Source organism: Gadus chalcogrammus, chromosome 9 (assembly GCF_026213295.1).
Source record: "Gadus chalcogrammus isolate NIFS_2021 chromosome 9, NIFS_Gcha_1.0, whole genome shotgun sequence".
Lineage (NCBI taxonomy): Eukaryota > Metazoa > Chordata > Actinopteri > Gadiformes > Gadidae > Gadus > Gadus chalcogrammus.
In genome coordinates this window covers 7,806,372-7,865,857 of record NC_079420.1, presented here as the reverse complement: position 1 = coordinate 7,865,857, position 59,486 = coordinate 7,806,372, and the positions used below count along the sequence as shown (strand labels likewise).

The following is a 59,486-nucleotide window of genomic DNA, read 5'->3' as shown; positions in this document are numbered from 1 at the left end:
AAGTCATTCATTCGGTGGGTGACCTCATTAAGACCGGGTACCACAGTCATGTTTATAGAGATTTCTTAAGGGCAGTAGAAGGACTGCTGGCCACTAGAGCTGCCTACAAACAATGTAGATGTTCAGAGGCAACCGGCCAACACTGCAGTCAATGAGATAGAGCTCCAGTGTTTATCAATGCATTGCATCTCCGTTTTTATTGTATTTTATCCACAGGTAGACTAGACACAGTATATTCATTTCCATACCCTTCTGCCTTGGCTTCCTCTACCTTCAAATACCTGTTTAACCCTGTTTTTACAGTGTAAACCTAGATCTATAGCAATGACTTCAAGCATGTAGCCCTGCGCGCCACACCATGCCCAAATCCTGTCTGCCCCGCATTCCTCTCTCTTCACTTGTTGAATCAAGCAGTGCAGATTCCGGACATTTCTTAGACTATTAGATCTGAGGAGTCCCGCTGAGCATTTAGGGTCTCGTAAGTAGGCGAATTACATCCATGTCTTATTTTCCTGCAAATCACAGAAATGTGTCTTTTATAAAATCTCTCACAGAGCTCCTCTCCACTCGGTTGTGTTGTTCGGTCCTTAAGAGCTCAGAAGCGAAAGCAGTCCACCTGTTGCGTGATTCCCAGGCAGCATATTCAGCTGTCTCTAATAAATCCTTCGAATTCTCGTAGAAACGTGAAGACGTATAGTTGGCATCGGCAGTGCTGTTACTCTTTCGAATAAAACCTTCTATACCGGTATATTTATTGTGGTTAAGTCAATTGTACCCCTCCTCCTCACTTATTCTCCTAAAAAACACCCTTCTTATGTACTTGTTTGTACTTCCTGGCACTTATTGGACACACTTATTGCATGTTGTACCTCCTGGGCACTTATTGTACACACTAATTGTATGTTGTACATATTTGTTGCATACGGGGAATGGGGTTAACCTTGCAATTGTAAGTGGTTGACACCTCCTTCTAACAGCGATACTTTGTTGTTTCTCTTTTTATCCAAAGCGATTGTAAGTCGCTTTGGATAAAAGCGTCTGCTAAAAGTTCTAAATGTAATTGTTATGCTGAGCCGTAGAGTGCTACATATCAGAGAGGACTGGCAAGCAACAAGAGGAGTCTGTTGTCAGTACACAACACACCTATGGGTGCTGAATAAGCTATCAACACCCCTGTCTGTGTGAATATAATGTGATGCGTGAAGTGTAATGACCTGGTGAATCATTTATTACTGAAGGGATCATATCACACACACACCCCATTAGAATTTATTGCACCAGCAATTTCGATGTTTGACTATGTCTATTAACTTGGCCTGAATGCAATCGTCCAGTTGACTGTGATTCTCTCTGCCTGTTTTCACAGCCTTGTGTTGCAAGCTGGTGGTTGGTGAACCATTCCAACTCCCAAAGACACTGTGCAGGTTCGGCATCGCTCACCCCAAAACCCCCAAAAGTTAGACCTGACCTGCAGTCATTTATTCATTACTCTATCTTTGGATATGTCTTTTCTGCCTCCCTTCATCCCTGTCCCTGCGGGCTTATTACTGTCATCCCCCAGGATGGCCTATTCAACACGGATGATTCCTTATCTTTCAGAAACAAGAGCTTCTTTTCTAGCCCGATGTCAGCCAGTCTCAAATTGATCAGTGATTTATCTCACCCTTTCAGCTTCATTTTCTGTGTAAAGATATTCTGATGTGGCTATACTTGCCTGCATATATCTAGATATAAATATAGATAAGCAGATAGATCCCATTCAGGGACTTCCTGTAACTTTCTTCCTGTCTGTCAGAGTTGTTATTCCTTTTTATGTCCCACTATACTGATGCCTCAAAGGTTAGTCTTCGTGCCTCTGGCCGTATCTCTCATCTATAAGAAAAGACTCCCCCGCCCTTTTGTAAATGAACTTCTCATAAATCCTTTACATTGCCTTGTTAAGCCTCTGTCTATCAATCATTGCTCTTCTATTTATAATCCATTCCAATCTTTTTCATTGCCATGTTACCAGTGTCTTTAAATGATATGCTATTATCACCGACTGATGCGAGTTGCAAAGCCACACATCTGAAGGCATAATTGATAGGCCTGCTTAAGCTGCCACTCAAAGAGTCCATCAAACCAAGGTTAACATTGCATTTCATATGGTGCTCTGGTTTCTCCATGGTAGTCCATTGTGCTGCCTTTCACGTGACCTCTACTGGAGTTTTCAAAAGATAATTGCCATGTGACTCAGAGATGGCTGAAGGCCTACCCATGGACCCAGACTGGGCTATGGCGCATTTCCACCGGAGGGTGCGGTTCGGTTCGGTTCGCCTCAGTCCGGTAGTGAGGGGGTGTGGTAGCCCAGCTCAGTTCCGAGGTTGCGTTTCAACCATCCACTCGGTAAGTTGTTCTACCACAATGTTACCACCTGTTACTCTGGGGGCACTTAAAACAAAGCTGCTACCTCCCCATCACTAATCACCCCCCCCCCCACCCTACTAAAAAACTCAAAGTAAAAGCTCAACCTTGGTCTTTTGGGGTTTTCTTCACTTCATTATATTTTGTTTTATTGCACTGAAGGGTTTCTGTGAGCAGTGCTCAGATGAAAGATTGCGACGCTCACACACTGACTAAGGGCATACTGGTGGAAAAAGCAGACGCACGGGTCTTCAGCTGACGTGCTATTGTTAAGCGGTAAACTTGGTTGCCACGGATACGGCAATTGTTCTGTGTGCTTGCATGGAGCTTATCACGTTCACGGGTGTTCCGTGTCACTTCTGCTGTGTGTGTGTGTGTGTGTGTGTGTGTCTGTGTGTGTGTGTGTGTGGGGGGGGGGGGGGGGGTGGATGTGTGAATTGGGTTTGGGACTTGGGAGTTGATTGCTTGTGTGTCAAAACCCAACTTTCAGGGCTTTCTCTCTGCTCTCTGCTCTCGTTCAAGTGCCGCTACGAAACGGTATGAGAGGAGACAATACAAAACATACAGGATCACACAGCCACACATCGACATAGACTTAGCATGTATGTGCACAGACACACACACACACACACACACACACACACACACACACACACACACACACACACACACACACACACACACACACACACACACACACACACACACACACACACACATACACCTTACAGAAACTCAACTCACTAGCTGTAGGGATACGATATATTAGGAGACAAAAAAACTCTGTGACTTAAAGGAGTGATGATTATTAGGCTGGACAGATGAGGGCAGAGTGCTCTGGGAAGACCTCCCATTTTGCTGTGAGGTTGGGCTCGCTGTATTAGAGACTTTATAATTCACTGGAACTGAGTCTTCAACCAATCGTCACGGCTAGACAAACCTCGCAAAGGTAAACTCACGCCAAAGGACGTGCCCGGGAGACCGCATCCACCAGGTGGCTGCGGGGAATTCTGGCATTCATTAGATATGGAGATTATTGTAGAAACTCGACACCACTCTCCTCCATGTGGCCTCTGCTATGAACGCCTGGCTGGAATAAGCACAGTTTCTAGGATGGGATGAGTGGGTGCCGGGTTAACATTAGGTCAACCTTGGGTTGACTATTGTGGCAGATGAAGACACAGCAATGTTTTGGGGAAATTACTCAGGCGTCCTTGGGTAAGATGCCCCACCTCTCTACCTGCTACTCAAACACACGTTTCTGAATTCACTCTAAGTTGCTTTGGATAAAAGTGTCATCAGTGTGAATCATACCTCTGATATCTTCCATGATAATCGCTTTAGATCATTTCAAATAATAGGTATATTTTCAATGAAATAAAAATCCACTGTGTAACATATACAGTATGTTGTGAGACAGAACCTCCATCCCAAATCCCAAACCCGGGGAGAGTAAAGCACATCTTATCCTATGCTTCGTCACAGTGTCCTGTGGAGGCGTAGTGGGGAGGCGTCTTGGTGTTTGTGACACACTATCTAAATGTCAGCCGCAAAGGTCTAAGCGTTTCCCAAAGGTCCCTGCTCCTCCCAAAGGCTACGGATTCCATGCAGAGACACAGGGTTCCATGCTTGGTGCCCCCCCCCCACCCCCTAACTTCCCCCCTCCCCACTCCACCTCCTACCCCCCCTCCCCCTCCTCCCCCCCCCTGATTTCCATGGTATTTGGAAAAAGATTAAACTGACTATTCAGTTATTCGGTTTGAGTTTGGCTTTCAATAAATGCAGTTTTTATGATGACCGAATTCCGGTGATTCAAAAGCAGGAATGTACATTCATCTTATCGGAGTAATTAAAAATTGTATCTTACAGTGAGCAGTACAAACGTACGGGGGGCTGTCTGTACAGGAAAAGCATAATTAACTCTTCTTTCCTGTACAGAGAACCTTCTGAAGAACATTGCAATTTGAATGACTCGTTCTCATCAAATTTCATGTTCTTTTTACTGTTAATGTACCATTCTCTCTCTCTCTCTCTCTCTCTCTCTCTCTCTCTCTCTCTCTCTCTCTCTCTCTCTCTCTCTCTCTCTCTCTCTCTCTCTCTCTCTCTCTCTCTCTCACAAACATACTCTCGCAGTCATCCCTGTTATCTGCCTGTCTATGCTATTTGAGTCATTCTCATTAGAAATTCACATTTTCCCAGAGAACTGTCTCCATAATATGTGTCCGCAGTCCGCACAAACCTCGCACACCTCACACAGCTGATTCATTTCGCTATAGCACTCTTTAGAGAGTGTATTAATACTCTGTCCTACACGCTACAATACTTGGATACTTACCACAAGATGTCTAAATTGTTTTTGTGATAGAAAGGTTTTAATGTACAAGCTATCCATATGTTCATAATGCAGTCAATTTCCCTACTGTCTTTCCTTTTAACTCATTGTGTCTTCAAGGGTGCCATGAACATTCAGATACAATGCTGAGCGTGCAGTAACATCCAAAGTATCTTGTCGTTTTCTGTGAGTGATATTCTACCTGACTTCAGCTGCTCCTCCAAGCACGCTTAACACCTGACCCCCAGCAGCAGAAGTTGTTCAGCTAAGACTTCTGAATGACTAGTCCACCAGCGCAGCAGCAGCGTTGTCATAAAGGAGGGGGATGTTTGGATTGACTTTGCACCAAGCACTGGGTGTCATATTCCAGAGATACAGACACCCTCATTCGATCCAACACACCCCCTCCCCAAGAAAAACAGCTTCTGCTACATAGTGTGTGTGTGTGTGTGTGTGTGTGTGTGTGTGTGTGTGTGTGTGTGTGTGTGTGTGTGTGTGTGTGTGTGTGTGTGTGTGTGTGTGTGTGTGTGCGCGTGTGTGTGTGTGTGTGCGCGTGTGTGTGTGTGTGTGTGTGTGTGTGTGTGTGTGTGTGTGTGTGTGTGTGTGTGCGTGTGTGTGTGTGGTTGTGTGTGTGTATTTGTTTGTGTGTGTTTGTGTGTGTGTGAAGGAAGTTTCTGTCTTCCGCCTAACCGCACGTTCTTCCTCAGTCTTGTGACCGCACAATTTTGGTTCAGCAGCAGAACGAAAATAGAGAAAATACTTTTGATACTTTTGATACTCCCACGTTTGGCGTCAATACACTGACCTGGCTGTCAGATGGATATAAGGAGTGAATCGATCCAGGCATCTTCCGGAACACATCTTGGATGGACTGTTGTTGGCTCAGCCCCTGCTGATCTTGATATCCTGACAAAATTGATTATTGAGTGAAACAGGACACAAGGATGAGCTCGCCTTGACACACACATTTTTTATCATGAGGTTAATCATTTTATTATAAGGTGGTTCGTACTCAAGCTGAAAACATACATTTAAAATGGAGGCTTTGTTGTAAGAATATCCTTCTAATTGTTTTTCCTGATTGGGTTTAATTCAACGTTCATATTGATATGGATTTTAGGTCTAGTAATATAATCAACTTTCTCGCTAATTTCCCAACGGCTTGTTAAATTATTCTTCACATCATGCCTTTTTTACTTTACCTCCTACTTTATTGTTCTATTGGATTTCTGACGGCTGCTCTTGTGACACCATTCTACAGAAATATCCATCCACCCAAAATTTCATATCCTGAGTAGATTATCTCCATTTTATGAATTCAGACTCCTTCTAGCCAAAGGAGGAAATTCTCCTGACGCTAGAAGGCTGCCTGACTTGTATGTTATCAAAGAAACAGGGCAAAAAATCTCTGCAATGTCCCGCTGAATGATATTTAGAGGCATGGAGGGCCCTAGTGTTTAATGCGGGATAGCCTATTGGCTACCAATGATGGGAGGAGAGGAGACGGCTCGAATCAGCTGTCAAATAAGTCGTTTTCTGCGCCGATTCCTAAGCAGCATGTACCCTAACCGGCAAGAGTCAGGACATCATATAGCCATGAGTTGTGCACTGTCGCCGAAGGGAAAGTGTTGCCTATGACGCAATAATGACGAGGCCTGCATTCAACGCTGTTTCCAAGCACCAAGAAATAGGCGGGTGGCCATTAAATCAGTTCCTTGGTTGACGATAGCATTTTATTGCTCGTAAAACATTGCGTATCAGAGACGGGTGTCATAACTTCCGCAGGATGCTCAGGTGTTTGTGCGTTAAGTCAAATTAATAATAACCTCCCCTTCCTCCCGACACAAGATAGGATGAATTAGTCACCTGTTTTTTAATGGAGTTTTCTGATAAGCCCGACCTATTGACACCCTACACAAAGCAGCCGACCGGACACCATGTTCCCTCTCATCTCTAATTTCACACCATGGGCCAAATGCTGCTTGACATCAAACAAACACTATAGTTCTATATATAGTTCCATGTTCTCCGGTAAGATCAGGCACGACGATGCTCTTGAATATTCATTAAAGCAACACTAGCCTGATTGTCTCCCAGAACAAACAAGGGCTATGTGTTCCTTGATATAAGATGGCACGACTTGAGATGACATTTAATCAAACGTGGAATGAACCAATGTCACTGTCGGGCCTACTGTAAGGAGACCAGATTAGATACTCTATAGTTTCATCCCCGCCGGAGTTCTGCGTGCCCTTTGTAATTACCACAGCTTTGTATTTTAATACAACACATGCTTGGTATGCTGCTAACATATAGGATACAGCAAAATTAAAAAGTTAATGTTTCAGGTGTTATTCCTGAACCATCTTTACTCAATGTTGCTTTCTAGCAATCCCCTTCCCTTCACATGTACAGCAATATTTCCCCATTTCTACAGGCCATATTATTGAACAGGAATGACTACATGATGTACTCCAAGGTTTTACTGTGAATAAATAAAAATAGTGGACTCAGATCTAGGCGAGAGAGACATATTAAAGAGAATACGCCACTGCATTTTAATAACGCTTGAAATAAATACCCACAGCTGGCCCTCAAGGGAGGGGGACTGGGGGACCACAATTGTCCCAGGTGGATAAACAGACAAACCCAGGGCCCAGCTGGCTAGGGTCTCTCGAGAGCCCCCACTAAACCTTGTCCTCTGTCTGTCTGAAGGCAAATGCTGGCTGACAACAGCCAGCGTGACCATATCAGTACATCACGGCATTGTTTAGAGATGAAAGGAAACAAAAAGATCAATATCTCAGAGGCCCGGAAACTTTATGCACATGGAGAAAATGTACACCGAACGTTGGTTTGATCATCATTAAGCTTCTCCTCTCAGCATCTGCTTGTATAATAGATCAAATGGTTTGTTCCTGGTCCCCAGATACCTCCTCTGTTATTCCCTGACGCTTGGCTCGCCATTAGTGGCTGCGGTGGGTGCTAACTGCCACGGTTTCAAAGGAAGACCATTTCATCATCATAGACGGTGTTGTGCTTTCCTTCCAGTTATGATGATGACCACCGCGGCCGCCTACAGCTGACCCCCCGCCACCCCCCACCACACAGGGCAGTGGTTGTGCACACTCAATTATTCCTGTCTCTTATCAGCTCCCATCCTATAGCTATTTAAGCTCTTTAATAGCCCAGATATTGTTATGACACAGACTGATAAGAGAGCTCTTTAATAGCCTCCATTTTGTTATGACACAGAATGATATGAAAGCTCTTTAATGGCCTACATCTCGATGTTAACATCTATGATGTTAGATTGGTCTGGATTGAATGTGTTTTGACAGGCATGAGTGTGTGTGAAAATAATGCCGTCATACTCCCTGCTCATTCCTAGAGCTTGGCGCACAGTTCATTTATGTTGTCTGCTGCTAAGCTTGATGGGAGATGAAGGGAATTGTAGGCTATCTGAAATGAATATTTCTTTGGCATGTCACACGTTGGTGGCTTACCTTAGAAAGCTTAATATGTATTACGATGCATTTGGGAAAGATTTTACAGTTGGTAAAAAAAATAGGCTAAGTTAAGGCTATGTTAAAACCTTCCATCCACTACAAACAACAACATATAGTTCCTTCAGTCTAAGCTCCAGCTGCTTGTGGAGGCACTTTGGTGGGGGTGCTCTTCGTTTTGAATCCGGTTAAACTAAACGTCTGCACAAGAGAAGAGTAAAGCAGAGTAATATCTTTGTTGTCTTAAAGAGAATGGGCCATTACATTTTGCAGTATGTGATATTGAAACCAATAACAACATATTTGAAGCAAACGAAGAATAAATACATGAAAAATAAATACTAAGCTCTGTTAGCAGTCTGTGTCACAACAAGATGTATGCTGTTAAAGAGCTTTATCGGCTATAGGAGGGGAGCTGATAAGAGCCAGGCATCATTTAGACTTTCATTTAAAGCGAGTGAGCTCATCCACACTGTTTGTTTGTTTGTTTGACTACTGATTGGTTGTACACGCGATTGGAGGGGAATGCACATGGAGCATAGAGAAGGAGAGTCACACACACACACACACACACACACACACACACACACACACACACACACACACACACACACACACACACACACACACACACACAGGGTTTTGGAAAATCGGTGAAGGCTTAAATGTATGATGTCAGATTGGATTCCTGGGGCATGGAATGAATAAGTAGCAAATTTGACAGGCGTGAGTGTGCGTGAAAATAATGTCATACCTGCCATGCCTCTATGCTTATTCCTAAAGCTTGGCACACAGTTCATATGTGTTGTCTGTTGCTAAGCCTCATATGAAATGTGGACTATCTGAAGGAAATGTTTTCATCGATGGCATGCCACACGTTGACGGCTTAATCTTTGACACCTTAATGTATTACCATGCATTTGCGAAAGGGTTTACAGTTGGTTAATGGCTTTGCATAAAAACTATTAACAATATAGTTCCTCGGAATAAATGTAAAGCGGCTATAGTACCTAGTACCTACAAGTTACGGTAAATGTCCAAATGGATGTGCGCGTTTAGGAGCGCGCATGTCTTTACGGTAGCCCAGCGGCGGAGCTCCATCGGATTGTTTGCTGACCGAGGTTTGAAGCACTCAGCGGAGCGATGTTAAACCTATCAAATGTGCGCGCTTGAAACACGCTTCTACGCGCTCACTTCCCTGGACTAAAACTGCAACTCTAGCTCCTGCTTCGTAAGTTGTTTCAGTTTTTTTTATTGTATTCGCTTTTGACACTCGTTCGTGATAGCTTCCACCAGACCTGGATTTTGGTGCGGACTAGACGCATGACTTGTTGAATTGTTTTTTTTTATATATTAAAGGTCTCAGGAAGTTAGTATTTATGACAAACGTGTTACAAAATACGTTGGAGGAGGTTAATCTTTGCTATATTGAAATATCTATCGACAAAGTATTTCTATTAGGTCCTACTTTTGTTTGAGACATGTGCTTGGCTTTGCGAAATTAAACCAACACTGAATTGAATTTAAACGACCAATTTAACAATTGACGCACGTTTAGGCCCCCACCAATCACTCAGGCAACCCAATTACGATACAAAGTTACAGCGTAATCCAGAAAACATGTTTATTCTCCTAAACCTAGGCTATTAGGAAGGGGTTTTAACATCTGTAACGTTCTTCCAAGTTCTCATGTTTCGCAACTGAATGTGGGAGTGAAGAAAAATAAAATCGGTCTTTGGCTGAAGCATATAACAGCGAAAAGCTTACATTCTATTTCAAAAGAGGCATCTTCCTTAAGTTTCATTTTTAATAAACAACGCATGTATGCTTGTGCGTGTGCGTGTGTATGTCCTGTGGCGATTACTGACATTTCGGAGGGTGTAAAACGCGGGAGCTGTCAGAGCTGCAAGAGGACTTCGTTTACAGCAACTGTTTCAGAGGAGCTTGAATGACCATAAGAAACGCCTGCTTTTCACACAGACTTTCAAGTGAAGAGCAGATTGTAAGAATGTCAAAAAAACGCATCACTTGAAAGAGAAGAAAGCGAGAGTACGATCTAAACCTTACAGAGATGAAAGTGGTGAGATGCTTGATGTAGTACTATAAGATGGTGTGTGGGTATCTGCTTGTTGTCAGACGTGGGTGTTTTTTTCCCCCAGATAGAAGCACCCGGCACCGCTCCATATATGCCTACTCTTTTATAACCATATAGGCTAACAACATTTGATGAACAGTTACAAACAGGTTTTTGTTTTCAAAAAACGAAACAAAAAAACATGTTTATAGCTTATAATTGTTTTTATTTGCTCAACATTGCTGATAATATGTTCCTGTAAATGTTGTATTCAGATATATGGATGGTCAAATGACAAACAAGATGATCATAACACCAAAGATACAAAGTTGCCTTCTAAGCTTCTTTCTTCAATTATCGAGATTTTATTTGAGTTGTCATCTTTTGGATCCATCCTCTGCAATCCGTAAATGCAGTTGCCAAAGTTATACTTATTGGACCAACTAATGGAAAGCCAATTAAAGCTTTTTATGTCTTGGGTGCCCATGGTGACTAAATTGGAGATTTGTGTCAATAATATAGAATGGATGGGTAGCTGTTTGGTAGACGTCTGTTTTAAAGATACTTCCAATTGAGTTTACTGTCCTTTTTTATGTTGTTTTAACGTCAGCCAATGGAACCATCACTAATGGAATAAAACAAATAACAGCCATTAAAGTAGCTATAGTTCTGGTCAGCTCATTCTCAATGCTGAGGTAGACGTAGAATTGATTTGTAAGAACTATTGGCTTCTCAATTCAACATTATTTTGACTAGTCCCTCAAGCACCTCCAAATGTATCCTGTTGAATATGCATTGAAGAACCAATTATAACCAGTTATCTGTAGATATGATTTAAGAACAATAATTAGGGTGCCATTTTTTTAGCCAGCCTAGGCCAGCCGTAGGATGTTAGTGAATGAAATGTTCCGTGAGAATATTTGTTTTCAAATTGACCTTGCCTTCCTCTGTATAAGCCAATTCAGAATTCAATCACAGCTGTGCAACATTTCTAAATGGCAGAGTAACGTAGAGGTAGTGATGGCGGAAACTATTTTTTGTGTTAAGCCTCAAAATCAATCTCTCTTCTGCTCTATTCAGCGCTCTCTCAGTCGATACTATGAATCTAACCTACAGTACCTTTCAGTCAGGGTTGAAGAAGTTATTTAAAAAAATGTGTAGGAGAGAGCATAGCTGTCGGCCATCTCCCACAAAGCTCTGGGGGGTCCCTGTATTCAGCAGGTGGGCGAGCCCAAACAGATGGTGACTCCCTTTTTAACTTTTAATCGCGAGGCGAATAAGTAGCATTCCTTCTCACTAGCCGTCTCCGACTGCACGAAGACCTTGAAGTCTGGCCTGTCTGGAGCTATTTACAATGTGACAGACGATTGGGTCCTTGCAATGTAAACTTATCGCTTGAGCTGAGACGTTTTTGGGTCCGAGCTGAGACACGGTAGGCCACAGCACTTCACTGAACATCCAGGTTCCTAGAAGGCTGGCTCCTTTCTATTCTGCATCTTGTTTTCCCGATAAGACGAAGAGGACCGGCAACTAGTCACGTGTCCTCATCGTGTCAACGGCACGTCTTTGAACTCTTAGTTTTTTTTTCTCCAATTTTCTTGAAAACAACAAAGCCAATTGTGTACTTTGGAGCCAAACAGAAATATGGCAACAGACACGTTTTCTTCAGCCAAGGAATGCTTTACTTGCCTATATATAGTTTTTTTGGTTTATCTCTCATCTTCTCTCTGGGGGCTATGGCCAGCAGCGGTCCTATCACAGAGGAAGGCTCCATCCCCCGTTCCTCTTTCGACTCATTGCCTTGGCATGGCGGGCGTGCTAGTGTGTCCCAGCGGTGGGATGAGGGGAGGCTGAGGCAGATGTGCCTCGGCCTCCACCACAATGGGAGTCACGGACTATGTGATGTGTTGATCGGCTGTCTTTGTAGATATTGGTGTTTCATTGCTCTCCCAGGGCCACCAATCTTTACTCGCTGGCTAGGGCGTCGAGAGGATGGGGCCGCAATTCTGCTAGAGATGAGCGATTGGATTGTCGATGCGTAGTGAAGGGGAAAGAAATGTCTGGATCCAAAGTATCCCCTCAGGCGGTGGCAGGTGTTGTGTTTCGGCTCCTTCCCCATCTTCCGAGAATACGTTGATTTCCTATATTCCACCTGGCGTGTGCGGTCATGGTGTGTAGCTTGGCAACCAATGTGGCAGGGAAGACATTAGACTAAGGCCATCTTGTCCATCCCCTTTCGCAACAAAAATAGTGGATTTCTGCTGGGGTACTGTAGTATTTGACCAGGTTTTTGGAATATGTTTTCTAATTCGATTTGACCTCCATCTTCTTGACAGGTTTCATTAACGTCAACCCAAAGAGTAACCAGCAGCAGGGGTTAGGAGCTAGGCGCAAACCCCTGATCCCTCTTTGCCTGCGAGCCTTTCGACCCTGTAAGTCACACTTTTATTTGGCTTCCAATTTAGTCTCGCGTTCTGCATGGTCGTGTGAGCCATCATTTTATTATTATGTTCTTGGAGATGCGGTGTCACATTTCTCCTTCCTCGTTTTGGACAAAGTACCCTTTCAGTGCTGTGTTACTATGCCCGGGCATTTGAATGCCAGGTCAAACGTTGTCATGACTGGTACACAGTACAACAGCGTAGTGTTTCTGCCTGGGCGAGCACCAGCGAAGCTCGAAGCAGAGGCTTCCACTCATAGCACAGTAGGGCTTAGTAGGCCCGAGTCCTGACAAAAGAGTTTTAAAACACTGCAGTGTATTATATTCTAGGGCTGCTGCCCTGCTCTCAGTGGTAAGTATCTAAATGGTTAAACAACTAGAGAGTGACAATTTTGATCGATTTTTCTACCGACGCATATCTTCTTTTTATTGGGTAGCTAGAGTTAAGCATGAACATAGTTTTTACACCAGTCATTGTGACGCATCTGAAAGTCTGCACTGCCACATGCAAAAACATGAAAAAGGTGTGTTCTTTTGAACACCAGAGATGGTGAAAGAACCTCAGACAGAGAACCGTGACAAATAAGGCATTTAGTCCAGTGTGAATAGTATCCAATTACATTTTTTTATGAATCATTCATTTTTGCCTCCAAACCCCTGACTTGACTCGATTATAATGTGTTGACAAACACATAAAACCCAACACATAAACGATCAACGAGTATGTGTTTGCTAACGGTTAACTATTATGTGGGTAATGCAATGTGCATGTCCTCACATAATGTATGTCACATAGTTTGTGACTGCGAACCACATCATCGTTCCGTGACTTGTTCAAGTCAGGACGGCATTTGCCAGATCCGCCCCGTTGGTTTTCCCTCCCTTAATGGACCTACTGCTGCTAGGAGGACTGAAGCAGCTCAGCGGTGGTTTATCTCTTGCGTTGGGCTCCCGCTGTTCTGGGGGGTAGGCTGCTCTGCGGGGCCGCTAATGTGTCCGCAGTTTGCTTCGGTAGCGTTCGGAAATGATTGCGCGTACCGCGTGTTATGGTAAAGTCTTCAAAGGAATGTATTTCTGAATGTCTGTCTGGACATTCAGTTCCACTGCACTCCGATGGGTCAGGGTTCCACTGCACTCTGATGGGTCAGGGTTCCACTGCACTCTGATGGGTCCGGGTTCCACTGCACTCCGATGGGTCAGGGTTCCACTGCACTCTGATGGGTCAGGGTTCTACTGCACTTTGATGGTCAGGGTTCCACTGCACTTAGATGAGATAGGGTTTCACTGTGTCAAAAGCTTTTAGTCTAATCAGCAACATCCTAATTCCCATAATATCACCTTAAACATGTCCATGCCAAGGTAACAAAGGAAAGCCTAGCTCCTCCTGCTTATCCCTGTAAAGCCATGCAGTGGCTGCTTTCTCTTAGGCTCTTTCCCACCTGGTTGTTTCCATGTAAACACTACTGAGCCCTCAGACCTCCTCCACTCATTGAGTGAAAAGAAAATAACCTGATTAGCAAGATATTTGAGTGTAAACAAAGCCTGCAAGCCCCTCATATCAGCATTGTGAAGCACTTAACCAGATGCTCAATCTCGGTCAATTTGCATACAATGATCAGGATTTAAGTGTTGACAATCTGGGTGGCAATGGAAAATAAATGATAATGTATTGCTAAGAGGTTGTGTTTTGGTTGTATGTGGCAGCTTTTTTAAGATGGCTGTCAGGCATTCAGGGAATACAAACAGGTCTAATTAGGAATGAGGCACTATTGATTTCTTCCGTAGCAGAACAAGAATGCAGTCTTCTTTGATGCTTTGTCTGACTGAAATTGTTAAGGTTGCCTAGGCAGTGAATGCAGGTGGAGCTAGCAATGCAATTGTATTTCCTTTCATTGAACTTGCACATACACTCACTCGATATTCAGGAGTGTGAGCCAGTATTTATAATGAAGTCATCAGTATGGGAAGCCGTCTTTTCTGCCCACCCACCTCAACATGCGTCACGTTTTTCACCTTTTTTGTATTTTCTTCTGAGCCACAGTAGAGGGGCTTTAAAAATGCAATCTCATAAGGAGGGAAAAGGGAATAGTTCAGGCGGGTTCGAACTAGGCATGTCGCAGTTCATATCCCAATACTTCCTTGTTTGGTCTTGTTGTGTGGGATACCTGCACACCGTGATGAGGACATCGCCTCCGTTGATCAGACAAAGCAAATAACAGATTCCTCTGCTATTGATTTTTTCCTCTGACCTTTGATTATTTGCGGAGGGGGGCGGGGAGGGGTGTGTGGAGATCCCGATAATATGTGAGCAGAACCATTTGCGCAGGTGTTGACGTTTGTTGGTGGTGTGCAATATAGTTCTGCAAACCAGGAATGTGGGATGATGTTTTTTTTACCTCCATCATCCAACAGGGATTGAACAGGGCAGAGATTGCAATCTGAATTAGATATGAAAACACGTGTTGTGGCACCTCCAACTACACATAAAGACCACTCAACCACTTTAACTATTTGATGTTGAACAGCTTATAGCTTGACTTCAACATCTTAATTGGTCATTTGGGAAACTCTGGTTGCAAATTGAGCCACAACAGCGCTGCATGCTTTGTGTTAATGGGGATCTTGCATCCATGCCGAATACAGAGATGGCATTGCAATATCGGTATGGTCTTTGAATCTATCTAACCTCATTTCATTGAGAACAACAAAACACATCGGTGTGCGGAAATTGTATTTGTGGGCTCGTCCTCCAGGTCCTCCTTAACCTAGAAACTACAAGACAAGAGAGGAGCTCAGGGAGGAAAAGTATTCCACTGCCTCCCAACATGGCCAGGCTTATAATAAGACAAACACTCCATGACCAAGGATGCCCAGGCTCAAGGTGTGATTGTTTCATTGCCAAAGTGTCTCATTACATTGCCTTAGAATTGAGAGGGATATGTCCTTACATCAAGGTGCATCCGAATGAAATATCCATCTTTTTCATTTTTATGATTATAGGGACTTTATCATAATTAATGTACACATGAAACTAATTTGCGCTTTCCAAAAAAAGTTTAAGAGTATGGCTGGTATTAGTAAGGAGGTAGGAGAGTAATCCGTCAATCTGTATGCCTAATTAATGCGCCTGAACAAATGTTAACCGTGTCAGATATGTTTTCTCTGAGCAATAAGAGATCTATGTATATATATACCGCATATAGTAATAAGTTATTACTATTTTGGGTTTTCTTTAGTGTTACACATGTTAAGTTATTACTAATAACTTAACATGTGTACCACTGTAAAGAAAACCCTCAGTTCTGTCTTAAAAGGGAAATGTGAATCTTTAACTAGCGTTGACATGAGTGAGACTAAAGCCGCTAATGCGATGCGTCCGGCACGCCAAGCCAGGGGACTCGTATCATATTCTCAGCCAGGGTTTTTGGCATTTAGCGAGGAAATTAAATCTTTGCAATCATGCCAAGTGTGCCCTCGATCGATGGCCCTATGTCGTCCAACTTGGTCGCCTAGCAACCAGGCGTCAGTTTAGTAAACCGGGTTCATTAGCAAACAACTTGTTTTCTGAATCCTCTGCATCTTCGACAGCGTTTCGCAGTAGAATGTCACCGGTCGGTTTATATTTACAGTGAGCGGTCGGTTTTCATCGAGCGGTCGAACTCTCCCGTCAATCCTATTATGATAAACTTGCCTGCTGACACCACTACGGTTGAATGCCTGAACTGGCAAGAATTTTCTCCTTCAACTGCCCGCCTAGACTCAAATCGCTTCGTACGGGATTACGAAGCAGCGCGCGGCCAAGCCGTAGCAGCGGGAGTCTGACCTAATTGAGAAGATGGCGGCTCGGTGAAGGGTTTGTAAGGAGATGGATGTTGTCCAGGTTAGCACGTACTGCAGACCCTAGAATCGACAGCCAACAGGCGGCTTGTGTTGCTCCCAGGGGGGTCGAGATGCTCCGCTCTCTGTCGTCAGTTGGTGTCAAGGGAGTGAAGCCGAAGCAGGTTTTTCTTGGCCAGTCATTCGAGTCATTCGAGAATTTCGAAACCATTTAAGCTGAAGAGGAGACTGAACAAATAATGGTAGTTGTAAATGAGCCTCCATTAAACTGAAGAGGGTACTCAGCTAAGATAACACTTGTGGTGTTGTTTTCCACAACCTGATAATAATTGGACCTAGTACAGTGAAACTATAAAGGCCGTGTATACCCTAGTTTGGGTAAAGTGGTATTGTTTTGGTTGATAATGCTCAAATGAAACAAATGGAACGATCACGGAATTATATCCATTTATCAGTTATTGTCTTTAGAGTCGAATGCTCATTGCACTGGTTGTACTTCACTGATATTCAGTTGATGGATCAAATCATGCTCGTCCATCTGTGTGTATATATGTGTTCATGATGGGAACCAAACATCCTGTACTCGATGTACAACTGTTAAGTGTGTTGTACCACAGATGGGCCCATATTGAAGTAGCGTATCCTTATTACTTTATTAGGCTTAGATCTCTGCTTCGCTTTGAACCCACCACACGCTCGCAGGCAGGAATCCATTTTGAGTGCTTTTAAAGGCACCCTTTCTGTTATCGATGCTGTTTGTTTTAAGGCCATGCCATGGGGTTATAGGACTGTTGCCCAACATAATGTTATTTGTCATACTTCTATTTCCCATTAAAGTCGCCTTTTTTAGCGTGACACCTGTTCTTCTAGGTTATCTCTAGGTTTCACACTAATGTGTGTGTGGTCACGCACTCGTGGACCAGATTCTATCTGAAATGAGCTTCCAGGGTTTTATGGCCATGGACTTGTCAACACGTCCGGCCTTGGGTTACCCATTAGTCTAAAAATAGTAGTGGAACCTTTCATCTTGATGCAATAGTAATGGCATATGGTACAGCTCTACTGCAAATAGACAGCTATGCACCAATGCCTTGCTATTATTATTATTATTGAGTGCTGAAAGGATTAATCTGTGAATTAATCATCACAAATCCAATCAAATTGCTTCATATTGTTTCAAAGTACAATTACCAACCATTTGCTGCTTAACGCTTTAGAAATTCAGAGTAATTATTCATTGTTTCAGATTTCTACAAAATGAGTTAATTTTGTCCTTCGTGATTGTCAAACCAAGCAGGCTATTATAATTCCTCACGTTGGGCTCTTTTAAAGTATTATGAAGAAGAATAGTCCCCTATTCTGAACACCCCGTCGCTGAACTGTTAATGCACACAACACGTGAACATCCTTATATGGCATCAGGGTTACATTTGCCCAGGAATTTGCTCATGCACAGGAATCTTCTCAGTTTGCTTGTTTTACCCCAGAAATTTGAGACACTGGAATCTAATGGACCCTTTTTACAGGTGGTCAATAGGATAGGGATAAGTCTATCGCAGCATCGGTATGGTAAATGTATATTTAGTTGACTATTTGGGTCTATACTGTTGCAGTGCCATACCTAAATCAAACAGGCCCATGCTATGCGCTACACCTGGTTTTCTCCCACTTGTGAAAACGGCCCTATGTTAAAAAAAAAAGTTTCCACCCTCACAAAAAAAATCATTGTGTTCCGCATCATTAAAGTCTCATTAAATCAATGAATCATGAGACTTTCACTGACTGTTACCAATGGCAACCAACATCTGACCTCTCCCGGTGCCTGAACCTCTAGCTAATCACCACGGGGTGTTCGCTTTGCTAGCCGAGCCCAACGGACAATAACACTGGTAATCAATCATACAGTAGTAGCACAGATACATTCCCTGATTGAATACACTAATCTCCCAGCCCTCCAGTGTCCTGGGTAGAATTTGCCTAACAATAAGGTCTTCTGTCTGCAGCCCTTGACGGATTGACTTCACACACACACTAAGCCTGTATTATTATTTTTCCACTCTCGCTGTGAGGCTGCTATTATGTTATTGCTCATGAGCTTAAAATAATACCAGATATATAACGTAATTATGGCTGCACGTTTGTGTGTGTGTGTGTGTGTGTGTGTGTGTGTGTGTGTGTGTGTGCGCGCACCCGTGTGCGGCCATGATTCTACCTTCCTGTCGATGGCACCCGTCTCGGTTTTGTTGTTCACGGCACAGAAGGAGAAGGCCGTGTTCTGCGTCTTCACGCCTCTACCAGTAGTCCCCGACGTGCAGGATTAGACTGGTGATTTCTTCTCTCACCTCCTCTCCCCAGTCGGCCTGTGTTGTGTGGCAGCGTGTGCCTTTACCTCTCGGGGGGGGGGGCTCTGTCTTGTAGTGAGGATGAATCACCTCCCAGCTGTGTGTGTGCAGGAAGTGTCACTTGTGTTTTACCTCATCCCAGCCCCAGCCAGTCCCACGCTAGCTGTTTAGTAGACCTGCCGTGGGGAGCTGTAGCTCAAACAAGATGGAAACCACAAACAATCACAGGCGGCCAACTCGGACGCAGCTGCGGCGGCAGCGCTGGCTACGTAGCGCTACTCTTGGCTAGTCCAAATCCACTGGAAGTAGTTGTCGCCTACATTTAATAATGCATTTGGCACCGGCTGTGGCGGCGCCCCATCTGAAACGGCATTCACGTTTGCTTTTTGAAATTACTATGATCCAAATCCAAGTGTCTAATGTTGGAGCAATTCCAATAGTTCTGCTGAACGGCAACACTTGTAAATAACGTGCTACAGTGCTATCACCTCACAGTTTTTAAGTAGATTAACCCTCATAATTAACACATCCTCCTCTCTGCTTATGTGGGTTGCTATTTGCGCTCTGCAAGGGCAGTTTCAACACGGCAAAGCAATTAAGCGATATTTCATCCCCGGCGGTCACAAAGAATCCATTATATCTACACAACAACAACAACAACAACAACAACAACAACATTGACCTGTACATTGAGGTGTACGACATTGGCTTAATCTTGAGCTGGACTGACATGTCGGTAGAGGTGTTCGAAGGCAGGAGGCTGCAGAGACCCCGCGCCCCCGCCCTGAGGGCTCAGCGGGGATGGCCGGATGGTGGAGGTGGGGGTGGTGGTAAAAACGACCAGCTGGGCTGCCGTGTCATCAACCCTGGCCCCGTCGGCGGCGGCGTCGTCATCCACCCAGCTAAGCTCCTGCGACGGCTCGGGAAGCCATTGTTGATGATTGTGGGGGAATTGGCACGGGATGTTCTCTGGCTCGCCGACAGGTGAGGAGTGCACGGATGTGCCTCTTAGTCGCCCCCAGATGTGCCCGGGGGCTTTTGGGGGCTGTGGTGCGTGACGTCCTTTACTCAGCCACATTTTTTTCTGATTAACTCCTCCACACTAATGAACTAAATGAATAAAGGACATGCCTGATGAAGTTATTAACGTCCTGAAGCCATCCACTTAATTGGATCTGTTTGCTTGCCTACAAGCCCTCGCAATAACTGTCAGGCTCGCTATTAAACGGGCGTTGCTGAGCAAAGACCAGGCCAACACTGTCCTGTGCATCATTAACACAGGAGTCGATTAACAACAGCCGGATTCGGTCTTCTGCTGCCGCAAGAAGATGAGGCTGGGGTAATCCCTAATCAAAATATAATAATTTTGTGTGGTTTATTGCAGGGCAAGTGGATTCAGCAGTGTTTAGCTAAACACCATAATGTAGCGTTGACAAGCGGACCCCCTTTCGGCCTTGTGTCTGTCCTCTTCTGTGGTGCTCTGCAGCCCCGGCCACGACAAGGTGGTCTGCTTTGCCTCAGGGAGGGATCCGTTTTTTTTAATCCACCTAAAAGTATAGAACAACGCGTTTGTATATAGTAAAAGGCCAGGCGTAAATAAAACCCAGATACTATACCATCTGCTGGAAATAATTCCTCTGGACTGTCAAGCATCCGAATATTCAGTCTGTTTTATTTTAGTACTCTTTTATTGGACTCGAGTCCGAGGTTGTGTTTCCGATCAGCTCTCCGGTTTTCACTGAACACTAAGCCCGCAGACTGGAGGCGTATGGAGATGTTCCAATACTAGGAACAATTTCAACAATTTCAGGGCATTCTTTTTAAGTTGCCGCACTTTATAAACTTTTGAAAGATATGATCCAGACGAACCCCACGTTTAGGTGACTTGTCTCCTAGGAAGGCATTATATAATCAAACGAGCAGTGGTTTGTTTTGTTCTGACCGGGCCAACCACCCAACGTTGGCTGCTCAGGTTAGGCCATGGAGACTGCTTTGTTATGAGCAAAACACTGTCCTTGTGCTCACCCACTCACCCCTATCCTTGCTCTCAGCCCCCCAGCTTTTGTTTTTTCCCCCAACACTGTCAGAGATACTTATCGGTCTATCTGCTCCTGTTGGATTTTCCCATTTGATCAAGAAAATTAAACAAGAAATTGGAAGAAACTGGCAAAGGTCTTCTGTAACAGGTTTCTCAGGAAGCTGCTTTATGCTTCACCCATGGCAATAATTTAAATTACAATCTTTCATCTTTATGTGTATGTGTTTGTGTATGTATGTATGTGGGTTGCTCTTTATAATTATTCATTCTGCAGAGGCTTTGCTTAATTAACAACCCGTGGCTGGTTCCGTAGATACATTTCCCTACAGCTACACAGTTGGCCTTAATAGAGGGCACATTTCAGTTCTCACTAAACCCTGTTCCCTTGAACTCATAGAAGGTACATTTCCCTTTTTCTTTGGAGGGACCACAAGCAGATTAATCCTCACATCCGGCCCAAGACAATGCTTAATCTTGTCAAAGAGAAAAAGGGAACACATGGTTTGACTACTGACTACATCCGCAGCTGGCTATGTATGTCGTCGGTCCTGTGAATCATGCAGACATTTCTCCATAAAGCCATTGAAGCTGTTTTACAATCCTCATGCATGTAGTGTCCCTTGTTGATGCCTTAGTCATCACCTGCTTGTGTAGGTGGCCACAAGGGTCTTGTAAGGAGAGGAAATACTCGAATACTTTTCATTGTAACCCCTAGACTGACTTCTGTAGAAAATTATTTCAATTGATTGTTTTGACAATTAATGGCGGTGTGTTTTTTGGGAATTGCCTGACATCACCAGTTTATTGTCCCCTGTTGCTGTTTCTCGTTCGTTCTAGGAGTTGGATATTACTACTAATGTTTTGCTGTTCAATACCATCAAACCCCTTTGTTTTGAAATGTAATAATTTATTATACTACTTCCTTTGAATTACCCCTATTCCTTCTGTTGGTATCTCTCTCTCATTACTGGTAAAAATATCCATACACCTTTTGACGGCCTTGCATTTCATCACTGAATTCAACACTTTCAATTCAACACTAATTCCTTGGATGCGTCACAAGGCAATGGTTATAAAACCATGAACCTTGAAATAATTGTTGTTTTCACACTTGGCCCGTTCCTGCGAACACACACCTCCACTCCAGCAGATTTAATACAGATTGAAGCCTTTTTTATTTCTTATCTCACGCTGGCATTATGCAGAATGGCAAAGTGACGGCCCGGGAATGTGAGGAAAGACCTCATCAACACTATGTAACAAATCACAATCACAACTAAGCCCCCGTTCCCCATTAGCTGTGTTGCTAGGCAACTGCATCAGGACCTCTCCATCTGGCGGGGAGACGGATGTGCATGCGTTGGCATCTGGGAGGAATCTTTACCGCTTTGAAGATGCAGATAGACGGTCTTACTTGTGTCGTCACCTCTTTCCTTACCTTCACCACCATTGCATCCCATAATATTATGTTTTCAGCTTTTCTTTATTCTGGGAATGACTGGGGTTATTTATTTAGTATTGAGTCGTTACTACATTTACATTTCAAATACATTGTTGCATTAAAACAGGCCTCAGAGTCGGTGTGCTAAAATGATTCTTTCTTTTCGTGGGGGACCAATGTTTCCTCTTTTTGTTGGGTGTGGGTCTGTTTGCAACCCAGTGTCGCATCAAAATGTGCTGGTCCACAGCGGAAATCATTTCACAATGACGTGATGGCACTCAAGAAGTCAAGGAAACTCCCAATGTCAATTTTTTTCGTGTGTGTGTGTGTGTGTGTGTGTGTGTGTGTGTGTGTGTGTGTGTGTGTGTGTGTGTGTGTGTGTGTGTGTGTGTGTGTGTGTGTGTGTGTGTGTGTGTGTGTGTGTGTGTGTGTGTGTGTGTGTGTGTGTCCCCCGGATTACTGCCCTGCTCCTTCTGTCCTTTCCTTCTACGGTTGCGGCTGTCGTTCTGCGGTAGAGATGCTACAGAGGATGCAGAGCCTGGCTTCTCTGTGGTGTTTGGACGCGTGGGATCTGCATGTGGCATACTCGGCGACAGAAGGCCCAACACATGTTCCATGGAACTCCGCTGAACTTCAAATAGACTCTGTGCGTGCAAGGCATATTCATGGAGGAATGTTTCAGACGCCCTTACCATCAGCTCCCCTCGGTGTGGATGAGCGGATTAAAGGAGCCGTACGGGTAGGAGGCTAACCTCCTAAGGAGGTTCTCTGTTCAAACCCAGAGGCTCTCTGTTTTGCTGCTCTTGAGCTTGCTTGTTCTTTCAGTTGCTGATGCAACAGAAAGAACCTAGGAAGTCCAATTAAACCAATGAATGGAACGTGGCCGTGCTGAAATGGTATCTGATCTAAGTGAATGCATCAGGTGGACGTATTGAGTGCACATGGCGGGAAATACTTTGTGCCGAAATGTTCTCGTTTGTTCCGTAGCCGGGAACCAAATCCTATAATGAAGTCAATGCTGTCGTCCTTTTTTTAACAATTTCCCTATTCCTATCAGCCACCCGGGCTTTATTCATTGCCTCTGATCAATAGTTCCAGGGCACTGTCAGACCTAGCAGTTCTTCACCAGCCCACAGAGACAGGCATCTGCGGCATTAAACGCTCACACTTTTTCACTAACAATCCTTGTCGCAGAGCAAATTAATTGATCTGCTGTTGTTACGGATCAATATTATGTTTCTATCTTGGTCAAATGGCACCGTTGGTCAAGCACTAGTTTAACAGAGGGAAGGGGGTCTGTTAAAGGACTCTGCTCCCGGTATACCAACAGGTGATTAGTGTGGGTGAGCTATAGAGCAGCTGGAGAGAGTTCCACCATTGGGGGGGGGGGGCGCCCACTCTCTGTGACAGAGCGCGACTCGAGGAGGGCTCCGACGAGTGTGAAACGGCAGGAAGGCTGCAGGTCCAGATGGCGTATCTGGGCAAGGACCGAGGACCTGTGCTAATCAGCCCGACCCGGTGTTCACCACACTACTCACCCTGTGCCCGGCTGAGTCCTCCCTCCCCACCTGCCTTAGCGTGCCTCACTGTTATCCCTGTGCCTGAGAGTGCGTCTCCTCAGCATGCCTGAATGACTACCCACCGGTGGCCCTCAGCTCGGTCGTCATTGAATGCTTTGGGAGGCTGATTACAGGATTACATCTGTGCCTTCCTCCCGGAGGAAGTGGCTGAGCTGTCACTCTGGCCCCAGACAAACATCCTCCTCACAAATGTCACCCAACCAAAGGAGCTGATTGTGGAGTTCAGGAGAGCACAACAAAAGAGACCGTACACACCACTGTGGATCAATGGGACTGTGTACGGTGGAAAGGGGAGCAGCTCTGAATGCCTGGGAGTCCACAACATAAAGGATCTGACGCATTCAACACACACAGACACTCGGGCGAGGAAGGCTAGGCAGCCTCGTTAGCACCTCAGGCTTCTGAAGAAGTTCAGAGTCTCCCTAAGGCTCCTTCAACACGTGTCCTCTGGAGCGGCAGAGCGCGTTCAGACAGAGAGCCACAGCTCCGCTCAGGGCAGGAGGGCTCCGCAGAGAGCAGCGCGTTTCGGCTGAACTCGCTCTTTGAACCGCCCGCCCCTCCCTGCAGAACCTGAGCCTACCCCAGCGTTTGAAGGTTTCCTGCTGCGGTCTGGCAAGCGCCTCCTCAGTCACGCAGAGACCGATGCAGGGTTTCTTTCCCCAGGCTATCAGCACTGTGAACACTGAAACCAACAGCTCCATCAAGTTACACGCAAGCACACGCACGCGCACAGATTACTTATGTGCAGTTATGTTGCTTCTTATTTTCAACAATAACACAAGAAAATGTAGTTGTATTAGTGCTGCTTCTTTTAAGTCTAAATGCTGTTGTTGTTTTTGCACAACCCTGTACGAATTGCCGCTGTCATTTGACTGTGTGACGAATAAAGATCTTGCACGATAACACAATTTGAAGTGCTGTCTGTGTGTCAGAAATCATGACCGCCGTCATTTCATTCTGAAACAAATTCTTCATATACGTCTACTCGTGTTTAAGGGCTTTGCTGTCAATATCATGAGACTCTTCTCAGCGTGACTACTTCCATAGTCATGTCATTGTTTATCACTTCTTATGTCCTCCACAGTCGCTCCCATGAATACTTTAAGCGATTGGATTACAGGCTTCATGATGCAGATATCACAGCCATGTGAGACCAATGTTCTGCCTAGTTATTGTAGGAAATACAACAAGCAGTGGACTATCTTGAGAAACGTAGCTTGGGCAGATTAATGACCCTCAGAGTGAGGCCTGTTTAGTCCAGAAACTGGAACACAGGTTGGTACCCCCATGACCCGCATGGAAATCTGTCTCACACCACAGTCTCTCTGTGTGCGCTCATATTGAGTGGGACCTGATGGATTTTGAACAGTGAGGAACTTCAGTGCAGCTAGCTCGAATTAGTGTGTGTGTGTGTGTGTGGTGATTTATGAACTTTCTGCAGCTACCTCTGGCCCTCGGGGTACCTGGAGGACGCTTCCCCTCAGCTTGACTGGGAAAACATGTTTTATTTATCTGTCTGGCATCTATTATCCAGACTCTTCTGCTATAATTATGTTTCGCATGTCAGGCCCTGCAGGAGAGTTAAAAGGAGATGGGTAGATCTCTCTCTCCCCCTCTTCCTCTCTCTCTCTCTCTCCTCTGTCTCTGTCTCCCTGTCTCTCTCTCCCTCTCTCCCCTCTCTCTCTCCTCTTCTCCCTCTCTCCCTCCAGAAAACCAGATGAACCCCACAGTTCCTACCAAACCTGTATCCTTCACACACAATTCATCCTCTTTGGTTTCCCCCTCACGTCCCCAGAACGTTTCTTTCAGACCTCCAACTTTGTGCTACTTCTTCATTGGACCCGCCACCCCTCAAAGCTTCATAGGGCCAGGTTAATTAAACTCTGGTTTAAATGTTTCAGTTTGGTTATTAAAGGAGGTCTGTATGATAGATTTGACTCAAATCTGACTTGTATAAAACTAGATATTTGTCTAGTCTGTGCAGCATGTGGCTCAGGAGGTAGAGCGGGTTGGCTGATAACCGGAAGGTTGCTGGTTCGATCCCCGGTACCTCCTAGCTGAGTGCCAAGGTGTCCCTGAGCGAGACACCTCACCCTGACTGCTCTCGACGAGCTGGCTGTCGCCCTGCATCGTTAACCGCCGTCGGTGTGTAAATGTGTGCATTAATGGGTCAAAGTAAAGCCCGTTAAGTGGCCACTGGTTTCAAGAGCGCTATATAAATGCAGTCCATTCACCATTTACCATTTGTCTTTGCTCTGCTCTAGATCTGTGCACAATGAGCAACAAGCTGCACCCTCCACTGATGAAGAAGCACAGCCAGACAGACCTGGTTAGTCGCCTGAAGACCCGCAAGATCCTGGGAGTGGGGGGAGAGGATGACGACGGCGAGGTCCACCGCTCCAAGGTCCCTCCTCATTCATATCCTCATCGCACACTTATGTTTGCACACAGAAATCCATCAGATTTCATAAGTTATTCATGCATGCATTACATTTCTTAAATTCATACCTAAAGGAAAATCCACCATCGAGCCGGTATATTGACTCATTGTGTTTGTGTGTGTGTGACGTGATTGGCCCCGTTGTGAGGTTACCTTCCGCTTGGCCATGCCCCCTTCTGGACATCCCAATCCTCTTTAATATCCCGTCACCTCTGATTTAATGTGGACACAGCCATTGGGAGAGGGCATGCTCCTTCATCACAGATCCACAGCCTGCACATCGGCAAGGAACACAATGATGGCACACTTCCACAGATCCCTCTTTGTTTGCGGTTTTCTTTCCCCATCTCCGATGTCATTTTGAGGACAAGTGTACAAGAGATTGGAGGGCTGCTCTCACATTTCTGAATAATGCATGATGTAGAGGAAGGGGAAGCTGAGAGGAGAGAATAGGGGGAGTAATGAGATGCCGGCTCCTGTTTTTCATCTCTCGGTCATGAGTTTGTCTTCTTCTTCGCAATGTTTACCAAGAGAGGCCTTGGAGCAGAGTGGAGCCCTTTCATGGCCTCCCGGCTTTAGTCTCTATGGTTTTGTTTCTTCCCAGTCACCATGCGATGAGATGGATAGAAGAGGAATAGTTGCCTGCCCATATCCTCCATACGCCAATAAACAATTCATGGGCTCTTACTAACCAAGTTGTGGTTCATGCAAAGACGCAGTTCAAATTCAGACCGTGTAGGAATAAGAGTGTCTGTATCGATGAAGGGCAACCCCATCTATTAGTTCCAGCGATTCGGTTCTAGACCAGTCCTTACGAGGGGATACAAGGACAGAGGACAACACCGGTAATAGCGGACTACCGGCACTACAGTCTCTCACCTCACTATAAAAACCCAGATTTCCACCACACATCCCTTAAACGCGTGCGACCGCATGACAGGGGTTGGGGGGGTGGGGGCGGCTGGGCGGCGCCCGGGGGCCCTTCTATAAACAATGCCAGGAAGGGCTGCAGCAGTCCTCTGCCCGTCTGTCTTCCTGTGACGGCGGTTCTCTCTGCGTGCTGATAAGAGCGACCGCGCCGGGCCCTGGGAGCACGCGCGCGCCGGGCCCTGGGAGCACGCGCGCGCGCGTGTGTTCCGCCGCGAGGGTCCAGCGGGTAGGACAGAGTTATGGTCTGCTGTTGGTTTGTCACGGTGGTGACCGCTGACACTTTGCAACCTGCTGTCCGCGCGGCGTGGGTCATGGGACTGGTTTTACCTGGTAGCGTGTCATAATGTTGATGATGATGAGGATGATGATGACGATTGTTGTGTCTCTCCAAGAGAAGAGGCACTGTCTAATTTAAGATTGTAGCCCCCAGCCATCCAACATCCATGATTAAAGTCTAAGACGGTCTGCAATTAACGTGTCGTTTGTAATCCATTAATCATTGATTTTGCTGAGTGTCACTGATAATAGCTCGTCTCTAGTTACCAGAGCCAAATGAATAGTCTCTTTGTCTGATAAGCAGCCGAGTAAACGTTTTTTACGTGGTTATTTATATTCACTTTGATGTTGATGTGAAACGGAGAAGTGCAACCGAATGTTTTCATATTAAAAGCTTTAAGCAGCAGATATCTGATATTCCTACTTGATGCGTGACTAAAACGATGATCAATCATCAAAGTTACAACCCATGATTGTGACTAATCAGCACTCTTGAAGTCCGTTCTCCCTGACTGGGAGGAGATTTTAAAACGATGATTCAGAGTAGAAACGGGACGCGTTTCAGCGGGTCCTTATTCAGAAAAACGTTCCTTTCGGTGCTGGTGTGTGAACTGCAGCGCTCACTCCTCTGACGAAGCACCGTGGCTTTGTGTTTTCTTCCTCTTCCTCTTCCCTCCTCGCTCTACAGCCCCCCGGGGCCGGACTTGTGCCTTCGGTTCAGGCCCGGTTCCTGTTGTGCATTTCTCATGGCCGTCATTAATATTTATGGGTTCCCGTCAGAGGCAGCCATCTGATAGTAGCGTGGCTGGAAGGATCTATTTAGCCTGACAGAGTAGTTCAACTAACGTGGTTCCTATGCATGCGTAGGATTTCAAGCAAAAAAGTTTATACATTTTCCTAAATGTTAAGAAATAACCTTGAATTGTAATCTTTCAATCATTGGATGAGGTTGCTCCATATTGAAATACCTTATTCTACTTTCACATAAATCTCCCACGTTCTGTGTGTTTCTGTTTTATATTTTCCTACATTTTGGCCAGCAGACAAGATAAAACCACAAAATAAATGCTCTTATGAATGTTGCATTCTTTGTTAATAGAATGTATAAATCTGTTTTTTGCAGAGATAAGATTACACTAATCCCCAAAGGCAAATGAATGAAAGCAAATGCATGTTCAACATACATGTTCACATGCAAACCAAGTCGATAGTATCCGTAAATCAATTCCCCATGCCTTTTAAATGTGCTGCTGTAAGCTTAACTCTTAACCGTTCACTGCTACCTGTAGGATAATAGTGTTGGATTACTGCAGCCACTCCATACTTACTGTAGCATAATGGAGGATCTCATGGCATATAGCCTGCTCCTGCCCAACCAAAGACTCTGGCTTCTTGGTGTCGGTTGTCAAGGCTTAGCTCAAGCCTTGGTGACTATCAGACATTATTATCGTGAAGGAAAAGGTCATGTGTCTCAGCCCTATATTTCATGATTGCCCTTGCAAATGTATGCCATTAAAAAAAAACGACTCTGCGGGTGGGTGAAACTGACGCAATTCTATCACAATTTCCATTCCATGTTGGGGATATTTTTGGTGTTTAATTGGTCCGCTGTAGACTGGCTTAAATTACCAAAGTATTTGGTACTTTTGTCATTTATTTAGAATCTATCACTTAAACATCAATGAATTACGTGGCTTACCTTCTCCATATCATGTGATGGGAGTATTCAGAATAATTATCAGTTAGTATTCCCCTTCGGTAGAGAACGATAGGAAAGCAGGTTCTTTTCATGGTTTCGGTCAATTCAATAAATTATTCCTCCACATTTCCTCCTTTTTTTTATTAATTTGTACCTCATTCAGGAAGCAACCTTTTGAACTATGGCAAATCTGCCAACCAGAAAATGAATTTTTACAGAATTGAAATTAGACCAGAATATCCCCAAAAAACGAATGTCATAGTATACTTGGAAAATTAATGAATGCTCTTCTGGCTGCAGCCAATTGCACCGTAATTGTACATTGTTCCTTGAGTTGGCATCTGTTTACGCGTAAAACCAGATTATTCTCTTTGTACTTTCTCTGGGACTGTTCTGTCCCTGTAACGACTATCACCCTAGAGAGGAACAAACTGAGTTTGACCCCATCCTAATACAGAACTTTTGCCATCCAACGGAACCAGCCACAGATCAGAGCTGACATCGACCAAAAGCAAAAATAAAAGCCTTCTCCATCATGGGATTCTAACCGGGTATCTTGTTGCATTCAATGCACAGGCTCAACATACAGGGCTTTTTGTATCACTCCCGGTCCAGCTAAAGAACTGTGAAAGCTGGCAGTAACCCTCTCCCCTTCTCCAAACCAAAGAGCAATTAGGTTTAACTAGTTACTGCAGCACCTACTGATCTGTTGTCAGACTAGTCGAGTATCGGTATCTATATATATCCACTGATTCTATATTAACTGATGTTGAACTTGGACCCGGCTTTGTTTTTCTGGCTATGATTCACAAAAAAATTAAGACGATTAATCTTTTCTTTTTGATTCACTCACCCCAGTTGCTCAGGCAATTACTCCAATTTAGATTGTATGCTTGCAATGGTTGTTTCTTAGCCTAGTTTCTTAATCCCTTCGGATTAAATGGTCTGCTTTAGAAGTAAATGTCAAAATGCCATGTATCAGCAAGTCATGTGACCACACAGCTGCTCCTGTGGCCTTATATTTGTGGGCTTTTAATATGTGCTTTGGGCCCCTGGCGGTGTTTCAAAGTCTCCGTCAGCCAGTAATTAGGCCCTGGGGATGGATAGGGAGATATGCTGACAACAATGGGGACAATACGTTAACTCAATGATTTGTAGATAATTGAATTGGATTCAAACGGCAATAATGAAGTATATTGACCCGGTCTCAGTTGTCGCCATTCTATTGACGTGTGGCAGGATTTCCCGGGCTTTTAATTGGCTTATGGTAACTTGATGATTACTTGGGCGCGGCCAATGCCGATATATCATGGGCTGGGCTGATGGTCAGATAGGGACTTAATGAATCTTGTCAATTTATGTGTGGGCTTTTGGCAGGCAGCTTTTAAGAGTTTGAGGAGTTGTTCTCAGCTGCTGCTTTCATCTGAGGAGGAAAGAAGTTCCATCCTCAGCTGTAGGTTATTATTTTTTGTATTTTCTTTCAAACACAGGATGTGTTTTTGCATTTCTCAATACAAGGAAATAACCCGGTTGTGTGTCAGAGCATGGGCTGCAGCAATCTACCGGTCAATCATTGGCAATCGTTCACTGCGGCTAGAGTCGCGTGTGAGTCTGAAGCCCGAAGCAAACGGGCGTGACGGGACGGATGCAAAACGGCCCTCCGTGCATCATCTTCAGAGATGTATAAACTGTGAAAATTAACTCTTGTATATTGTATCTGTTTTGCATTCATTCATGACCCTGGCTGAACCGGGGATGGAGAAGACGTTGCTTCTGGGATGGAATGTTCTTGTCCTCAGGTTTAATGTCGCTAATTAATAGCGGAGTCTGACCATTTTGCCTTTCAGCATCTTCAAGAGGCCTAGATAGAGTATATTAATGTACGTTGGATTTAGCTCTGGCCAGAAAACACTCCGCAGGATTATAGGATTTCGTGTGCTCTGATACATCCGGGCGGACGGATGAGATTCAAACAAAGTGAAGACGGAGAGTGAAATGTTTCCTGATATGAATCATTTGCTTTCCCCTCTCCCTCTGTCTCTCTCTCTGTCTCTCTCTCTCTGTCTCTCTCTCTGTGTCTCTCTCTTTGTCTCTTGCCCTCACAGATCAGTCAGATGCTGGGCAATGAGATTAAGTATACAGTGAGGGAGCCTTTCGGAATCAGGTGAGATCTGCTCTCTGTTCTGTTTCACTCCGTCTCAGAACCCTTTTAGAACAACTCTTATTGCACACCAAAGGGTCTTCAGACTCTGCTGCACCCTCTTGGCAATGTATAGTCTACATCCTTTAAATAATCTCAAGAAGATATAACTTCAGAGCTTATTGTATCTATTTCTCTGTATTAACTCTTGTTATCTTTTCCTCTCTCTTCTCTCTCTCTATTCTCTCTTCCTTGCTCTCTGTCTCTCTCCCTCTAGGTTGTGGATCCTCATCTCAGCAGTGACATTCTCTGTCATGGCACTGGTGGTATGTTTGTGTGTGTGTGTGTGTGTGTGTGTGTGTGCTAATGTGTGTGAACATATCCACTGCTGGTCACCCTTTAAATCTTAAAGTTAACCCCTGACAAGCTGTCGGTTTGTTGTTGTTTCACATGGATGAGTTTGTAATGTTTGTATAACTCTGATAGCCCCCGCTGCTCCTACAACATGAATCATTTCTATGTTTGTACATTATTGGCCAGGAATGGTAGACCTAGCCCAAACATGCAGAAACACAGCGCAAGCAACGGGAAAGAGGGTAACTACTAGATAGAGCCACACTTGGAAAATAATGGAGATAATAATATTTGTAAGAGACCTTTAGACATGCAGAACCAGAATCTATTTTTGAGAGTGTGAAAATTGTTTATCTTTTAATTGAACATAACTTAAAAAGCCTTTTTCTCATTTAGAATGAATCTAAATATTGGTGAAATCCTTCACTTAACAAATTCAAGTTGGGCGTCACCATTCGGTCGAGGTTATATAATCTAAACAAACAATCTAAACTGCATGTTCTGAGTGGAAACGGAACGAGGCAAACCACTCCCCCGACCCCTACACAGTGGCCCATTCACTGCACTGAAATCATGACCATCCTTCCCCTGGCAACTGCGTTCCAGGCGCTGGGTGGAGCCGGGGGCAGGGCCTCTATTAGAGTGACACTGGCCCAACGCTCCAGCAGTGTGCTGCTGCTGCTTCTTCTGACCTATCTCGGGCGCACATCTGGTCCAGTGAAACAGCTCTGCCTTTGTCTGCTGCACCACCTTGAGCCTCAATGTTCTCAGTGTATATTAGAGGGGGTGTAGGCCCGGGGGGGGGGGGGGGGGGCTGTGGGGCCAACAGACTCCCAACAGCGGGACGTTGTCCCCGTTGTAAATGCCACTGTATTTCTGGATGCAAAAACAACTACAGTTGAGGGGAGACAGAATGGTCCCTGTCGAGGCATTGACGCATTGTACTGTGTGTTCTCCCTCCCCCCCTCCCCCTGCTATACACAGGCCTTGGTGTTCCCCAATCAGCTCTACGAAGTCGTCTTCGAGGAGGAGCTCTCGACGACAAACATCTCCATCCGGCTCTACGGCGGGGCCCTTCTCAGTGAGTGGTCGACACAGAGACAGACCAACGGAAAGACAGACAGACCAACGGAAAGACAGACAGACCAACAGGGACAGACATTTTCCCAAAGTTGTAGAGAATAAGTGCTAGAATAAAAAATGGCACCTTTTTATCGTTGTTATTATTACGCACGCATATATAGTCCGTGTTGAACCCATTTCTCTTGAGAATCAACGGCCTCTTCAGCCCCTGTTGCGTCGCCGGGAGCCAGCGCAATTTGGGCAAGGCGCGGTCATTTGTACCTCGGGTTGTTATTTTCTCGGCTTATCGACCGCCGCAGGCAATAGGTGCTCATAACTGCACGGCAATTATCGCCACTCTGCTACCCCGGGCGGAGGCGGGAGGCGGGAGATGCGTGTGTGTGATTACTATAATGGCGTTGAAATAAATCCCCTGCCGGGGGAAGAGCAGCACTTGCCCATCAGTCAGACGCGGAGCGCTTGCGACGCCTCTGTGTAAGTGGAAGATGCAGAAGAAGAAGCAGAGGAGGGTTGTGTTGTGTTGGAGAGTTTGAGAAATGCAGGTGTGTAGGAGTGCTTTGGGAGGGAGAGCGGAGGTGACGGACATCAAAAGGTGATGAGGAAGTGCTCCAGCGCTCAGAGTGATGCAACGCACTTGAATCAGAACGAGGCATGCTTTCACACCGGTGTTATGAAGCGTGCGGTGAATCAAGCGACGGGGAATATTTTCTCGTTATATTTATCGAATTAGACCTTTTTTGGGAAAGTTAAAATGATTGCCCTGCGTTCCGCTTTCGTGAAACGTGACTTCGTAACGCGTCGAACGAATTAATGTTCCACACGAAGATCCCTCCAGTCCTCCAGAGATCCTCGAGGGTGGGAGGGCGAACCCCTTTAAAAGTGTTATTGTAAATGTCAGCGAACTCCGTGATTTAGCAAGTGCATCGGATGAACCCGTACAAGACAGTGAAAGGAAGTAGGAATTGGGGGGGGGGGGGGGGGCTCATCTTCCATGCAGGTGGGATGCGGCAGGAAGTGGATATAATCTCCTCGGCCCGCCCACCTGTCAGCCCCCCCCCCGCTGGGCCATGATGCCTCGTGATGGGTGACAAAATCAACAGAAGAGGGAAATGAGCAGGGAGGAGAACGATGGAGAGAGGTTTAATGAAAGCCAGGCAGCCAGTCAGCGACTGAATGAGAGAAAAGAGCCAATTTGCTTATTAAACTCAACTGTCACTTGTCTGTTTGAGCTTCCTACATGCTTTTTGTGATTGTATTGAGTTAGCCCCCATCATCCTCCCTAACCCATCCCACCTCTCCTGTCTGAACTTTGACCTTCTCTCCAGGTCTGTCCCTCGTCATGTGGAACGGGGTCTACACAACCGAGAAGGTCATTATCCAGTGGACTCTGCTCACCGAAGCCTGCTACTTTGCTATTCAGTTTCTAGGTGAATAAACCTTGTCCAATCTATATTTTCCATTGTTTTTTGGGCCCCTTAGGGCTACTTTATTCTTAGGCCTACTTTTATTCTTAGGTCTACTTTTATTCATGGGATGACAACAGTGTGTTTTTCTCCCTCTGTTCACCGTGTATTTCCATCCCCACTAGTCCAGCTGTGCGGGCTCTATTCTGAGCATCTGTTGCCAAACACCCAGATCATAATGAACGTGTTACTACCGCCCTCTGGTGGTCATTTTCGAGCATCGCAGTTTACCCCGGTGTTTGTGTGTTTTTAGTGACGTTCATTACCCTGGCGGAGCTCGGGGTCATGCCCAACACTGCGGTGCTCCTGCTCCTAAGCCGGCTGCTGTTCTTGGTGGTGACACTGGCCTACTACTACCACCTGGGACGCAGGAACAAGAAGATGTGATGCCGCCTACTCTTTGCTTGTGGAGGACACAGTTGAGCGCTGATTTTTACACACACGCAGAGATGCACGCACACATCTACACACACACATGCCTGATCACACCTACACGCACACACACAGGCACACGCTTGCACGCACACATCTACACACAAAAACATGTGCGCACACACGCAGGTAGGCACCCACCTGCACACACACGTACTCAAGCACACACCTAGACACACATTCCCAAAACCAACTACACACACGCACGCACACGCACATACTTACCCACACACACAGACGAGTGTTGCTTGGATGATTTCTGGTCCGACGCCATCGGGGGGGACTTTGAACGCCCAATTCAACATCGCCACCAATCACAGCACGGCACTAATCAGGAGTAGGCGTTTGACCTCATGGTCATGGTGAACGATCTCTTGATGGACCATGAGAGCAATGCGAACACACTGCTCCTCTGTGCAGGTCCCCGGCCTAGGTTTGATGTTGTAAAGCGTTTGCTAGATGTTTATATCGAAGTTTCCTTTGTCCTGGTCATTTAGTTTGCTATGAACGTGGCGTAATTGCATAGCGGGTCCAATGGCTTATGTTGTACACAGAATGTTGAGCGGTTTCGCTCTGGCTTTGGGTTGGGACAACAATAATCATGTTCTGTCCCAGAGCTCATGTTTACTGGGAGCTGTTGGCTGGAAACTGGTTTTACAAAAGCATGGCTTCCTGCAGCATTTTTCGAAGACCAATTGTTGTGTGCTGTAATGTTTGTATTCCATTGACCGTGTTAAAGATTAGTAGTATTATTATGGGCACTAAGATAAAGCATAAACAACCGTTCTCCCATTTCCCTTTCAACGCTTCAAACCATACACAGATATGGACAGTGCATATTCTAATAGATGTGTCTCAAATGCAACGTAATAGCTCCTGTAAAACAAAAATGAGGTCCAAACAGACAAAGGTCTTTGTTGATATTTAAGCACCAAAGTAGCATCAGATCCAATGGTCTGATACAAAAATGTTGAACATATTTTGCAGGTTCTTAATCTAACAAGTTCTACTATTAATCGATGAGCTGCTTTTAATTTGGCTGTATCAAAAGAAACTGCTTCCAAAAATGTATTAAACTGGTCAGAAGATTATAGGCCTGCCCTTGATTAATCTGGTTTTATAACAACAATATTGGCTAATGTCACAAGCCGAGCATGCTGAATCCTAGTCCCATATCCTTTCATGTAGCATTGTTTTTTTCACTCACCACATATCTAAAGCCCTGCCTTAAAACCATTTCAAGAAACAGTCTTATTTCCTGTAAATATGTAAGTACAATACAGTATAATACCGCATTGGTGTCCCTTGAGGCAGAACAGGGAATTTGTATATTTACAGTCTGAATATTCACACTTGGAAATTGTTTTATTGATAGTTTTGTGTCAGCAGGAGTCTGTTATTTAAACCGATTTGATTGGCATTTGTGTTTTAGATGTTACAATATTTGGCATGCCATGTACTTCACTGTATACAGATATTTAGCGGAGTTTAAAGCCAACGACACAACCACACTATTATCAGAAGAAGTGGTGAATATCTACTGTTTATGTAATGGTAGTGAGTAGACAAATTAGATTTGGAGAAATGAAACGCAGAATATCTTTATTAATTTAATATTATGCTGTGTTAATTAAGCTTCTTGTAAACATGTGCTTTACGCCTAACAGTGTTCTCCAGTGATTTTACTTTTACTTTTTTTTTGTTAAACACTACCTCCCAATATAGCCCCATTCTCCACACCCATCCCAGCAAGTTCATGTTTTAGCAGGACAGGACAGCGCACCAAGCCAGAGTTGTACTTTGACTTCATGTTGAACACAAAGGTCGTTTCAACTGCCAGTCCTTTGCTCAAAGGGAGTAGTCGGACTGGGTTTAACTCCCTCAACTCAGGGTAGCTGTGGGTTTGCGGTTGAGTTTTCTCCTGCGAGCAAGGCAGCCGTGCCTACTACTTGATCCAGCGCACGGGGCCGACCCAGGACAGGAGGAACATGGGTGAAGTCTCCCCATGTTCCTGCAGGGTAGCAATTACTCTCTTTTGGCTGCTATTTAATTAGACACACACGGGTCGTCTGACTGACATCGTACGTCCCGGCCTGCCCGCCCTGTCCCTCCATGGCATAATTATGCCTCAGAGTTAAATGTCGTCCATGGTCTCCAATCATCGACCGGCCCTAATGTAATGTTTAAATTACAGGGGATCGGAGGGTCGGTTCCTCTTCAGGATTGAAAGAAGAGAAAGGTCTCCCATATGGGCCTGCCTATTTCATTTTGGGATATTAATCTGTGCCCCTCGTTTTTTTTATTTTTCAAATTGACAAGAGTCAAATCTATGATTAATCAAGCTCCATTTTATTATTTTGATTAATCAGTTCTGATGTGAATCCAGTCGGTAGGGTATTGTGTGCAACAAATCAGGTGGATTTGTTTCATAATGTAGCATCTTGGTGTTTGGTCTTTATTGTACTACACATAAAAAATGGTTGATTGATATGGAATTCCAGTATTTAGTTTGAAATAAAGAAAACCACTGTTTATTTTGTAGACTCTCAAAAAGATTTGAATTTATTGTGTTTATTTTGCAGTGCTCTTGACAGCTATGTCCACACTGGGTGTATGACTTTTATTTTCAATATATTACAAATGTGTTTATACTCCAAAACCAGTTTAAGGGCCAGTAACAAATTAAAGCAACATATAACCATGCTTTTTATTAATGTATAACTAATATGCAAAACAGGCATCAGAAGCACTCTGCTAGGAAAATTACTATCCCCTTTTTCAGATGTGAGAGAATTGTGTAGTATTTCATTTCAGGGTAATCTAAACACCAAAACACATGTCTTGTTTCTGGGTGTTGACACACTGGGAGGAGCCTCTCTAGTCATCATCTCTATATCACACAGTTTACACCACGAGATTGTGAACTGGATTGAAGATATGGAATTATCTGAAACAGGAAATAACTTTTTGCATTTTATATGGCAAAATCTATTGGGTCCAATGTAATACTACTTTTAAAAACATTGTGTTTAAGTCTAAGTTAAGTATTGAAGGAAGTGTAAATCATGTGTAAAATAATCGACAATATAAATCGAATTCACTTTGTTGCATAGTACAGTCAGAGTCACTGAATAGATTTACTATAACTTGCAATGCATAATTTAATGTAATGCAATGTAATGCAACGTTTCCCTCGGACAGGAGATGGTTAACTAGAAGGCTCCTGTCTTCCGTATGGTGGGGGTGTGTTCATTTTCCCATGCACACTTCCTACCATGTTCCCCCCGAGCACCAGACACTCCACACCTACTCACACGCTCGCACAGCCACACGGGAGACGTCAGCTCGTCCACAGCCGCTCTTCCCACGATCCACACAAAGTAAGTCATCGATCGGAGGCTGTATTTTCTATATCTTAAAAGACTTGAAATGTTACATGGAATTTAAAGCGTTAATAAATGCGATGTTGTGGCTCTAGCGCTTTTTTTAATCCCTTAATACTTTTTCTGAGCGTAAAATATCTTTACTTTGTGACGCGACTCGGTCCTGTATAACGTCAGGCCTGATGTTGACTTAAAAGAGGTGTAACCAGGTTGGGTTTTTGAACTACTGTTTTATGTCTGCTATTATAAAACCTATTTTGGTGAACCCTTGGGTTAATACAGCATTTCAGCGTTTGGATTAAATGAGGTCGGACTGGTCTACTGTTAGGCGAGCCAGCGATTGGTGGATCATTAGACGGGACGGGGCTAGGGGCCAACCCATTATCCATGTCCCATTATCCAGATCCTCTTCTATTGAGGTGCTATCCAATAGTATGGGAGTCAGAGACCGGTTCTTCAAGTCTCAAAGTGTAATAATCCGTTATTACCAGGGGAAGTATGTTGAGGTTGACTGACCATTATGTCGACTTTTAGTGTAAGCTTTTGGGACCACGTGTGTAAGTGGGTCATTTTGAATGAATGTATGTATGGGTTGCTCCTGTTTTCTTTTTGTACTTTGTTACCACTTACCGGCTGCAGTTTGGTGATTTATGGCAACAGTTGATTCCCCGCACCACATGTTATAGTCCAGCATAATCCTGTCTTTTCCCCCACTCTGACACACAGATTACTGGTGCATTGTGTATTGTTTTGTGATTATTTTTTCCAACAAGCACAGATCTGTTGGATTGGTATTGATTTTAAAGCACATTCAGTTTAAACAACTAATGCCAGCTACGGCAATACAAGACATAGAAACTGGTTTATTAAATTTGGACAATCCAGTTTTTCGTTGAACTCCTCGCAAGTACTGCAATGTAACCGGAACAATGTTCTAACTAGACATTTTTTGTATTTATTAAACTAGAGTAACTATCTATTAAGGTTAAAAAATGCCACCAGTTGAACAGAGTTCTAACAATGTAATATATAATATAATATAAGTAAACTAGATCTACATTACATGTTCAGCTAAGGTGTGTTGTGGTGACTCCAAACGTCTTTCTCTTTCAGCAGTTGCGATGACAGGCAGTTCAAGTCTTTGGCTTGCTCACCCCCATCATTTCCAGGCCAGCCTTAACGTTTATAGCTTTCCTGAAGAAACTAAACCAAAACTATATAATTTGTACCATTTCTCATCAGGACATATGGTCAAGGCCTCTCTCTCAGTTCTATGTCTCCGAAAAAAAAAAAAAAAAGCCTACCTAAGCTTAAACCCACATGCCACTGCTGCTAACATGTAAACAAACAATCTGTTTTAAGGATTATCCTCATCTCAAGGGACTCTAGCTTAGCTTAAACCTTTCGACCAGGTTTGTGTCTGTTCTATGATTTGTTTTTTCCTGGTATGACGGATGCTATCAGTGACTGACACGGTTACCAAGTATTTGGATGTGGTGGTTGGCTACCAGCCAAAGAGCATAGAGTCTTCAACCTAGCCACAAAGAGCCAGGCGTCTGAGTCAGTGAATACAGTTTGAACATGTTCCCTATTTGTGTTCACCGTTGAGCTCGTAAGGGTTGAGTTGGATGCTTATAGCTGTGTCATATGATCTTTAGGGAGTTTAGGTTAAGGGAGTTAAATCTTTAGGGAGTTAAGGTTTTTCTCAGTGTCCTCAAATAACCACAATGAGAGGTTTTTTTTTCTTTCAGTTAGGCGAAACGTCTGCTTTTGGCTTATGCCTCGTCTGTAGAGTGTTCTTGGAACGAGCACATGTAGGTGTTTATCATAAGTTGTATGTGCGCCCACGCTCAAGGGATAAACCAATCAGAGCAGATCTTGTTGACATCAGTTAGCTGTACAGGAGATCAGTTGTCAACAGATGTGACGTAGAAAACCGCACCTACTCTTATCAGCCTTTTGGAGCCGCTCACAACAATGTCACAACCTCTCAGCATGACTGTTCCTCATTTCGAGAGCTCTGCATGCCCACAAACACGGGCTCTTGCATAATTGCGGAGCTCACTTCGGTTCTCGGGAACAAAACAAGAGATATGGAAAGCGTTGGTGTGCACTGTTTCGACAGAAATCAGTTTAAAAACCAAGTTAGTGTTGTGTTGCTGTTTTTGTGTGCTTCACTACTGTTTAATCACTATCCCCACTGTGAGGTTGAGATATCGCTCATCTTCCGCATCTCGTTTTCTCTCCTTGTGTCGTTTGATTTCCTCCCATTGCTTCTCTGTAACCCCTTCTCGTGTGTGTGCTGTAAAACATAATCAAATGCTGTACAGGAAAGCGTTGTCTATGAGTGACAGATGTTCTGTACTGTATGAGCTTTGCAGAGTAAAGAAACAGCTTGTGTATTTAACTCTGGTCTCTCTCTCTATCTCTCTGCAGATCTGTCACCATGGGGAAAGGATGCATAACGGCCACCAAATATTTCCTCTTCCTCTTCAACCTCCTGTTCTTCGTAAGTGACCACAGTCCCTCAACATCGAATCACTCTCTGACGTGTGAACAAGTGTGCTTACACACGCGAACACACACGCGTTGTTTCAAACACCCCCTGCTCCTTTCCCCACATCATAGCTCCGCCTCCGTGTTGCCTCAACATCAGCAGAGATAGGGCTTGGCAAACGGTGGTTTGAAACCGCCAGACCCTGGAAAATTGACGTACCATGCCACCCATGTGGGTTTAACACAGACACACCTAACCTGCTGGCGCTACTGATTAATGGGAAAAAGGCCTTGTGTCTGTCCCATCCTCTCCTCACCCCCTACCCCTCCATCTCCTCGCATCAACTCCTCTCTTTGAAAACCTTTGAGTTACCAGAAGAGGAGGACGATGATGACGATGATGATGATGTCCAGACCTTTTCCAGTGTCTGAAGCCGTTAAACCCTCAGACAGACCTTTTGATGTGGCCCCACTACTGCTTTCCTAATGGGAAGCATGTGTGTCTGTGTGTGTTTGTGTGTTTATTGGTCTGAAATGTGTCGGCGTTTGGTTAGAGGAAGACTCGTGGAGGCTTGTGCGGGACAGGAAGTTGATAGACTGGTGGTGGCTAGAGGGGTGGGGGTTGACTGAGGCATTTAAATGAACACGTTAAGGGAGGGTTTTAATTAGTACGGGGGAGTAGTACTGGAGGAGAAGGGGAGTAGCAGCCACGTGGCTGAGTGGATGTGTTTGTTTACTGATCCGTCCAAGCCACCCCAACACAGGTTTCCAATGTCCGAACCGTATTTAGGGTAGGGAGATTAAATGCACTCGTTTTACTTCACACTATTTTAATTCACCAGTATGCCGTGGAATACACAATACTCAGTTTCTAGAAGCCTTAATCCTGCCGTTGCTCTGGGTTTCTGTAGGTTATTTGTAGTACTTCTCAACTGAGCAAGAAAACATCTTCGAACTGTTGTCATGGGGGGCCCGACCGAACGTAGGAGACAGACCACAGACCAACAGATGCAGCTCCAATTCAGGAGCACTTAGTGGGTTAGGTATCTTGCTAATGGATTGGCCGGGAGTCGAACACCCTAACCAATACAACTCCCCCCCCCCCCCCCCTGCTCATGTGTATACAGAACCTGTAGTGATTGTGCTCCTCTTTGATGCCTCCTTTGGTTGTCCTCTCTCTCTCCTGAATCCTCCTCCTTTTCACTGGGCATTTCGGCTTTCACTTAACAATAACAAAATACCCAAAATAGTGATAAGATTTAGGCATGAACCATTTTGAATGAAAGAATTCATAGTGATGCATTAGCCTACTTCCATCATTTATTCTTCTTGTTAAACGAAAATGTTAGGAAACTACTTACAGAAGACATGTAGCCTAGTTTTGGCTACCACGAAATGTGTAGACTATGTGATAATCGGGCTGCTTGTCTGCAAGCGAGCTAGCTGTCTGATTATATGCTAAACGTTACGTGCAAACGGGAAGCCCTGGATTTATGAAGATTGTAATCAGTTCGATAAAACGTGAGATGATGATTGTTTGTTTGTGTATACATCCTCAAGGGCGCAAACGCGGCTGTTGCCGCGCGGCAGAGTTTGCCCTCCCCCTACTGACTTTCCCTTCAGTGCACCGACGGAATTTGTTATGTATGTCTGAAAGCAGATAATTGTGATCCTGCACTGCTCTGATCTCCACTCCGTGTGTCTCCGGCAGATCTTCGGAGGGCTCATCATGGGCTTCGGACTGTGGGTGCGCCTGGACACCATGAGCTTCATGGCAGTGTTGCGTAAGTAGTGTAGCACACACACAGACACACACACTGGAACACAGACACGCACTGGAACACAGACACGCACTGAGACAAAGACACATACTGGAATACAGACACACTGGGACACACATGCATAACTCCTCTTTCTATCTGTCTCCCACACCCTCATACTCACTCTATCTTGTTCTATCGCCCTACGTGTGTGTGTGCGTGTGTGTTTAAAGACACACACACAAAATATCTCCCGTTCACTCATACACTCTCTCTCTCTCCTGTGCCTGGAATGCACCGCCTATTAACCAAATCCCGAACTCTGGCATCCACATCGGCAATGCTGCCTGAGTGACTGAGTTCAGCCGGATGGAAAAAAGCGGAGAGAGTCCACCGCTGTGGGCGTCCCCCATGGGGCTATCTCTGGGGGTTTCTTCCCATTGGCCTGTTTCCCACACGGCTGAAGGAAGTAGGCTATAAAGCCGGAGGAATGTTTGCAGTAAATCAAAGATGATACCGATAGCGGAACACGGACGACTTCCTAAAGCACTTGATAGCGGCCCTGTGATAGTCTGACGCTGTTTCGTCTAGTGCCTCTCTCACGCACACACACATAGAGGATGAAGAGGCTGTTGAGCCTCTACCTCTCATCAATCCATGTTGTCTCAGCCACTGGTTTTTTTGTTTTGTTTCATGACGCTCTGGCCCTCTGGCCGTGCACGCAACCGCTATTTCGCCTCTCTCCCCCCCCCCCCCCCCCCCCCCCCTCTGCCCCCAGACCGTGGTCCTCCTCACAGTCCCACTCTTGTGTAGAAGATGTTGTCAGATCTGATCTATTTCTCGACTTTCCCCTCCAGCTGTGAGTAGGAGGAAGAGGTGAACCCGCCACAAGAATAAAAATAAACAGAGCCTATACTGGCTGCTCCAGGTGGCTCCCAGGTGGGTCCCACCCCTCTCTCTCCCTCATCTGTCTCTGTCTCTCCCTCCTCTCTCTGTCTGTCTCTCTCTCTCTTTGTCTCTCTCTCTCTCTCTCTCCGTCTCTCTCTGTATCTCTCCGTCTCTCTCTCTCTCTCTCTCTCTCTCTCTCTCTCTCTCTCTCTCTCTCTCTCTCTCTCTCTCTCTCTCTCTCTCTCTCTCTCTCTCTCTCTCTCTTTGTCACGGGCCGCTCGTGTTTGAGCGAGAGCCATCGGAGCGGAGAAGCTGTGAAAAAAAAAAAAAAACTAATCAAACTCACATTCTCACATTCCCTCGCATGCATGGGTCTCTTCATGTGAACCCGGCGCTGTGTACAGAAACTCCAGACTCTCCCCTCTCGTAAACCCAAATGCTTTCAACGTGCCCCAAGAACAGATGGAACTCTGCTGAGAGAAGCACTTTTTATTTCTGATCCATCTCTCTCCATCTCTCTCTCTCTTGCTCGCTCCTCTCTTTCTCCCTGCCAAAGCAAGAAGAAGAGGTTTCTATTTCTCGCTCTCTCGTCTGGAAGTGAAACGCATAATTTTGAAAACACGGTTCTTTTTCTGGGTGCCCTGTTTTTCTGGGTTTCCTGTTCTTGCGCTCAACTAGGTTGTTCCCTAAATCCGGCGCACACGCTCAAAGTACTTTCCCTTCAGCGCTGCTGTAGGCCATCCGTCCGTCAGCGAGTGCATTGTGTCTGGAGAAGTGAGATTGAGCGAGATCTGTGCTTTCAGGCTGAGAGCCCTCTTTATTTGGGCCTGGTAAGTGGCCACATCCGCCCCGCTTGGACTCATGAGTGTGTGTTTGTAATGGACATGGCATTTTCATGGAAAAGAGAAACTAACATACAATCGGCTTGAAAGAGAGAAGGAATGACACGTAGCGATCAAACCCACTGGCGCACTCGTGAGTTGAGCTTGCCCAACTCAGCGGTTGTGATAGCGAGAGTAAGCCGTTCCGGCCCTTGTTCACCCCTTCATCCACCAAGCATGCAGGTTTTATCTAACGCTGGGTGTTCTCATGGCAGCACTACGGGCACCGTGCGGCCCCTCATTTGTGGACCACATCCAGGGTCAACGGGGTCTGGATCCTGCCTTATCCCTGAGGCCTGCCTGCCTGTAGCACGGGGCCACTGCCCAGCATGGTGTCATGTCTGAAGGCCCTGTCCGCTTATTGTTGTTTTACCCACCATTGGTTGCTTTCCTCCAGGCTGGCTTCAATCCAGGTTCACTGCCTGTGAGGTTTTTCCTCTGGCCTTCTCCTTTGTCTAATTTGTCGGCTTTATCTGTTTTTTTCCCACTCGGAAACTCCTGAAACTTCTGCAGCGTAAACATTTTCTCAAGTAAAAAGTAAAAGGAAATCCTAGTACCTTTTGATGTTTTCTATTTATCTAACGGGGAACAGTCCACTTTGTGTTGTTCGGAGTGACACAAAAGGCTTCCTAATTGTGAAGCAGTGGTTATATTCCGGTCGCTTTCTAATTTTCTTTCAAATTGGATTAAACTGTCTGGCTGTTCATCCCCAGACCCGGAATGATTAATCACATTCGGAGTGGCTCTCGCTCTGCTCTGTATAACAGGGTGTGTGCTCTCCTGCACTCCTATTGGTCCCTGGAGTCCCGTCTCCTGTTCTAGAAGCCTCCACGGAAGCAACGATCAAAGCAGGAGGGAGCTGATGTTTATTGACTTTCAGGGTTTTCCTTGTGAAGTTATAGCTAGAGACTGAAACCAGGGGAAAGAGTTTTCCATTCTTGGTGAGTTGTATTAATAGAGCCCTGTTGCTGCTGCCGTGACGACTCGGGGGAAACTTAGGGAATGTTTGGATTTTGGTGGTCTTTATTTTCCGGCAGAAAAGGTCAACTCTCTCCAACTCTTTCTTTCTCTTTCTGCTAACGACCTGTTTGTGCTTCTCTTATCAGCACTGGGGCTTTGGTGGCTCTCTGCTGCGCCCTGACATTTCTGCATTTGGTCTAGCCAGCGCTCGCCAAAACATGGCTTGACGTTGTGTTCAAACCAATGGAACCGGGGCCAGGGTAGTGTGTGAAGAAACACTGTGTGAAAATCCTTTCTTAAACCACCCACCGCTCCAAAATGGTGTCTCCTGAGGGGCGGGCAAATCCTAAGCTTATTGGATCTAAACCGCAGAAATGCGTTGGAAATTAGTCTGCGTGGCGTAATCTGTATATATTTGAAGCCATTCCATTTCCCCAGCAGTGTTTACAGATTGTGTGTAAGGTGGCTTTGGACGTGCTTACAGAAGGCGCTGCTTCACCAAACAGTTGTCACCGACTCCCTCTCCGAATGGAAATTTTCCTCGGAGACGGTAGAAGACGGAGCCTTTCCTCAACTGGCCAGCAGAACAGCGAGGTGGAAACCTGCCACAAGAAGTGCATAAACGTGGCGCACACGCGCGGACTTCAGGAGAAGAAGGCTGTGTTTTAGCTTCACCACAGACGACACACAGATGTTCAACCGAAACAGAGAGAGAGAGAGAGAGAGAGAGAGAGAGAGAGAGAGAGAGAAAGAGAGAGTATATGTATGTGTGTGTGTGTGTGCGTGGTTGGGATTCTATTCATAAAGCAGCCTAGTTTTGCATGTCTACATGTTCACTTTGTGTATGTGAGGTGGGCGGGGTTTTGCTGTGCACATGCATAAGTCACCCAGGCGCCATTTAAAGTTCAAAGTGAGGCAAAAGCACGCTAGATATAGATCACATGGTTCACTGTTCCTCTTAAATGCTACCTTGCAACCCCACACACACACATATACACACATATGCTCTATACGATCCCTCTCTACTTAGACGCGAGGTGGAGGGCCCTGGCCGCCAGCGAGACCTTTTTAGCCGGCAATTGCACTCCGACCACCACATCAAGTACCCCTTGCTTTGATTAAACCTATATAGAAGGGTGTATGCATGTGTGTGTGTGATTGTGTGTGTGGCCGTGTGTGTGTATGTTGATATAAAGACACCCATGTGGCAGTGAATGTAATTTCAGTCATGCCACAGTATAGCTCCACTTCAGAGGTCAGAAAGGCTTGTGCTAGGAGGCTACAGGTGTTGGACATTTTAGGATGTCAGCGAGGTTAATAAAACAAAAAGAACTCATCTTCTGATTGCTGGGAGGATAATCAGATCAGACGAAGCAGGGATTTGAAATGACTTAATCCGTTTCCGTCCTGTCTGCGCGCCAGCCAAAGTGACATTGTGTTACTTGATGGAAGGGCAGTTGTTGTGCGTGCGCTGAAGTGAATTGGCGGTCAGGGACGGGGTGTTGTGTTAAGTGATTGCCACGAGGTGCAGGTGCTGGTGCTGGCCAAGAACCGTGGAGCCTGCGTCCAAGCTGCCCCTCAAAGCCTGGGGCCCTGGAGTGTCTTATCTGGCAAGAGAGTCTTGCCAGATAACACCAGACCCCAGAATGGATCTAGTGTTATCTGGACACAATGCTTAAAGGTGCAGTGACTAGAATTTAGCGGCATGTAGTAGGGTGAAAGGTGAGGTGAAACCAACTGTTTACTATATAAAATAAAGGGCTTATTCCAAGGGCATGAAAGCACACCAATTCTTAATTAATGGGATTAATATATTTTTTGAAACATACTTACAGTATGTATGTTTATTATTAATGTTTTATTCCATTTTGCCGTGTCTGCTGCGCTAGATTTCACTAAATACTACACACTGAAACAATCCTAACACTCAAATACGGTAATGTTTGTTTTGTTTTTTTGCTTTTTATTACTTTATATATATACTTTAATACCAATGAGAGTGTCTACTCAAATGATGGTTCCCTACGTGTGTGTTTTGTGTTTATCTTGTGTGTCTCATGGTTCATATGCAAAACTGTAAACTGATGCGCCGAAATGCCTCGACGTGCGTGTGCTCTTTGCATTATGCTCATTATCACGTGCTCTCCGCCTGCTGACTCCAACACCAGACCTTGTGTTTGATCTCTCTCCCGTCCCTTTCTCTCCCTCTCCACAGAGGACTCCTCGGACACGGTGAACGTGGCGTCCTACATCCTCATCGGGGTGGGCGCCCTCACCATGTCCATGGGCTTCTTCGGCTGCATCGGCGCCGTCTATGAGATCCGCTGTCTGCTCGGCCTGGTGAGAACCTCGTCTCAGACCCCCGGGGGTCGTAAAGAGACCGCCGGGCCAGCTGGCTACAGAGACGCTCGTAAATAGACCGGGGGAGACATGTGCGTTTAGCCAGTCCCACCTGTCTGAGTAACGAAAGGAAAGGCGTACGTACGTCGATTAGCCAAGTGTGACTCACAGTGACTCACCTCAGCATGGCATTTTAAACGCAACTTGTGAAACCGTGTGTGTGTGAGTTTTAGGCCTTTGTGTTAAAACACCTTGGATGATTACAACCAAAGCTGGTTTGTGTGTGTTTGTGTGTGTGTGTGTGTGTGTGTTGGGGTTCTGACCTGCAAGTGGTTCACAGAGAATCTATAGTGACCTAATTTTTTTTAGAGACAGTGGCCAGCTGGCACCCCTTATGTTATCCCCAAATACCCTCCACACACACACACACACACACACACACACACACACACACACACACACACACACAAGTAGCAGCTTTGCCATTCTCACACACACACACACACACACACACACACACACACACACACACACACACACACACACACACACACACACACACACACACACACACACACACACACACACACACACACACACTTCCGTCACACACACACACACACACACACACACATTGTCATACATACACATTGTCAAACACACCGGCATGTAGAGTCGGAGTGGACAGTGTTGCTCTGCCTTGGAGGATATTTAACAGATTACATCGTCTTTCTACGTAGGTGCCCCAGAGATTAAAATGTAAGACAAAGCATCCGTAAAGAAGGATTAATGGCAAATGAAAATGAAAGGGTGGTGGTGGGGGGGGGGGGGGGTAACAGGTCTCAAAAGGGCTCTCAGAGAATAAAAAATTGACGAGACAACCCATGTGCTACGACCCTACATGGGCATCAGACGTAGCAGGGAGGTAACACGTCAGAGAGGGGACGGCCAGCAGCATCCATGGGCCGTAACACAACACACATGCCAACACATTAAGTTGCGTTGGTATTTGAAATTTCAAGCTGTTTGTGCGTGTGTAAGGCTCTTAACACCATCGCATGTTGTGTGTGTGTGTGTGTGTGTGTGTGTGTGTGTACTATATACCATGTGACATCCTATCCATTGTCTCTCCTCCGCAGTACTTCACCTGCCTGCTGCTGATCCTCATCGCCCAGGTGACCGCCGGCGTGCTGGTGTACTACCAGCAGGAACAGGTGAGCTGCCGTCCACTGCACACACCGTCCTCACACACACACGGCCCGCAGGACCCCCTCCGGTTCATTCAGAAGTGAACCGGACAATCCTATTGGATAATCCCAATCCGCTGAGAATCACAACGTGTGGCCTCGCATCTCCCTGACGTGGAGCGACAGCCTTGGAGAGGTGCACTGTCGGCTATTCAGCGACTCTTAACTTCAAAACAGTCAGCAGGAAGAGGAGGAAACCCAAGAGATGTCCCTTCTTTCCCCAGGGATTGTTAGGAGTTCCCTCTAGCTTCTGCTGCATCCTTTTATCTTCTACTGTTATGACCCCTGGATCCTAACACACACACACACACACACACAGACACAGACACAGACACAGACACAGACACACACACACACACACACACACACACACACACACACACACACATATACATACACACACACAGAGCTTGGCGTCGGTTGACATGTTCCAGGACTAATGTCTGCCAGGAATCCCCCCCTGCCTCTGATTCACCCAGCGCTGATTCATCCAGCGGGTATCCGGATAATGTGCGTTTCTAAAGAAAGAGAGCGAGGGAATCATTGTGAGGAGAATTCGCTGAAGCAAGCGCTGCTATTGTTTATTGTGTAACCCTATGTCTTAATAGGGCCATGTTGGCATGTCTACTATCAGCCATGGTTACCGTACGCATATAGTCAAACACCGGGGGGAACTCTGAGGTGTCCGGTGAGATGGTGCCCCCTTCAGGGGACATGAGGGAACAATGGGTTTATGGAGTTTCCGGGAGTTTCCCCTCTGGGTTTCCTGTTGGCAGAAGTGACTCAACTATTGATTTTACTGTTTCATACTCATGAAAACAGTCAGCGGTACGGATCTGACCTTGTGTGACCTGGCTCTGGAAGGGAATTACTGTAAGTGAAATTCTAAATATGAACCCCTCCGGGAAGGCCCCTTTTAAAATAAAAAGTGAAATGCAGCTCCTGCTCTGAAAGTACCCAAAATCCAAGAGAGCTCAGAGATTCACGCTTATTCAGCGCAACAGGTTTTCCCGCTGTCTCACAAGCTAGTATATGTGGGTTTTTCCAGGTGACACACACACACACACACACACACACACAGACACAGACACACACACACACCCACACAGACACAGACACACACACACACACACACAGACTCCTCGGGCCGGTTCTGTGAGCCAGGGGCCCGGGGCCTGGCTCTGCTCGGCTCACCCTGTAGAACTCGTGATAAGGGGAGAGGAGCCGGGTCGCTCTGGGCCCTTCACATGTTTACCTTTCCTCTGACGCTCTGTGTGTGTGTGTGTGTGTGTGTGCGTTTTTACACTCTGTCCGACAGTGTGTGGCAGGGTGCCTGTGTGTGTGGGTGTGGATGTTTTTGTTGGTTCTTTGTGTGAATAGGGGTGTGTATGTGGGCGTGCGCATGTGGGTGTATGAATGTGTGTTAGTTTGTGTTTTTGGTAATTTGTGCCTTTGTGTGTGTGTGGGTGGGTGTGTGTGCATGTTTAGGCATGTGTGTGCATGATTCATTTGTTTGGGCGTTTGTGCGCGTGCAAGTATGTGTGCGTTCGTGTGTGTGTGTGTGTGTGTTTGATTGTGTGTGTGTGTGTGTGTAGGAGAGAGAGAGAGAGGGAAAGGGAAAGGACACATGCATGTGATGCAGCACATGCAGCACCCGGCCCTGTGGCCCGGGGCTGCACCCTGTACTTGGGGTTAACCACAGGGCAGGGCGGCATGCTGGGCTCCCGGCTCTGGGGGAGGCAGCGCCGCGCTCTGGCCCCACCCTGGCCCTTACTACACACACAGGGGAGCCGCCATGCAGGCTTTCATGATGCAGCGTAGTCCCCTGAGCAGGGCTCCATCTGATGTCACGCCGAAACCAGCGCCGGAACTCGGGTTCGATTCATAAAAACATAAAACAACAAAGCAGCAAGCAACTTTTTATTATTTTTATTTGTACACAGACTGGAGCTTCCCTTTTCTTTATGCCGTGTTGCTTCCCTCCACACACCCGGGCTCGTCCGTGAGAGCGTACCTGTTTGCACGGAGGCGTTTTAATTACAGTGATTACCATCGGAACGTTGAAGCAGCCCAAACACTGCTCAGTTTTTCCCATCCTAACCGTATTCCCCCCCGCCCTCACTGTGTCCCTCCAGCTGAAGACGGAGCTCTCCAACATCATTAACGGCATGCTGGTCAACTACACGGGCCAGAACAAAACCACGGACCAAACCTGGGACTACATTCAGAGGACGGTGAGTGGAGTCCACAAGGCTGCCGCCCTCGCTGCCTTCAAAAGGTTTAGATGTATGCGAAGGTACTCTGCCTAGAAGAGTGGATGGAGGGCAGCCATTTTGGGGCCCTTAACACACACGCAGAGGGAATACACACACACACAATCATATACACACACACACCAAGTAATATCCCCAAACTCTGACCGGCTGACGCTCAGGGCGTAAACAAGCAAGGGTAAGCCCTGTGAGGTTGCTGAGTTCCAGGCTTTCTATCCCTCACTTCCTGCCCTCAGTCCCATTGGTTCTGGGTCTCCTGCCATGTGTGGCTCTGGCCTGTGGCAGTCTTCAGCCTTAGCCACCGCCAGGAGAAAGCCTGTTTTTCCCAACAATCTGGAGCAAATTTTTATTATGCCCATACATAAATATTTTTTCTGTTTAGTTTTGCTCCTTCGGTTGTACTTATTGTTCATCCATGTTTTTTTATGTAATCAAGCATATGTCTCTTTCTCTTTCTCTTTGTCTCTTTCTTTCTCTCTCTCCCTCTCCCCCTCACAGATGCAGTGCTGTGGTTGGAATGGCCCGGGTAACTGGTCGGAGAACCTGGTGATCAAGAACAGCACTGGTTCCATGTACTCGTGTTCCTGCCGTAACGAAACTCAGCCGGGCACGTCGGTGGCGGAGAGCGGCCTGTGTGACAGCCTCTCTGGCCAAGCTGCCCGTCTTCGAAACGGTAAACGACCAACACACCACCCGTGAAATCACGCGCTTCAACTCTCATTTACTTTTACCTTTACATTTAGGGCATTAAGCAGACGCTTTTATCCAAAGCGACTTACAATGGCCTGAAAAGAAAGATGAACAGACACCTGAGGTCTCAAAGGAGAGTTTTCTTTGCTTTACTTCCGACACTGAATTTGAGAGCGTCACTTAGTTAGGATGGATAGACCGATATTCATTGCGAAATGCAAGTTTAGAAATATCTGGATGTTCTAAAAATGCTACTCAAAATCCTGACTCACCAAAATCTATTTTCGTATTCTATTTAGGGCTTTATAACTGACAGTGAAGGGCCCACGCTGGAGGAAATGTGTACGTTTTCCAGATGCTGGCATCTTATCATCTAATTAGTCACCGTTGTTTCCACTGAAGTCTCTATTTGAATATGACTTCCTGTACTGGACCTTTAGTAGAAAGCGATGCATGCAAAACTTGCAGCGCTGTGCTTTGAAAACTAGTGTGCGTGCTTGTGTGTGTGTTTGTGTGTCTCTCATCAACTCTTCTTGTGTTATTCGTGCATGTGCCAAATAATTGACACGTTGATATGGCCTCAATGATAAGGAAGTGTGAAATAAGGCACAGTGATAAACCCTGAGCGTGAACGTCCGTTATTGATATCAAAACCGCGTCCTGCTGCAACTCGAAGAAACACGAAACCAGTATATAATTAACGCTTGGCACGTTGGCCCATTGTCTGTTGGTGAGTGTGCTGCTGCCACATGCCTTCATACACGTAATAGGACATGACTGGACCAGTCCGTGTGGTAACTCCCAGCATGCAACTCTGTCTCCCGCGCCCGTCATCTGAGGCCTGATGGTGGAGCTCCAGTCACTTCAAAACCCCGTCAGAACCTATCCCCCTCTGTGCTGTTCGTTTTGGTGTGTGTGTGTGTGTGTGTGTTTGTGTGTGTGCGTGCTTGTGCAAATGCTTCTGTCATTTTAATCCCTTTTTTCCCCTTCGTCAGTCGCGTTGCATTCATCTCCCTTCCCTTCCTCAACGTTTTTTTTTTATCTGTTTATGTGAAGGTGCGTGCACACTTTGACAGTTAGCCGTTGACAGTTTGGAACCGGCCACCTTGGCAAACATTATTTAGTTGGGTGTAGCTGTTTGTCGGGGCAGTGCGCAAGCAAAATTTATTTACATTCCAATACAAGATAATGTGGAAAAATGCTAGCATAGGCCGATTGTGATAACCAAATAACTAAATGCAAAATGTATTCCTGCTTTGGATCCGGGAGACATCAGTTACTGTACTGAAGCCAATGATAGCCCTTGTATAATACCTTTTACCCATCAATCAAATCAGATCAAACAGATCTGTTGCCTACATCTTCAGTCCATGTACTTGGTTGCTAATACACAAGTAGATACTCAGTCATTATAAAACAGCACCGCTTACACTAACAGCGTAGACGAAGACTGTTGGTTTTGTGTTTGTTGTATGTTTTGGTAGAAGTTGTTTCCTACAATAAAAAATGACAAGCCGGTCCAACTCTTATTAAACAGCGTTGTTTCCCTAGAATTGGACCACTTGCAGTACTTTACGGACTAATCTGTTCAATGTCCACGCGGTGTTGGCACTGGGCTGTAGGCGCCAGTGATTTAGAATGCATTATCTCTAATTAATCCACCTTTGGGGCGACCATGTTCTTCAGTACCAATGTACCCTATGCCCTCAGTCAACTGTTGTGTTTGTAGCCGGCAGTGTATCCTGCAGAGAGTCACCTCTACAGTCAACCCGCTATCTGTGATGTTCTAAACTCTCTCTCTCTCTCTCTCTCTCTCTCTCTCTCTCTCTCTCTCTCTCTCTCTCTCTCTCTCTCTCTCTCTCTCTCTCTCTCTCTCTCTCTCTCTCTCTCTCTCTCTCTCTCTCTCTCTCTCTCTCTCTCTCTCTCTCTCTCTCTCTCTCTCTCTCTCTCTCTCTCTCTCTCTAGGGCTGTGAAAGCAGCGTGGAGGGGTGGCTCCATGACAACATGGGAGTTATTCTTGGAATCTGTGTTGCAGTCGCTGTCGTGGAGGTATGTATCCCTGTGTGTGTCCGAGTACACACAAGGATGTGTTCGAGAGGGGGGTTATCTCTGTCATAATTACCACCGCAGATAGGCAGGCATGCCTGCGCGTGTGGCCGTGTGTGCCGACAGCTGTGTTGACCAGTCTGTGTTGTGCCCGCAGCTCCTGGGAATGATCCTGTCGATGTGTCTGTGCAAGAGTGTCGTGGTGGAGGACTACTCCAAAGTCCCCAAATACTGAGCTTCAAACCAGCTGTAGCACACACATACGCGCACACACACACACACACACACACACACACACACACACACACACACACACACACACACACACACACACACACACACACACACACACACACACACACACACACACACACACACACACACACACACGGAGAACTCCTCTCCCACACCATCACACTCCCTCTATCGTGTTCTATCTCCCTGCATGTTTGTGTGCGTGTGTGTTTAAAGAGAAACACACACCCAGGACAAAATATGTCCCTCTCCCGTTCACTCATACACCGAACACACGGCATAGCAGCTGTCACCACGCTCTCTGAGCAGACAGCTGTGTACATTTCTTATTTTAAGTCACACCCACACACACCCACACCCACATGCACGTGTTTGTGTGTGTGTGTTTGTGTGTGTGCGTGGTTGTTCGTGGAAGCCTCTCAGTTCAGCTGGACTCGTGGACTTCATGGAATGAATCGTTGGCCTCACGTTGCCACATGAATGAAATATTGTAGAAATCAAATGAAAGGAGTCGTTGTTTATTTTGGTGGGATGCAAGAGTTGTAGCGTCCTTTCTTTGTAGTACGTTAATATTGACGTGTGAGTAGATCCTTGCGTTGTATCGCTTTCAGGACACTTGTTGGCTCCCTAGCCAGGCAGAAAGAGCACTTAAAGGAGAAATCCGGTGTAAAATGGATCTGGGATATGTTTAGTATGATAACGAGTTGGAATGTTCGTTTGGGAGCAAAAAAGTGCGTATAGACACATCCTTAAGTTGGCTGTTTTTAGCCGATTCTACCAAATCGCTATATATGCACTTTTTTGCTCCAAAACGAACATTCCAACTCGTTATCATACCAAACACATCCCAAATCCATTTTACACCGGGTTTCTCGTTTAAGGGAAATTTGTTGAGATCAGAGCGCCTCCTTCCATCGTAGGAGCAGTGGGTGGAGGTCCGGTGTCACACCAGCGTAACCCCAACCCCTTGTAGTCTGTGACCCCACATCCGGGGGGGTACCTCCAGTGCTGCTGTGTGTGTGTGTGTTAAAGGCTTGCTGGGAATGAGGCCTTGGGTTCTACCTGGTGGCCTCATAACAGCCTACCCTCCATGCCTGCCAATAGCACCCACCCAGCCGACCTCTGACACCACCCACCTCGCGTTCCCCCCGGGCTCTCTCTCTGGGCGGTCTCCGGTGTCCAGACCAGATCTGCGTGGAGACCTGCACTATGTGGGCGAGTGTGTGTGTGTGCGTGCGTTTATGTGTGTCCACGTTGCATCCAGTGAGTTATCATCGTTATTATTATTATTTTCATGTTGTCACTTTTTTCAACTGTGTGTATATATATATATATATATATATATGACTATGCGAAGGGATTATTGCCTTCATCTGCGCGGTCAGCGCTTTTGCAAGGGAAGAGTGGTCTCCCACATACCTTTTGTTTGAGTTGTTTTGTGTTTCCCTTCCTGTGTTTTTAATGATGTACAGACTCGGCAGCCAAGGCACTATTGAGGGCCAAATATGAACTCAGAGCCCGATATTTTAGTTTGTCAGACTGTTATCCATTCCAACTCACCTCCTTTTTGAAGTGGCTTTTTCTAGCGGGAACTAGTTAACTTTTCATTTTTTTCAGGCTTTTCGCTACACTTTTGGTAATGACTGATTTATTAAAATTCAACACTTTTCGCCAACAAAATAAATAACAGGAAAAGGAAATAATAGGGAAGAAATTTGATTTATCTTTTGACTTTTTATTGTATTTTAATTATAGAGCTGCTGTGCGCATCATTGTTTTTGACATGATCATCACATGTGTATTTAAATTACATTTTGTCTGTGGAAACCACAAATGTCTAAAGAAAATCCAAATAACATGTTTTCCTGGAAAAGTGTAGGCCGATTATCAAATCAGTATTTAAACAAGGCGAAACTAGACACTAATTGAGAACCGGCCACATTAATTTAACTAAAAAAAATGAAGGTTTTGTATTTTGTTACACCTATTTTACATGTCCTGTGCAAAATAACCATATCGTGTCCCAGTTTTATGTTAATTGTTTCTTTTTGTATTTCTTTTTTGTATTATCAGGACTTGTCAATAAACGAGACAGAAATATGTTTTAGTATTTAATAACATTGAATTCTACAACCAATGTGCTCAACTCATATGAAGTTATATGGTTATTTTCTTATATCTTTGGGAAGGTAGTTTGTTAGGAAGCTGCTATCCGTAAATAGACCACACGGTGGCGATGTAACATCAACTGTCGGATTGAAGAACACTTATTATTCAAGAATAGATTCGGCTGTTATTATTTTTGAGTAATTGGTCTCAAACTCTCTAAAATCAATGGTTAAACCAAACAAAGGAGGCCACAAACGCTTCTTGTCTTCTAATATATCAGATAGTAATTCATTGATAATGAAACCAATGAGCGTTGAGAACAATCTGACTGTTCCAACAAAGATTTAAAGGCAATTACTCTTATCGCGTCCTCCTAGACATAAACAACTCACTGCAGTGATTACAAATTGAGTCAAACAAAGGAAGAAGTTTGAGAGTAAGAATGTGATTCTTTGAGCTTCACTTCGATACCTTTTGAGATGAATATTTGACACCTACATTTGCATTTCAATGAAAACGTTGCAATAACGATAGCAGTGTATCCCCCCCCCCCCCCTACACACACCTCATCTACCCTATCTCTCTCTCTGCCTCCTTTCCCCCTACACACCCTCTCTCCTCGCCCCTCTCCCTCCACTGGGTGTATTGAACCTCAAAAGGGACACACTTCAATCTGAGAGCAACATTCATCAAAGTCCATCTCTTACCTCAGCCAAGGTGAGTGACTTCCTGCCGGCGTGGATTTTTGGTGGGGAGTTAATAAAATCCCCTGGTGGTTTGTCAAGTAGGCCTACTGGTGAATAATGTCCCCCTTTCCCCTGTTTGTGTGTCTCCAATAAGTGGGGAAAACACACGGGACTGAACGACAAGCGAGGGTCTCACATGCGTGATCACACTGAACGCTTCGACAATGGGACTCAACAGAAGAAAAGAAAATAGTACGCTAAATGAAACACAGATCCCTTGAAGTATTTTTTCTCTAGTCACCCCTAGATAGAAAGTGAGTTGTAAATCGTCCCTGAGGGGCGTGTAGTCACGATGAAACAATGCAACACTGACAACAGCGTCACATCAGAGATGCACAAAATCAAGAGACCCCAACAGGCAAACACTGAAGTATGTTCTGAATCAAATATGCGATCATAATAATACCAATAGGCCTAGTTACATATAGAAAGTGTGTGCAATCGTAATTATGTAATCACAAAATATATTTTTATTTAGTTCCTTACCAGATGAGTATATCTTAATTTGAGATAGTGCGGGTGTGTGGTTTTTCCCTCGTCCCGCTCCTCCGATGTGGACGGGTGCCCATTTATTTAGCCCCGGGCAGACAGCATGTCGATTCACATTAGCCTCCGAATCGATCAATCATTTCGTCAAGAATTTTTTTCTAACCCTATAGAATCGTCGTAAATAAAACATGAACATTGCGGTTTACCCTGGAATCCTAAAGTAAAACATAACTTGTAGAGCACTACAGTAGGCCTCGTCAGTCACACTAACAAACAAACACACTTCTCTGCATCTCTCCATCGAAGGAGTCTATTTGGTCAGAATAGGCTTGTATGGGGTGATTATGAAAAGATTTGACATGCTAAGTGGAAGAAAAACAGCATAGCACCTCCAGTATGCCAGCACTCTTCTCGAATCAATATGAGGGCATTATTCACAACTGCATTATACATTCCAAGGACATTTTCAAAATATACAGTGTGTGCCCCCCAACGCGTGTCTGTGTGTCCATGCATGAAAATGTGTATATATAAAAGAAGCACTGCATACGTAAGAGAAGCAGTATGTGTGTGCAGGCACCATGCACATCTGTATCCAGCCGCACATATTCAACCCTGGTATGCATATTCAACCGCATCAGCGTTTATGTTGGGGGGGGGGGGCGGGAAAGTGGGCTACGTCCCAAACGGCTTGCTGCTAGACCCATCAGCTCACACACACACACACACACACACACACACACACACACACACACACACACACACACACACACACACACACACACACACACACACACACACACACACACACACAGACCTTGCAGAGTAATGAAGGGACCTCCATTCCATCCAGGACTAGCCATTTAGCAGACGTGGCGTTTATCCAAAGCCACTTCCAGTGGATTGCAGACCCAGTCCCTTAAGGAGCTGGTTCAGGGGTTAGGCATCTGGCCCAACCAGGCCTACACCTACACCTACAGGTGGACTACTCCGGGCCTATCAGCTGAGGGTAGGACATTTACATTCGGGGCATTTAGCAGATGCTAAATGACACAATGCAATAAGTACATTTGTCAGAGGAAAGAGAAACCACAATATATCGCTGTTGGTACAGTAAGGATGTGCATGGAACACGGTGGCACGTACAATTGCTAGGTTAACCCCTTCCTCGTATTATACAAGATTGCTATAGGATAAGATGCTACACTGCTGAGTGCAACATACAATAGATGCGTAAGAGGGGTGTTTGGGGCAGGCTATGCAGAGTCTAGGGGAACTCTGAACAAGTGAGACCCACCCACCAGCCTTTGTCGCGTCATAACTGGTACCAGGTGGTCCTGGAGTGAGGAGGATCTAGTCCCAGGTCGGGTCCAGCTCCAAGTTCTGGACTCAGGAAGTGGAACATAAGGGGCTTGTTAAGGGACCGGGTTTATATGTCTGTTTAATAAGTCATCAAGATTATACAGACTTGAAACCCCACATGCTCGGAGAGAAGGTCGCCCCCTAGAGCGATCTGCTGGAACTGTGCTGATGTGTGGAGATTCTTTGAGACTAGACCTTGGGGTGGGATGCAATACACTTAAATATTAATCTCAATTATGTATTCCAAGCAGACAGTGGTTGGATCGATAGTGTGTTACGCTCATGGAACAGATGATAACAGCATGTTGATGCCTGTGTGTGTGTGTGTGTGTGTGTGTGTGTGTGTGTGTGTGTGTGTGTGTGTGTGTGTGTGTGTGTGTGTGTGTGTGTGCAAGTTCGGGATATGGTGTAAGAGCTCTGTACCAAGGTCTGTGTGTGTGTGTGTGTGTGTGTGTGTGTGTGTGTGTGTGTGTGTGTGTGTGTGTGTGTGTGTGTGTGTGTGTGTGTGTGGTCGGTGTGTGTGTGCAAGTGTGTGTTTGTATGTTTGGTGTGCGTGTGTGTGTGTGTGTTCGCAGGTGTTTCTACATTTGTGTGTGTGAGTGTGTGTGTGTTGTTGTAGAATGTGGTGTCAGAACTCTGTGCCAGGGTATGTACATGCATGTGTGTGTGTGTGTGTGTGTGTGTGTGTGTGTGTGTGAGTGTGTGCGTGCGTGTGTGTGTGTTTGTGTGTATAATCCAGCCCCAGCCCAGC

General features: G+C 45.4%; 2 protein-coding genes across 3 annotated transcripts; both read left to right on the top strand.

The window, feature by feature from the left end:
- Window positions 1–9,261: 9,261 nt before the first annotated feature.
- Window positions 9,262–37,857, top strand: LOC130388571 (tumor protein p53-inducible protein 11-like). 2 transcript variants are annotated; one of them, XM_056597929.1, is made up of 8 exons: window positions 9,312–9,472; window positions 12,652–12,747; window positions 26,258–26,397; window positions 31,444–31,502; window positions 31,756–31,804; window positions 32,817–32,913; window positions 34,241–34,342; window positions 34,632–37,857. In XM_056597929.1, the coding sequence occupies exons 3-8, from the start codon at window positions 26,269–26,271 to the stop codon at window positions 34,763–34,765; spliced, it is 570 nt and encodes a 189-aa protein (XP_056453904.1). In that variant the 5' UTR covers window positions 9,312–9,472; window positions 12,652–12,747; window positions 26,258–26,268; the 3' UTR covers window positions 34,766–37,857. The 2 variants fall into 2 exon arrangements, with proteins under 2 accessions (XP_056453905.1, XP_056453904.1); XM_056597930.1 differs by lacking the exon at window positions 12,652–12,747 and having other exon boundaries at window positions 9,262–9,472; window positions 34,632–37,856.
- Window positions 37,858–37,992: 135 nt separating this feature from the next.
- Window positions 37,993–56,618, top strand: LOC130388570 (CD82 antigen-like). The gene is given in 10 exon segments (XM_056597928.1): window positions 37,993–38,190; window positions 40,630–40,702; window positions 42,401–42,473; window positions 47,394–47,518; window positions 48,658–48,732; window positions 50,901–50,999; window positions 51,537–51,686; window positions 51,688–51,711; window positions 53,694–53,777; window positions 53,932–56,618. Coding segments are annotated over 10 exon segments (927 nt in total). The 5' UTR covers window positions 37,993–38,044; the 3' UTR covers window positions 54,010–56,618.
- The last annotated feature ends 2,868 nt before the right edge of the window (window positions 56,619–59,486 follow it).

What these genes read in the sequence shown, in the direction of transcription:
- LOC130388571 (XM_056597929.1), top strand. Translation starts at nt 26,269, where the DNA reads ATGAGCAACAAGCTGCACCCTCCACTGATGAAGAAGCACAGCCAGACA. An exon ending in AGGGAGCCTTTCGGAATCAG is followed by an intron (nt 31,503 to 31,755) that starts GTGAGATCTGCT and finishes CTCTCCCTCTAG; the next exon opens with GTTGTGGATCCTCATCTCAG. An exon ending in CTTTGCTATTCAGTTTCTAG is followed by an intron (nt 34,343 to 34,631) that starts GTGAATAAACCT and finishes GTGTGTTTTTAG; the next exon opens with TGACGTTCATTACCCTGGCG.